The sequence below is a fragment of the Castanea sativa genome, chromosome 5, assembly GCF_040712315.1.
Source record: "Castanea sativa cultivar Marrone di Chiusa Pesio chromosome 5, ASM4071231v1".
NCBI classification, from domain to species: domain Eukaryota; kingdom Viridiplantae; phylum Streptophyta; class Magnoliopsida; order Fagales; family Fagaceae; genus Castanea; species Castanea sativa.
Genome location: NC_134017.1, coordinates 13,198,385 through 13,270,473, shown reverse-complemented (window position 1 = coordinate 13,270,473; position 72,089 = coordinate 13,198,385). Strand labels below are relative to the sequence as shown.

Genomic DNA, 72,089 nt, shown 5'->3' with positions numbered 1-72,089 from the left:
ACAGAGAGACAGAGCTAAGTTAAATATGCAAAGGGTTAAACATTATTTGAATTTTCATGTTTTATTAATAATTTTGTTGTGTCTATTGCTATGAAACAAATTGGAAAGCTTGGAAAGGGGTACTTTTTACATCTCTGATTCCTATGTTTTTAGTTATTTTTATTTTTCAACTGAGTCAGTATAGCATATTGAATTGTATTGTGACTGTCTAGATCAGTTATATGTTTGCTTGTATGCATAAAATTTTTTCTTATAATGTCTATTGAATTTTGCATAAGATTTTGTATCATGACTATAATGTATTGATGTTAAATATGGTTCCCCATATTTTCATATTTTCATGGTAAATTGTTAAAGCAATAAAGCACAATCTTGATACAGAAGTTTGATAATCTTATACAACTTATTTTGGTATTGCATGTAATATTACATAGGCTATTGTTTCTTCTCATCATCTTTTGAGTAGTTGAGTGCATGATCAATTGCTTAGTGGAACACTATGGTGTTTTACCCATAGAGACAGACCAAATTATAATTGTTAGATAATAATGAAAAGGGTAATGATAAGTGCGAGTGATATCTCATCATAGTGTTCATCAAAATTTGGTTCATATTATGTTCAGATATATAGATCTAGCAATCCAACTTTTTCTTTCCATTGCTTCTCTTCTCTTCCTTTTTTTTTTTTAAAAGAAACATAATGATATCAAAATCTTATAACTTTATTGCTTCTAATGAAACCATTTTTACAATTATGTACAATCGTATATACTCTCATCATTCCACGTATTTCTATAATTATGCACAGGTTATCATTTTCATAACTCTTATCTTTTGAAAAAATTCATATCCAAAAAAAAAAAAAAAAGAGGAGGAAAATTATAAGTGAAACTCATGATTAGATATAAAAATTTCCGTTAACAAGCTTTTACAATAGATTGATTATAGTTTTTGTTTTGTTTTGCTTTGGAATGCTCTTCAACATATATACTTGGTCTTGTGTGACTTTAAATGAAGCTAAGCATTGTTGGCAATAGAAATTTAATAGCAGAACAAATGAAAACCTAAAGCAAAAGCTATTTATCTGTCTTAATTTGGGAGTGAGAACTTGGTTTTGCTGCATTACTCAATCAAGGTTTAAGGTTTGGTTGACTTTTTCCCTTTTTATTTTTATTATTTATTTTTTCAATTTCTTGAGTTCTATTTTATTCTATTTTCTTGAATTGATTATGTTTTGTCGATGACTACATGCTAAATACTTGGCTACCCAATATCAAAACATAAGTTGGCCTAAAAATTTTGAGGAATATGTTTATGTTGTCATTGCTTTCACTGCCATCATTCTGACTTCTGTTTGTGCTGATGTTGTTAGCATGTACAGTTGTACTCTTTTTTCTTTTATCAAAGAAAATCTTATTATTTCATTGTTGTCCTGTAAAATTGTTGGAAATTTGGAATTGTTTTAGTTTTTTTACCATTTTTACAGCAGCCTAATAGAAGGTTGGAATTCTCCTTAAATTTTTTCACTACAATTCAGACTAGCTCAGTGATGACATTGTGTTGGTTTTTGAGAGATTTTAGTTTGTAATATTGAGGGTTCTATAATTGCTAATTTCAATTTTAAGCCAGTTTTGTATATTTAATTTGTGGTCTCTAGCATTTTATTTTTTTCAATGTTTGTGGGTTTTGGTGTTTTGGGCTGCTCTGAATAAGCGTATGATTCATAAAGTGTTTCATGTACTGTAACTATTGATTTTTATAATTCACATAATTTTTCATATGTCCGTGCATCCACCCTTTGGTGTTAGTTCTTGAATTTTTATTGAAAATTTTGCTTCGCAACCCAATGAAGAGATAAAAAGAAGGTAGTGGGCTGATTTTCTATTGATGAGTAATGGAATGTTAGGGATGTGCTTTAGCAATACAACATTTTTAATCAAAAGAAGGGGTTACATATTAGGTTTTACTTTTTCTGGTAACAGAGGTTATATTTATTATATGTGTTTGTTAAGGGTTGCTGCATTACTCAATCAAGGTTTAAGGTTTGGCTACCTTTTTCTATAATTTCCTCTCTCTTTTTTCCCAATTTCATGAGTTCTGTTTTGTTTAGTTTTCTTGAACTGATTGTGTTTTGTCGATGACTGCATGCTAAGGGATTACTAAATCAAAGTCTTCTTTTAGTTTATCTAAAGTCTTTAACTTCTCATTCCCAACTACTTAATGCTACAAAAGGGTCCTGTCACTGATAAAGGGTCCTCTCACTGATAAGACCATTTATTATACTTCATTAAGAGTTACTGAATTAATTTGATAGGTCAAATTCTGTTTTCATTTTTACATAAGTGTCTGTAGATTGCAGAGTGACATGATTTGGAGGTAATAATAGATGAAGCTTTTTCTTTGTGTCCATTAAGGGTTGATTTTCTTTTAAGATTTTTTGGTGGGCTTTGATATCACCAACTATAGATTTAGACGCTCTAAAAAACACTTATGGTGGCATGGCACATAATATTTAACAATGCTTTTACTTGGTTCTCTTTTAGAATAGCGTTTTGTTATTTCCTATTGGCTTTTCTTTCATATATGGTTGTTAGAGACAATTTTGTGATGCCATCTCTAATCACCTATGTTTTGTATTCTATGTTTTGTTAATAGCCATATTTGTAAGATGGATGGTTTCAAATCTGAATGTTTGGGGAATACAGTTATTTTGTAATTTTTTGTAAGTAAAATTATTGGTTTTTTATGTTAATTGCTGAGTTTTTGGTCCTCTTTAGAATAGCGTTTTGTTATTTCCTGTTGGCTCTTCTTTCATATATGGCTGTTAGAGACAATTTTGTAATGCCATCTCTAATCACCTATGAAAATGTTTCCAATCCTTAGATAGTTAAAAGTAGAAAACATAGACATGTTTGATGCCTGCAGCCCATTGTTATTAATGAGTGACATCTTTGAGAAGAGGATCCCATTAAAATTGCATTATCAAATTTAAACCATAACTGAAATATAAAAGTTGCATTTTATAATTTAAAGATATAACATTTAACCTAAAGCGTAAGAGCTGGACATAAAGAAATTACATCTCCATAGACTTATGGGGGATAAACTTGGTAATAGATGTGTTATCTCATATAAATTGTGTATTCATTTATTTACGTTTTGTATACAGGTGAATATTATGATGAGGAGGTTGCTGGTAGAGCGTATGATCTTGCTACCTTAAATAGACAATCTATATTAATAGTTAAATGAATAACACATTCAGTTTTATACAAGGTTGAGATTTCTCAATTATATACAAAAAATTGTAATATTTAGTTTGATTTTTATACATGGTTCAGATTTCTCACAGTTAAACTGGCCTTCATTTGGGTTCTATTCAAAATTTTGTTGCTTTAATACAATTGGTAGGCTTCACCCATTGTTTCTTACATTTCTATATTTTTACATTATAAACATTGTCTGCATTTTCCTTTGGTGTAGTAGGTATTGTCATAAAAAAAAAAAAAAGTGAAATTGATAATTTGGTATAAATTAGTGGCACTACATTTTTGGAATCACTCTTATATTGAGATTGTGATTTTTTTTTTTGGGGCTAAGTGAATTCAAATATTTTTTTTTTTGGGCTAAGTGAATTCTGTGAGATTATTAACTAATGTGGTTGATGTGATTCATAGGTTATTACTATAGGATTTGAATTTCATGATATTTTAATTATTAATTACTGTTAGTTGAAGACATTGGTACTTGCTTCTAGCAAAAACAAAGACAACTATTATCTCTCTTGGACCACCCTGAATTTATTTTGTTTATCTTTTTGGAACTTTGGAACATGCTTTAAATAATTAACTCTTTTTTTTTTTTTAGAAAAAAAATAATTAACCCTTGGAGTTGAATGAAAGAAAAAAAAAAAAAAAATCACATTCTTTCATTTTCTTGAGTGCATGTGTGATGAAGGAAAACATTTTTTTTTTTTTGGGTCTATTTCAAATTTTGTTGAATGAGCAAGAAATTTCAAGATTACATTTCATTGTCTCTATGTAAGACTCCGTGAATTTAGGTTTCTTTCTTGCAATTTTTAAAATTTTTTTTTGTATTATTTAATTATGAAATTTTTAAATTTTCACCTATAGTTTGCATTTTGTAATAAATAAAAGTGTCCCACACATTGTGCAGGTCATAAGCTAATATATATAAAAGCAGAGACCTCATGCGGGAGTGCATGAGGTGCTGCCATATTGCACTCTAATAAGGTAGTTTTGCAAAAACATGGGGTGGCATTTAAAAAAAACAAAAGGTTTTGCCCAAAATCAAAGTTCATAGCAAGCCCAGGCCCATTTTCAACCCCAGCCAAACTCTAATAAGAAATAATAACTACAATTAACGCCAAGTACAATTAACGTAGTGGCTTTGAAGTTCTCTCTTATGACACAACCCTCTCCTCTTCATGTCACTTACAAAACCCAAACGTTCTCCTCAATTACACCAACTCATCACTTTCTACCTCTAGCTATTCTGAGTTTTGATCTTTCACTTTTCCGTTTCAATCTCAAATTTAAGCAATGACTTCAAAGGGCCTCAAATACATGATCGAGATTTTCTATGCTTGGCATCAATTTCGCCAGGTCCGGAAATCTCTCTAACTCTCTCTTAAAAATAAAATGTCCCTTTTGTTTCCATAGAAAGTAGCACTTCAAAGATTTTTTTAGAAATTTTTTTTTGCCAAGACTAAATGGAATTTGAACTTTGAGTTTCTATGTGGTCTTTTAACATTCTGAATGATGATTTCAGGAATTGAGGATCGACCCAGAAGATCAACCTCAAGCCAAATAGTCGACTTGTCAATTTGTTTAACCTACTTTTGAGTTTTTTATATTATAATTTTTCTTTTTGCATGGTGTAGTTAAATTCTTTTAAAAAAAATTATGTTAATTTGTTAATCCATACCCATCAATATCCAAATGTATGTAAATAGAAATGGATCCTATAGATTTAGGATTGAAGCCAACACATAATCTGCTCATGAATATTAAAACTGAGGAACAAATACTTGAAAGTAACAAGAAGAATGTAAAGGCTTGAGTTGAGTTTCTTTTGGTGCAGGTAGTTGTCCAAGGCTCCAAGTAATTGGCAGTGATCTAGGGTCCAGGTAACATTAGTCACGTAAAATAAGTGTAGGGACATAACTAGAAATTCAAGACTCTTAAGGTAGTGTACGCAATACAGCATGTGCAGAGGTATATGTGTTCACGACTTTTTTCTGGATGTTGAAGAAGCCACAAGATTTTCTGTGTAGATACTAGATACAAATAACTTTCCCATCCAGGTCCCATCCAGGGCTTAACATTTGTAAAGTCCAAAATTAACTTTGTTATTCATGATGTATATATTCCACTCCATGTCTTCCCTACTCAAATTTTTCATGTGTTTTATGGTTGCATTAGAAATTTTAGTAATTTTCTGTTCTAGGTATGTGTATATATATATTTGATGGATCTGTTCTAGGTATATTACAGCTTGCCAGATGCATATTATCAATTTGGTTGTTAATACTTAGGCTCTATAATGATTCTATAAACTTGAAAATTGTTAATATTAGTTTTTATCCTTCCAATCTTTGAACATTTTTTTTAAAAAAAAAAATTTTGGTTGGATCATGGTCCCCAAAGACTCAACAAATTTCCAATAATTGTATTGTTTGTAGTTGCAACTATCTCAGTTGTGCATCAACTGTTGCTCAAGATGGGAGGGTTGGCATGCCTATCCATTGAAGGTTGCTAGGTTCGTGTTTTTTATCATCTTAAGATTAGTCGAGCAGCCTAAAAAATTAGTCAACTACTGATTCTTTAATTTTTTTTTTTTATAATTATTTTAGTTCTAGACTTTGAATCAGTTTAAATTAGAAATTGCAACTTAGCATATGACATTCTTTGAATATGTTTGAAAAAATTACTTCCAAATTTGTCACTAACGCTACTTCTCTTGACTATATGAAACTCTTTTCGAATTTATTAGTTCTCCAACTTGGATCATGATTTTAATAAAGTTGATCTATGGATGAAATTCACAGAGGCTCCTTATTAAAATTTTCTTTTGGGCCTTAACTACGGTGTTTGATTACTACAAAGGCAATTTTTCAATAACTAATGACATATTTGCAACACTTGGATCGAAAAGTCATGGTGGCAATAATGTCCCTTATGTGTAGGACATTTTTAGGGTATTAGGTCTTGGTATGTATCAGCAAATTCTTGAGAAATACATAATGAGAGTTCCAAGTAGAAGACTTGGTCTTGGTGCCAAAGGATGTATTTCTTGGTGCCCAAGAATGTATTTCTTAGTGCATTCAACCATAGATAACGTATATTAGAAGCTTCAAGGGTGCTGAAAAACTCATTATAAATGAATCCTTACACTTCTATCGATAAGTTGAACAATGGTGAGATGTCACCCCTTTCGTTTTCTTTATAAAGATGGTTGTGGTTAAAGAAAATTATCTTCCTTCTCGACTCTATTCCATAGTGATACAATGATTGAGAAATTATGTGTTGGGCTTAATTTGGTGTATCTTTATTGTAATTAGTTGAAAAGATTCAAGAATTACTTGGAGAAATGTACTTCATAATGATTTGGCAATTTAAGGGAATTTTTGCCCCATGTTGATGAGATATATAGTTTTGATATCTATTTCTCAAACCATTCATTGCTAGATAGGAGTTAGGTTAATACTCACAAACCAAACCAATTATATGCTCACTCTCTTTCAAAGGATGTGAAAATAATAATTGTGCAAGTAACTTAACCGAAATAATTAAATAATTGTGAATTCACTCACTTAACATACATATTCTTAATTATGTTATAGTATTTATCAAAAAAAGAAATGTTATAGTAATTCATGTTTCTTTTTCTTTTTTTTTTCCCGCTTTTTTAATATATAATATAATTGATGCTAATTATGTAAATATTATACCACAAGATTTTTTTTATATATATATTTTTTTATGGATCATAAAAATTGGTTAGAAATTGTTTAAAAATAAAATTATAAATTATCCGCGCATCTCGCGGGACATCATCTAGTTTCTTTAATTATTTACCCAAAAAAGCATCTCTCTAAATTTTTTAAGACATCATGGATTCGTTTGGTATGTGTGTTTAAATAATAATTTTCAATTCTTTTGAAAACGTGTGGGTGAAAAAATATATAAAAATACGTACAATATTGTTTAAAAATTAAAAATACATGTTTAAACGCATGTATCAAATATGTAAAAATACATACCATCTTCTTTAAACACATGTATCAAATATGTCACAAATCACTAACAGACAAAACTACATAAAAAACATATAACATAACATGGCCTGCAATAGATGTTGACGTGTTGCTGGTGTTGTACTGTTGCATGTTGTGCTTGTTTATACTTTTTCATTAAACAAAGAGAGAACTGCTGGCTGGATAGCTTTTTATCTTTATTTAAAAAAAAAAAAAAAAAAAATTGCCATTGATTAAAGAGAGAAAGATGAGTTTAGACTCTAGAAGTTTACCTCTCTGGTTCTCTCTCACTCTTTCTCTCTTTCTCTTTAGTCTCTCCCTGCATCTATGTCTCTCATCTCTGCCTCTCTTTAAATTTTCTTCACAATTTAATCAAACAAGCATTAGAGATTCAGATATGAGAAGGAGGGATACAATATTCTCATCCAAAAAAAAAAAAAAAGAGATTGGATATAAATTACCAGGCTTGAAACAAATTGCAAAAAATAATATATTATATATATACTAATTTTTTTTTAAATCCCCCCCCCCCCCCCCCCCCCCCTCCCCAAAACCCAAAAGCTCCGTCCCTGTCCATGAATGTATTGAACAAAATCTTTGTTGGAGTCATTCTTTGCCATATAGATGAAATTTGATAAAAAGGCACCGAACCTATTGGCAATTGTTGATAGTAACAGATATGCTTAAACAAGAAGAAAGGGCAATTTATATCAAATTATCAATGTAGACTCATTCATTGTTGGTTACTCGAGACCATTGCAATGAGGGCAAGCTCTGGTCATTGAAATCCCAGTTTCCTGCCTCTTTTCATTCATTCTTTCCTAAAGTTCCTTCCTAAATATTTCAACTCTCCAAATAATTTGGGGTTTCTTTCTTTCTTTATTTTTCTTTAGTCTTTTGCTAGTTTGGACATGTATTTGATTACCGGGTACGGGTTGCTTAAGTATCATTCCCTGCAGAAAGATTTAAATCATAGCACATAGGGTCTTTCACAAATTGTTGAAATGTTGAGGGAGCGAGAGTTACAAAGATTCTATTCTCGTCAAACTATCTAATATTCCGAATAAAACAAGCTCTTCCAAATCCTGTACTCAGAAAATGGTCACTCCCCATTTTTGTGAATGTGTGAATACCATTTGGTTATGAGTTAAACATCTTTCCACAAAAATTAATGTGCGGAGTATAGTTTGCAAACTCTTTGAAGATGTCAACAGGCCAACACCCTATTGCCTCATTTTGGACTACGAGCCACCACATTGAGTACTGAAACTGAAACATAAATAGAATCGTGTGAACGATGGGAATTAAAAAAAAAAAAGAAAAGTTTTTTGAAAAAAAAAAGAAAAGTTTTTTGAAGAAAAAAAATAAAAAATACTCTTCAAAATAAAAAATACTAAAATATGTTATTACTACTGTACCGAACGTTATTTTTCTGTAAGCCCAATATCCACAAAGCCCATCACAACAATGCCACAAGTACAGAGCCTGAAACTAGCTGGACCTCGAATCCTAAAGTATCAAGCGCGAATACATACTTTATTGAGCCACAAACATGGTCCGGGTGATCCTCGTCACCCCACCAAAAGCTGGGAAGCACTGCGAAGCTAGTTACAACATGAACCGCGAATGTGAAGACCTACTTGGTCGAGGAATGCAACTTCCCGAGGAGATTAGTCCCAGTGAGCTTGGTGAAGCCTAGGGAGTATTGCTGCCGGGCAGTTCATCTAGTGGTGGAACTAGTTCCAATGCCACTCTCACCACCTCCCACTATCAACTAAACGCCCACTTAAGAGTAATAACATTGGACCTCTCCTCCTACTCACCATGAAAACAATCATGACCCTTCCACTAGCCTTGAGCTATAAATAAGAGATGTGAATTTGAGAGTGGGGGTTGGCATTTTGAGAGTAAACACTGAGAGAAGAGGGTGATCATTCTAGAAAAGAGAAGGAGAACGATTATGAGAGTACAGGAAACAAGGGTATTTGGGTCGCCGGACATAGGACTATCCCTTGTAGGAAATCCAAGAGCCCACAAAATAAATAGATTGTAAGCCCAGATAGGAGTTTGGCTTTACAGCTCCTTTTGGGCACGCACAACTATGATATGAACTCTAATGCTAATTTAATAAATGAAACAAATTTATTAAATTAAATGCGAGTTTTAATTGACTTTTGAAAATTAGAAACTGAAAACAATTCTTTGCATGTTTTCAGTTTCACAAATTAAGTTTTGAGAACAGTTTTTATTTTCTATCTATTTTGGGTTGCCAAATAGAAAATAAGGAGAAAAAACAATTACCAGACATACCCTTAGGTCCTTAGGAACTCTTGGAGCATTGTTCTCGGACTACCTAAGAAATTAAATTATTACACAACAAGTAATTAACGAGACATTTAAATTTTGGTTCTCCTTATAAAGGAAACCAAATATATATACACCACTAAATTACAAACTCCATTATTGGTCATTGATAACAAGATACGATAGGTATTGGTTAATATGTTAAGTTGTTAACTACACTGACGGGCAACAATTTATTTCTACTATTACACCATTTAGAAAATAATATTAGCACAAAGAAAAATAGTGAAGAATACACAAAGAACAATCACATGACACAAGATTTACGTAGTTCAGTTCTAGGACTATATATGCCTATAAAGTTCTAGTGATTTCACTGTGTTAGGGAAAATAATACAAATGTTGCCTACAATCATCAAACCCTAATTTTGAAGCTCGGACTATCGATTCTAGCTTCTGCTTCATGGACTACGCCTCACAAAAATCTTATTAATATACTATAGTAATGCTTCTAAGTGGGGTTGGTTATAAAATTGAATAAATCAAAAAAAAAAAAAAAATTCTCCATATATCCCAACAGTTTGAAGATCCCTTATTGGGCTTTGAGAATTCGCTCTCCTTTAGCAGGAGATATGCAAATTGAAAAATATATTCCCTATTCAAATTGCCACCTAAATTTGCACATCACTTGGGCTTCTTTCACTCATACGAATAGACTTAATCGCCTTATTGGCTTCAAAATAAAGGAATACATAATCTTAATCTATTAAGTTTTCTTTCCACTGGTTTGAGATTAGGTCAATAAGTGAACTAATATTAACACATCGAGACATTATTCTGTAAGATTAAGTGGTGGGTAACCATTTATCGTCTCAAACACCTACATCCTCACCGTTTCCAATTCTCCATTTGAGACCAAGGGATAAAATCATAAAAACTCTCTTGCTTAAGTTATGCTCCCTTATATGAGCAATTTTGAAAACTTGTGCATCCAAGAAAGAAGAATTTGGGAAGTATTTAGACTTCAACACCATGTACAATAGAGATTGAGGATTGTGGATCAATCTCAATCCTTGTTTCTTCCATAAGGCTAAATTGAACCATTTAATTTATTTAATCCCCATGCCCCCATCACATCTTGGTCTACATTGTTTGACCCATTTCAACCAATGTGTCATTTCATTTCCTTGTTTTGTGTTGACCCTTCGAAATATCTATTATGTGCATTTATTTATTTATATATAACTTAGAGCTATTTTATAAATTGAATACTTAATGTCACTACTTTATCATATTATCTTAGGGTACAGTCTCATGGATCATGTATAGGAAGTAGGAAAGAAGTAAATTTCAAATGAATTGACATGAGTGCTTAGAGAATAACATATAAAACACACCCTTATTTTGTGACTTATAAGTTATAACCGAAACATTTATGTTGGCTCCTTCTCTTATAAAATAATGAAGAGCATATTACATGGTGTGGGATCGATCGAGTATTTCCTTGAGTTATGGGGTCGTGGGGGATTTACTTGATCTGGAGGGATTAAGTAGTCCTAGCCATAAGTTATATATTTTGAGTGATGTACTGTGTTCGTTAAGATAGTGACATAACATCATATGCCTTCTAATCAGGTTGCACACTTTATTTTCTGTATCAGGAGAGGAATGAACTAGAGATCAGAAGGGGCGGTGGACCTGAAAGTGATATTGCTCCCATTTTAAGTTGACAACGCAATAGGGTGTGAAATTGAGTGCATCCGTAGGGTAAAAGATATTAGGCTTATGTGTTAGTTGTATATTGGCCCCAAAGGCTCAATTAAATTATAAAGCCCATGTACACCTGTTTCTCAAAAAAAAAAAAAAACCCCATGTACACCTAACTATTGACGGAGCTATGTATTGACTTGGGGGGGCAATGAAGCCCCTGAATTTTTTTTTTTTTTTTTTAATATTAGCATATTATTAGGTACTAATTTTACAATTTTGTTCAATAAAATTACACTTTACTCTCTCTTAACAATGCTATCAATTCTTTTAAGAGTTATGTTATAATCACAAACTTTTTTACAACATTTTTACATACTCTAGAGGTTGCAAATTTTTAGTGGTTTACACATTTGCATCACTTTTTACTTATCAATAACAACTTACCACATTAGCACTTTATAAAAATTTTGTAATTTTAACATTTTTCACTTTTAAAGGCCATAAAAAATGAATAGATTAAATTTAAAACAAAATAGACAAGTTCAAAAAAATTAGCCCAACAACAAAAATTACTATTAATAAAGTTAAAAAAAAAAAAGAAGCCCAACCAACCTATTTTATCTAAAACAAACAACTTGGTTCTTTAAATAATTTTAAACAAAAATTCTTAGTGGTAAAGTAGTAAAGTCTTGACTCTGTCCACTTAACCCTAACTCCAAATCCCTATATATACCGTATATGGAGTTCATTGTAAAACACACAAATGACTTATCCCAAAAAACGAAGTATAACCCACAATTTAGAAGACAGTGAAGATATTGCCACCAATGGTTTTATTACGGGCACAAAAGTCGTTAGCTAGGCAGAGTCACGTCGTTCTTGTTTTCTCTCTTTTCTCTATAATGCTTTCAACTACAATTTCCAAGTCCTATATGCATCTTAGAAAAGGTAGGCAGTACGTTGAAACATCATGCATATTGGTTTAACCAATGACTTCTGAACCATTGACTATCCGATACCAACATTTTATATTGAGGCATTCAACTAATTACCATATGTATTTAGGGAAAAATCTGCTGGGTCAAACTCAAAACTAACAATTTATTTTCATTTCTTCTTTAGTCTCTTACTATTTTGGACAAGTATTTGAGTACCCAGGACCCCCAAAATAGATATGGGTTTCATAACTGTCTTTTCCTGCAGAAAGATATAAATCATAGCACATAGGCTTTTTCACAAGTTGCTGAAACGCTGAGGGTTTGAGACTTACAAAGGTTCCATTTTTGTTAGAGTACCTAATATTCCGAATAAAACAAGCTCTTCCATAACCTTCACTTGAAAAATGGCCACTGCCCATTTGTGTGGATGTGTGAATACCGCCTGGTTCTGAGTTCTAAATCTTTCCTCCAAAATCAATGTGTCTAGCATACTCTCCAAACTCTTTGCAGATGTTGCAGGCCAATACCCTACTTGCTCGTCTTGATATACGAGCCACCAATTTGTGTCTGGAAACTGAAACATAAATAAAATTGTGTGCACGAAATATCATTAGTGTCTCTCAAAAAATCATGGTAGCATTTCAGAAGGTATATATATATTTGCATCACCTTCCAAATGGACATGTATGTTTCGTACTGCTTTCCATTGTATTGGGAAACAGGCTCTGTGGTAGCGCCAAAAGCAGCTTTGCGAGACACTTGCACGAACCCACAAGCAGCATTAGCGCAACCAGTTTTGTAACCATCTTGCTTACAGATACAACAACAAATACGAACCACATATAAGTTAAAAGACCCTCATTAAATACATCTGACTTAGACTATATATATAGCAATGGAAGGGTAAAAGTTGTTTGATTATCGCGTATTTCATTGTGAATTTAAGACAATATATATTTAGCCAAGAAAAAGAGAAATTACATATTTATTTCTTATCCTTTAGGTTATTTGTCAATTTGGTTATTAACTTTTCTAATGTGTCAACTTAGTCCCTAACACAATATTATTGTTTCAAAATGGTTCATACCTTTTGATTAAGTAATGGATGAAAAATGTTGACATGACTAATAGTGGTATTAAAATATTATTTTTTATGTCATCTAGTTAAGTTGCCACATGAGATGCCAAATTGAATTTGTTGGAGCAAAAAGCTAGAGACCAAATTAACACGTTTAGAAGGTTTATGAGCAAATTAACAAGCAGCCTAAAAGATTGAGACTAAATATAAAATTTACCCAAAAATAAAATAAAATAATCACGTGGAAGAGAATAGGTGAACTTACAGTCGAATATATAAATAATCTGCTTCGCGTATCACCTGGAGCAACCTGAAGGCATAACATAAACTATGTGTCACATGATCATTCAAGAATTTGATGTGTAAACTACATTTTATTTTATTTTCATTGTGACATTAATATATATATATATATTTGTAATTATTCTTTGCAAGCTTAAAACTTACGGTCCATCCTGCTTCCATTGTGCTAGTGTTTATAAGCAGACCTGATGATATCCAAACTTGAGAAGTACTAAATTGTCCAGTAGATGTGACATTTGGGTGCCATACGTTAAGATAAGCTTCTAATCCATAGCAGTGGCCTCGCGAAGAAATTTGGGCGTACTGTACTTTTCCATACATGAAAACTAAAAACATATATTTAAACTAACATAAATTTATTTTGTGAGATGGCGTGTTCTGTTGATCAAAAAAAAAAAAAAAAAAAACTGGGCTTGTGTCCCACATCGGGTGCATGAGTGTAGTTTTTAGTGTTTATATAGAGCCCTGCGTCTCCAATTGTTGCTAGCAGTTTTGTGAGATGGCGTGTTCTGTTGATAAAAAAAAAAAAAATTGCTAGCTCATTAGAACAATAAATTATTTATTTATTAATTAATTATTATTATTATTTAAAAGAAACTACAAATTTCAAGGCAATGAACTTTTGACTTAGTATATTTACTATTTAAGAATACCTTCAGTCTGGAGCTAAAACTTATTGACCCCTTATGATAAATCAATTGATTAACTAGTCAAGTTTATTAATTAATTAATCAAATTAACATACAAACGTGTGGTAGCACAAACAAATCACCAATAAACTAAAGTGCAGCGGAAAATAAATTGATGCGGTGATTTGTTTATGAATGGGGAAAACCAACACAGTAAAAACCCCACTGGGTGATTTTAAGGTTACCACTCCCGAAAATTCATTATTATCAAAACAAGCGGTTACAAGTAAAGGAATCTCAGTACCTTATACCAACCTATAGTCGAACCCTTATCCCAATACCTAATTGGACTTGTTTTGTAGTGACAATCTCTCATTGTATTGCACGGTTCCCAGTACATGATTGACCAATTGCGCGGATCTTAGTATGCAACTTCAATCACCAACTAGAGAAGGATTGTTGGCTACAAAATTCTTCAGTTCATCACATAATGAAGATCGAGAAGCTCTTTGGTTACGAAACCCTACTGTGAACAACAGCTTTTTCACAAGAAAAATGAACTAGGATAAACTAGGTCTCCAGTTGCAATTTGCTTTTGTGCAACTGTGCTCTTGGCTGTGTGTAACCTGATACGGCCCTTAAAATAATCCTTATATATGTTTAGAGTTGTGAGAAAAGAAAGCCCAAACATGCAATCACGGATTGGATGAAAAAAAGACTCGAAAAATATGAGTTTCATAAATCTTGATAGATACCCTATCTGTCGAGCTGCTGTTGAGCCACAAGCTATAATAGCTCTTCAAGTCTCAATAGATGCTAACTATCGAGCTAGCTGTTGAGCTCTAATGAATAGCACTTTTAACACTTAAATCTTGGACAAAATCACATGGCTTTAATACTTGGACTTGAAACAAGGTTCCTTGAAGTATTAAACACATCCTAGATCTACCAAAATACAAGTAAAATGCGTTTTGTCAAAGGATTAGCCAATTATATAAAATGTTGACATATGTCTCTAACATCAAATCACATATGTCCTAACAATCTTCCCCTTTAGCAATCCGTGACAAAACCACAACAAACAAATGAACACATGAGAGGAGTCATAAATCACTCAACTCATACTCACTTGCTAAGTAGAGTAAAATCTATCCTAACACAAACTCTTGAAAAACTTTGCAAGAAGAGAGTTTATGGCAAGTAGATTTTGACAACTTGTATTTTTGAAACACTTAAACAAAAATCATCAAGGCATCTTTGTGTGAAATAGAAATAAAAGATTGCATACAATATATAAGAAACATGTTAGTATAGGAGATTTTTGATATGAAGAGTGTTGATAGGGAGATTTAAGAAAATGCAAACCTTTAGCGAAGGTCGAACAATAAGTGAATTGACGCTCACCCCAATCAAAAGAGCGCTCACAGAAAGCAGACATACTCTCGTCTTTAGACACAGTTTTAAGATGCTCACAACTAGGGTAGTCAGGATGCGCTACCCTAAGGACGTGAAGCACTTCGACTACAAGAACCGGAGTGACCACAATACGTGTACCTCAAACGCGAGTAGAAAACTGAGGTACTGAAGAATTAAATCCATGCATGTTGGAGTAGAACTCCTGGATCAACACGGATGGACATGTGATCGGGATGCCACACAGTGACTCGCATTCCCTACTGTGGATGACAGTGGGAAGGTTAATGTCGATGAAGTTTGACAAAATGACTTGGAGTTCTGAATGAATGCCTCGTCGGGAAAAATTCTCAAAGAAGTTCAATTTGGCCTTCTCATCATGGAACCAGATGTGAAAATGAGTAGGATCAGCAGAAGAGGATGCCCCAGAATGTACAGGGTTTCAGGATAGAATAGATTTGCATTTGGGTGCCATAGAACCAAACTAACGCAAACAGAAGAGAGAGAGAGGGAGAGAAAGAGACAATCAAAAAAGTCTCAAGCAGTTCAAATATATCAATAATATATTGAAAAGAAAGGACGTATGCATGGGAATGCATGAACATGTGACATGCAAAGGTAATTGCATTATGGGCTCAGCCCAATCCAATCCTATTAACACACAATCAGATAACATATATAACACACATCTAAATGTATGAAAATATAGTTATAATGCACATGAGATGCAATGCATGAAATTTTTAAGATCAAAACTACAAAAGCCATCCCAAAAATTTGGCAAAAACCCCTTTGATTTGAAAAACCCCAAATTTTTCATCAAAACCCAAAAGTTAGGCCATAAAAGATGGAATGCATGAAAATGAAGGATTTAGACAATTACCAAGTGAAGAAAGACTTGAGTAAGGCTGAAAACTTCTTATGGAAAAGGTTTAGAGGGAGAAAAGAGTGTTTGGGAGGTGAAATGGCTGAGAACAATTGAGAGATATTGAGGAAAGTGAGATCAGAATCGCGAGTGCTCCTTATATAGCACCTCAGTAAATCTCGACAGATTGAGAGGTGTCGAGGATTTGTCGAGCTTTAAAGAGTTCGACAGAAGAAGCTATTGAGTAGGAGTTCAAGGAAAAATGAAGCTCAATGGATTGAGGATCTGTCGAGGAGCTATTGAGGGGATATAAGAATTCTCGATCGATCTACATAGCTGTCGAGAGGTGTTGAGACTGCGATAAAAAGCAATTGAAGAGCTCGATAGATAAGCCAAGTGTCGAAAGGTGTCCAGGACCTGTTAAGATTGCTTATAAACAGTTTTTCAAAGAATGGAAAAACACAGACATAAATGCAATCAAACAAACAACTCAAGCAACGATCCAAAAAACATTTTAAGCTCTTAAAATCATCTCTCAACGAAAATGTTAAGTACAAAGATCCCAAAACAAACACACACACACACACACACTAAACAAGTCTAACCAATTTTATACTTCAAAAACGAGTGAAGACAGTTTAGTGAGCATACATCAACACATGTAAACCTTGTGATGACCAAATCACATTATACTTGCACATGTATAAAAAGTAGCAAAGAATATTGCGTGTTGTGTGTGAAAAACATCAGAAGATTACATAAGTGTATCTATGTTATGACGATTTGAGATATAAGTAAATCAATTTAACTCACACACGATTATAACTACTTGATGAGGACTATCATCTTCGAGGTACATCTTATAACTCCCACATCTCCTAGAATACACGCTTGCAATCATATTTTTAAGCATTTTCATTTTATTTTCTTTGCATATTTTTCTTTTTAAGCAAACCATGCATGGGCATATAGGAGATAGAAAAGAAATACCAAATTATATTAAGCTTTTTGACATTGCACTTTTGCTATGCCGAAGTATACAGATGTCATTGACATTGACATTGCACTTTTGCTATGTCGAAGCATACAGATGTCATTTTATGATTGGTGGGTAACAATGGTGAGATGGTTATTTATGCATTTCTTTTAGGATTTTCTAGTCCTTCCTGTCAAAAAGAGTGATACGAGTGTTGAATACAAGAGATTACTTAACTTTACTCATCATAAACAAAAAGCCACAAAGTTCACTTGCTTAGTTGTGCATAAATATGCTCATCTAAGTTACAAGAGATACAAAATTTAGAAAACTTTGTTTCAATGGTCATCCAAGGTGCACAAGCACCAATGTATACAAACATACACTGTTTTTGTATTTTTCAAAATTTTCAATTTTTTTTATTTTTATATAAAAATAAAACAAACTGAAAATAACCAACAAAAACATGATAAACAAAACAAAACAATGCATAAAATTAGACTGACTCAAAAACAAGATAGCAAAAACACACAAGTAATGCAATAAAAAAAAAAGATAGGGAGAGAGAAAAGAAGTGATAAAATCACTTGGAGCCCTTTTCCTTCCACACATTGGAAGAACATTTCCTTTGAGCAAAGCCTTGAACCGGCGGTGAAGGGAAAGAATTGAACCCTTTCAAGTTCGAAAGAAACATGAGGGCTTTGAGAAGATCTCTAAGAGATGCAAGAGAGGAAGGAAATTGATTCTGGTTTCTTGATGCGATCATGCCATTGCTCTGTTGAGTGGCTAACCACTTATAGCAATTAGGTCGAGTATGACCGGCTGCTCCACAGTGATGACAGAGATGCTCCTTTTTCTGTTTAGGCTTTTGAGAGTTAACCTTCTTAGCCCTCAGATTTTTAGCTTCTTTCTTATCCTACTTAGGGGTGTTCCTAAGATGGATTTCCCTTTGTCTATATTTTCACTAGCTAAATCAGTTCTGACATTAGTGTTCTCAATATCAACATTATTACTAGGAGGAATAAAAACAATAGTACTAGTAGAAGAAATATTAGGAGAAGAGAAATCATACCCTAAACCAGTTCGATCGGAAGTAGATTTTTGAAGACTGAGCATCTCATCGACCTTAGTGCTTGAAGTCCTTTCCAGCTGAGTTTTGACTTGGAACAATTCTGCCTCAAGCTTCTTGATCTTCTCAGCTAAGAAGTTGGTCTCAAACATCAGTGCTCCAATAGTCTGATTGGCTTCATCAAACTTTGTGGAAAGCTCTTCACGCTCAAGCTCCACATCATTAAGCTTCTTGGTGGTCAACCTATACAATTTCTCATGCTTTTTTGAGACCTTGTACAACTTTGCATGGGCTATATGGATGTCATCTTTCTCATTCATCTTCTCAAATTTTGACTCCACTAAGCTTTCTTCTTCTTCCACATCTTCTACAATTCCTTCAATAGGATTGATAGTGGCGGTGAAGGCATTTAGGATTCCGTCATCCTCATTTTCGGAATCATCTTTAGGTTCGGTGTTGCTTAGTGTAGCAGCAAGTGCCTTGCTTTTCCCAATAGACTTGAGATAAGTGGGGCACTCTTGTTTCATGTGTCTGAAGCCTTGACACCTAAAGCATTTGGGTCCTAAGGAAATAATATACTGACTGCATCCCTTGCATCCTTCTTCCTTCTGTCTTGGTTCTTGAATTGAGAAGAACTGGATTGCTTTCGGTCCTTGTTGAAGCCCTTTGCATTGGAATTCTTCATGACCTTTTTGAATTGCCAGGTGATGTAGGACTTTATTTTAGAATTTTCATAATTGGAAGACTCATCAGTGTCACTACTCTTGGCCTTTAATGCCATGCTCTTACTCTTGCTTGATTTCCTGATCCTTGTCAAACCCAACTCATAGGTTTGCAGATGGCCAACCAACTCTGTCAAAGGAATTTTGTCAATGTCCTTTGATTCCTCAATGGCAGTAATCTTGGCATGGAATCTCTCGGGTAGAGATCTGAGCACATTTCTCATAATCTTGGATTCTAGAATGGTTTCCCCAAGATTAAATGTTGAGTTCACTATATCTTTAAGTCTGGCATAGAATTCATCCAATGACTCATCCTCCTCAATCTTAATCTCTTTGAAGCTTGTAGTGAGTCTTTGAAGTTTCGAATCCTTTACAGCCTTGGTTCCCTTATAGGTTGTCTGGAGAGTGATCCATGCTTCCTTAGCAGTTTTAGTGGAGGATATCTTCTTAAATTCCTCATTAGTGACTGCACTGAATAATGCATTCAATGCCCTGCTGTTGAAGTTTTTTGCCCTGATCTTAGCATCATCCCAATTAGTCAGCACTTCCTTAGGCTTGGTCCAACCTATCTCCACAGCTTGTCACACCTTTTCATCTAAGGTCTGCAAGAAAGCTCTCATATGTATTTTCTAGTATGCATAGTTAGTTTCATCAAATAAAGGAAGTACAATAAGAGACAGTCATCTATCTATGACAAACAGGGGTCAATGGATCTTCACAGTAAAGATTAAACCCTAATCAGAGTGTGCTTGCTCTGACACCACTTGATAGGCCAAAAACGTATTGAACCCTTGTGAAAAACAATTGATTAACTAGCCAAATTTATTAATTAATCAAATTAATATGCAAACGCGTGGTAGCATAAACAAATCACCAATAAACTAAAGTGCGGCAAAAAATAAATTGACATGGTGATTTGTTTACGAATGGGGAAAACCAACACGGCAAAAACCCTACCGAGTGATTTTAAGGTCACCACTCCGAGAATCTATTATTATCAAAACAAGTGGTTACAAGTAAAAGAATCCTAGTATTTTATACCAATCTACAGTTGAACTCTTATTCCAATACCCAATTGGACTTGTTTTGTAGTGACAATCTCTCCTTATATTGCACGGCTCCCAATACATGACTAACCAATTGTGCGAATCCCAATACGCGACTTCAATCACCAACTAGAAGGATTGTTGCCTGCAAAGTTCTTCAGTTCATCACACGATGAAGATCGAGAAGTTCTTTGGTTACAAAACCCTACGGTGAATAAATATAGTAGTCACAAGAAAGATGAACTAGGACAAACTAGGTTTCTGGTTACAATTTGCTCTTGTGCAATTGTGCTCTTAGTTATGTGTGACCTGATATGACCCTTAAAATAATCCTTATATATGTTTAGGGCTGTGAGAAAAAAAAGCCCAAACATACAATTACGAATTGGATGAAAAACATACTCGAAAATCTGAGTTTCATAAATCTCGACAAATACCCTCTTTGTCGAGTTGTTGTTGAGCCACGGGCTAGAATAACTCTTCAAGTCTCGATAGATGCTAGCTGTTGAGTTAGCTGTTAAGCTTTAATGAACAACACTTTTCACACTTGAATCTTGGACAGACTTGCATGGTTTCAATACTTGGACTTGAAATAAGGTTCCTTGAAGTATTAAACACACTCTAGATCTACCCAATTACAAGTAAAGTACGTTTTGTCAAAGAATTGGCCAATTACATAAAATATTGACATATGTTCCTAACATCAAATCACATATGTCCTAACACAAACTACACGATAGTCTCAAACAAACCCCAAATCAAATTCCTCCTTTCCTCTTAGCAGTTAGCACCGGAGCTCCAGCCCGCCGCTGCACATGTCGTCTCTAGAGCTGACCATTTCAAATTAGTTTTTCATTTTGTTATGAATAAAAAGCCTATTAGGGAAGACCAAAAGAACAAACTTGAAGTGCCCCAAAATGTGATAGTCTTTTTTTTTTTTTTTTCCTAAGCCAAATTTGGTATCTAGTAGAGAGTAAACAAAGAAATGTTACTACTTATCCTAGAGATCTGCACTAGCCATGACCCAAAGAAATGTGAGTAATCATATAGAATTAAAATTCAGAGATCTACAGCCACTACCACCAGAGAAATGAAAACAACGAAAACACAACAATAGTTTAAGCAAAATGAGTCCATATAGCTGATTATTAAAACATCTGTTATTTTTAACATAATTAATTAATTAATAATTAACAAAACAAAGGAATAGAAATGAAATTTGGATCCAATATCTGCTACAGCAACCGTGGTCCGTTAAAATTAAGAGAAAATGCAGTAATATTAAATTAAAGAAAAGGAAGTTTCTGAGTAAATGAATCTACCACTAGTAACTAACTAACTAACTTGTTCCCTTTACACTACATTACTCCAGTGTTTTAGAAACCAAACACAGCCAACCCAACATGAATGATATGTAAGTAATAACATAAAGGATCCAGACTAGCTAGAAAAAAAAAAAAAATCACAATTAGATTTTTTTAGGATTTGAATCTACCACTTAAGAATCCAATCAAAACTCATGAAAATACCAAAAACAGCAAAATCCATGCCAAATCAACCAAACCTATACTAACATGAACAGATTGATATCCAAAAAAATTATCCCAAACCCATCAAAATCACGAAATCCAAAAATTGGAGAAATAGAAAATCATAAAAGATCAAACCTTGAGTTCGGTGCGGCGGTGCTAGCTCTAGAGACGACGTGTGTTGCGGTAGGCTGGAGCTCCGGTGCTAACTGCTAAAACACTAAGTAACACAGCCAATACATTCTAAGGATCCAGACTAACCGCATCCATTTGATTTAGGGTTTGTTTGAGACTATCGTGTAGTTTGACTGAGGATTGAAGGTTTATGTGAGCTGTGATTGTGTGTATTAGAATGTATTGGCTTTTCATTAAAAGGCTGATGCGGCGCTTTATTATTGGTGGCGTAATAGAGCCGGTTTACGCCAGCTCTGGACTGAAAGTATTCTCTTTATTAATAGGTTTAATTATTCCATTATAGCATGTTATTTATAGTAATTAAATTTACAATTACTACCAAAATCCTGATACAGTTTATCAAATGTGTCTTAAGTATTTATTTTTATCCCTTTCAAAATGCACCAATTTTGGAATTACAAAATCAACATTTTTCCTTATTTCAAACATGGCCTTTGCATATCTCTCAAACATTATCTACTAATGCCAAACTAACTTGGTTACCAATATTATTTTCTGAATGTTGTAATAGTACAAATTAGTAGTTGCCTGTAAGTGTATTTAACAGCTTAACATATTGACCAATACCTATTATATCTTGTTATCAATGACCAGTTTTGTAATTTAATGGTATATATTTGGTTTTTTTTTTCTTTTATATATATAAGGAGAACCATAATTTAAATGCCATTAATTACTTTTTTTGTAGTAATTGAATTATAAAAAAGAAGAAGTTAATGACCAATTTCATTAAAGCAATTGTTGTAGCCAGTGAAAGATTAATTTTATTATTAACATAAATAATGAGTTTTACCCTATTTATTTTTCTTTAGTCATCTTTTTTTTTCTTTAACAAGGATACCGTGACAGACTGTGAACCACTTAATATTTTAATTATTTGAAGTTGAATCTGGAAACTTTCTAATCACATGAATAAATCGTTATCTTAAGAGTGAATCATACAAGTTCATCACTTACATACTATCACTAGTGTATGAAAGTCCACAGTCTTTACCATGATATTTTTATCAATTGTTCAAAAAGCTTAACTTGTTCTAGAATAATGAGTTTCCTTTAAGAAGTGTGGCCCAATACATTAGATTTTTAATATTTTAAATAGGAGATAGAGCGGATAATATGGATTAAACTCGGGATTTTTTGATTTGATGCCATATTAAATTATCAATTCTTTCAAAAACTTAGATAATTGGTAAGTTATTAGATGTGTCTATTGATACCTAGGTAAAAAAATGGTGTCATATATCACATCTAAAATTTTTTAAATGGTAATAAGCCTTTTTCTTTGTAGTAACTTTATTGTATAATAAATATTTTTAAAATAATCATTATTATTCAAACTTCACAATAATTTTTGTTTCCTTCCAGAAAAAGTAAGCTAATAATATTCAAACATCTATAAAAATGTGGTTATTAGAATTAATTTCTCCCGTACACAATCACTCAATTTAGCTTCCCGTAAACAATATTTGTTTTCAATGGCTAATGACATTCAAACCAAACTAGGATGCAACGCATTTTTCTTCATAGCTTTACTTTGTATGCTAAGGGCAAAAATTGTTGATGGAGAAAATATGTATTCCATGGAAAATTTAGAATTGGTTCCACGCAAAGGAACAGTCAAAACCATTGAGGTAATTACTAGTCCTGCATACTTGCCTTCCATGGCTATGATTTTATTCAAAATGATCTTTTATTTTTATTTTTTTCATTTTTGCATCTCTTTTATACATATATAATTGGTTCCTTATGGCCTTATATAAGAAAAAGGTCTTATAGTTTGAATATTTAAAGTTTACATTGGTTAAGCTAAATTATTGCAGAGTGAAAGTGGCGATATTATTGACTGTGTTGATATTTACCAACAACCTACTTTGAATGATCCAGCTCTCAAGAATCATGTCATAGAGGTTTTTATTTTCTTTCTTTACGTTTTTTTATTTTTTTACTGATTCAATTTATTTTGTACAATGATATAATGGTTCTTTTGTGGGCTTCAATAAAAAATTAAAGAAGGAAAATTAAAGGATAGCATACTGAGTAAATAAATTCATTTCCCTGAAATTATGAGCTTTAAAAAAAATATATATATATATTTGTTCTAATGGCCTAGCAATTTGTTTATGATTAAATAGATGCAGCCCCCATTTATACCAAAACCGAAATTTTTTAAACCTGGTAATTTCCAAACATGGCGTAAGAATGGAGATTGTCCAAAAGGAACAGTCCCCTTAATTCGAAATACAAAAGGTCATTACAAACTAATTATGGAAGAAGAGCCGGACGAAGGGAATTTCAAAGGGGAGGAGGAGGTATCTTTCTAACATTGAGAATTATTTTCTTCTTTTTTCCACTAAATTCTTTAACACAATTTACAAATTTATTAAATTTAAGTTATAGTTTAAATGTATCTTTTTAATTTTCATATATGAAAAAGTACGCCCAAATTACTTCGTCTGATGGCCATTACTATGGATTTGACGCAACTCTTAACTTATGGAACCCCAATGTCACATTTAGTGGAGAATATAGTACTTCTCAAGTTTGGATCTCATCATTAGGTCCACCTGATAAAGCTAGCACATTGGTGGCAGGATGGCAGGTACGTTTTAAGCTTGCAAAGAATAAATTACAAATATATATTAATTCGAAATGAAAATAAAATAGAATGTAATTTTCATATCAAATCCTTTGAATGATTGTAACACATATATAGTTCATGTTGTATGCTTCCAGGTTATTCCAGGTGAAACGAAAAGTAGATTATTTGTATATTCGACTGTAAGTTCTTTTCCATGTTATTATCTTATATTTTTCTCACTAAATATATGTTGTCCTAAATTTACAATGAAAGGCTCATTAATCAAACCACTCTCACTCTACCATTGTTTTATATATATACACACTGTAATGAGCTTCTTTAACTTTTTTGTGCTTCATGTGGTTATATTTGTAAGCATGCTGGTAACAAAAGTTGCCTTAATACTGCTTGTGGGTTCGTACAAGTATCTAAGGAGATTGTTCTTGGTCAATCCCTAGTTCCTCTTTCCATATACAATGGAAAGCAGTCCGATGTATACATTTCCTTTATGAAGGTGATGCAAATATATATACTTTCTGAAATGATATGTCTATCAATTTTGTGGTATGAAATTGATACATAGTTCACACGATTTTATTTATATTTCAGTTTCCAAACTCACCATGGTGGCTCGTATTCCAAAATGAGGCAGTAGGGTATTGGCCTGTCGACATCTTCAAAGAGTTTGCAGACTATGCTCCGCGCATTAATTTTGGTGGAAAGATTTATAACTCAAAACCAAATTGTACTCACACAACCACACAAATGGGGAGTGGCCATTTTCCGAGTGAAGGGCTTGGAAAAGCTTGTTATATTAAGAGTATTAGGTACTTTAACGAGAAAAGAATCTTTATGGAAACCAATGCCTCAACATTTAAGCCACTTGTGACAAAGCCTGCGTGCTATGATTTAAATTTTGGGAAAGACAATAATGAAACCTCTATATTTTTTGGGGGTCCTGGGTACTCAGATACGTGTCGAGTCTAGCAGGAGACTAGATAAAAATAATGATAGAAACCCCAAATAAATTGGAGCTTTGGAATATTTGGGAAGGAACTTTAGGAAAGAATGAATGAAAGTCAAAAAACTGGGATTACAATGGTAAGAGCTTGCCCTCATTGCGATGGACTCAAGTAATCTACAATGCATGATCTGCATTGATAATTTGATATATATAGAGTTCTCTTTCTTCTTGTTTAAGCATATCTATTGCTATCAAAGGTGTTAAACTCGGCAATTTCCATGTATCAAATCATGTGTCAAAAGGTAATAATAAGAACTACTAATTGTTAAGAATTTTCTTAAACAAATATTAATTGTAGCACATTTGCCAATCAGTCCAATGGTCCACGGTCTTCACCGGCCTTCATAAGGGCCATATTAGAACATATCAATCAACAACTGCCAATATATTTAGCTAGGAAGGATGTCCATCGGTCGGTTGGTGTCAAGCTTGGATCAAACTGACAAACGACCGAATCACAACAGGTTTGGGATCACGGGACTTGTAGTTAGCTGCAAGTATGCAGGGCCTCGAACTATAGGGCTTATTTAGTCTAGAGGTCAGATTAGTCGAAATCGCCTTAACTTTGGTGCCATCCGTGAGCATGTTGAATTTGAGATCTTTGGTTGAGATCTCACCAAATCTAGTCAAAATCACACTACATATGGCAAAGCAGGGATGGAGCAATCAATAATTATCACCAACCTGTTGTATTGATCCAACTTAAATGGCGATTCAAAGGTAAAATAGGTAAAGTTTTTCTTCTCACTTAGGGTGAGCTTTCCTTCTCACTCAAGGTGAGTCTTTCTTCATCTCTCTATTGGGAGATACTTTCTACTTACAACAAGATCACTAGTTCCCATCATGGATGGTTACTTCATTGAGCGACTACAAAGGATTAACTTGACAGAGGAGAAGGGAGTAGTGTGCCAAGTCAAGGTTAGTCGGAGGAAGGAAATCCTAGAAGAATGCTCTCTAACTCTCCTAGGCAAGGGAGTCAATACCGTACTGGAAGCTGTTTCAATTTGATCATAGGTACGAAATATTTCGGTATTGGTTGATACTAGTGTACCGTTTTAGGATTATTGCTAATTTTACACACACACACACATATATATATATATAATATTACATTCTAACCCAACCCAGCATTGTAATTGTAAAATAATAATAATAATATAGATATTCAGGTAATTATATAGATCTTTATTTATTTATTTATTTTTTCCTTGGATTAATTCCTAAAAAGATATGTAGTTTTATAGTGAAAAATATATAAAAAGTAAAAAAAATAAAAAATAAAATGAAGGCTTAATTCTTGAACAACAAGCGGAAATATCATATCATATGAGTACAATTCAGTCAACTAAAAAACTAAAGAAAAAAGCTTAAATTTTAAATTTAAAAAAGACTATGGCTGTCATTCACATTGAAAAAGGTAAAACCCAAAGCTTTTTTCAAACTCTTAACACCCTCCCATCAACCACATGTCGTAGAAACTCACTTTTAATATATATTTTTTAACTTTTGTAATAGGTCAAGAATGTATTGACTTCTTATGATAAATTAATTGATTAATTAGCCAAGTTAATTAATTAATCTAATTAACATGCAAAACGCGTGGTAGCACAAACAAATCACCAACTAAGTTAATATGCAATGAAAAATAAAGTTGACACGATGATTTGTTTATGAATGGGGAAAACCACCAAGGCAAAACCCCACCGGGTGAATTTAAGGTCACCACTCTCGAGAATCCACTACATTATACCAACTTACAGTTGAACCCTTACCCCAATACATAATTGGACTTGTTCTATAGTGACAATCTCTTCTTTTCAATGCACGGCTCTCAGTACGTGACTAACCATAGATGCGCGGATCCCAGTACGTGGCTTACTCACCAATTTAAGAAAAATGTTGGCTGCAAAGTTCTTCAGTTCATCAATACAACGAAGATCATGAAACTCCTAGGTCACAAAACCCAACTACGTACAAACGTAGTAGCTTCTTCAAGAGAAAGATGAACTAGGGCAAATTTTGTCTTTGGTCACAATTTGCATGAACAAAATTTTGCTCTACACTCGCACAACCTATGATGACCCTTAAAATAGTCTTTATATATGTTTAGAGTTGTGAGAAAAGAAAGCCTAAACATGTACACATGGATTGAAGTGAAATCGGATCTGAAAAACTGATTTTCATAAATCTCGATAGATAGGGTATCTATCGAACAACTGTTAAGCATCGGGCTAAAACAGCCTTTTAAATCTCGATGGATGCTATTTGTCGAGCTAGTTGTTGAGCTTTGAAATCCAACACTTCTTTACTTGTTTCTTGGACAGATTTGCATGATTTCAATACTTGGACTTGAACTTTTGTTCCTTGAAATAATAAACACATCCTAGATTTATCCAATTACAAGTAAAATGCGTTTTGTCAAAGGATTAACCAATTCTAAATGACATATGTTCTGAACATCATTTACATATGTCCTAACATTTTGCATTGAGAAGAGCATTGGTCAGCATACAAAAGAAGAAGGATGTAAGGCTATAAAACTTGTAAAATAGAGTAGAAGTAAAATAAGTAGGGGTAAGAAGAAATCTATAAAACTTGCAAGAAGAAGAAATAGAGAAGGTTATAAGGCTGAAAGCGGTGGCTATAACATTTTCTTGGCTTTTTTCTTTTTTAGTGGTATTTTTTTCTAGTTTTTTCTTTACCGACCTGAATCAGATTTACCGATTGGAACACCCTATTTTCTCCGGTAAGGCCAATACAGTCTGATATCGGTTGAAATTTGAAGCGGAACGAAATGTAAGTGTTTCTATACTGGTTCAGCAACCGGTAAGAAAAATACCGGCTGTACCGGCCGGTAGGGTACGGTATTGACTTCTTTGCTCCTAGGGCGTTTTCTCACAACTCAGCCTTACAACCAAAAGGCTACCAAATCAATGCTGAAGTCAGTCTGCAAAATTAGATCGGACTTGAGGATCAATTACTTAGGGGAGGGACTGATTCAATTCAAATTTACAATGGAGAGCTAGTTGAAATGGCTCATGAATAATGGTCCATGGAATTTCGACAATTAACCATTGGTACTTAGAAGGTGGGAGAGAGGTGTGACACCTGCCTCAGTGAAGTTCCAAACGCTACCTATTTGGATCCAGATTTGGGGTCTACCTTTTGACTTGCTAACGGAGGAGACTGGAAGAGAAATTAGAAAGGGCATAGGAACGGTGGTGGAGATTGATACCACAACATTTACGTCGCAACAAGCTCGCTTTATCAGAATTAGGATAGAGGTTCCATTAGACAAACCAATCCCTAGAGGGGGGGTTGTTTCAAGCCCGAAGGGAGACAAGATACGTATTGGGTTCAAATACGAAGATTGGTTGGTTTTTGCTATCATTGTGGACTCTTTGGACATGAAGCAAAGGACTACCTAAAACCACGTGATCTGAGCCAGGCTGAATTACCATACGGGGAATGGTTGAAGGCGGGATGAGAGTAACATGAGGAATGGAGCTGACCCAAGGCGACCACCATGAGTTGATGCTACACCAGAGAAAGCCAACGGGGAGGAGGACTCGTTACAAACCACACAAAACAATAAACCGATGCATAATGGCGCATTCAATACTATTACCTGTCACGGAGAGAATAGCTGGCAAACAGATCCTCAAGCAATGATTACTGAATCATTAAGGAGTGATTTATGTGGGGCAATAATATCAAATCCGATAACGTGCCAAATTGATAAAGCCATTAAACAATGAGTGAATGGTGTGGAGGGAGAAACGGTCGCAAACCTGCCTAAAGACCTAATTAGTATCCCAATGGAATACGCTAGCAGCACAAACAACACACCCACGCTTAGCAAAACGACACATGAGATGTCACATGACTGGGGAAAAAAATCATTAGCATGTGAGAGGGGGGGGGGACCACGTGGAAATGATTAGAAAGAGAGACAAAGCCTCACTCAACAAACAACTCTAATGTGTCATCCACAAGTAGCACAAAAAAGGAAGTGATCAAGATCAATGAGAAGACTGATTCGAGTGGGAAGCGGAGAAAAGCACTAGATGGGAAGTATGTCGACATATGTTCAACATCGGAGTGCAATGAATCTACTAAGTTGGAACTGCCAGGGGCTTGGAAAACAATTTGCAGTCGATATCCTTTCTCATCTTATGAGGGAAAAAGCTCCCAAAGTTTTGTTTTTGAAGGAAACAAAACAATCAGTGGAAGAGATGTGGCAAATACAAAATGATTTATCGTATCGTTGCATGCTAGTTGTACCAAGTATACAAAGGAAAGGCGGATTAGCACTACTATGGAAGGAGGAAGTGGATTTACATATACAAACCTACTCACCAAATCATATTGATGCCCTCATATTTAACGAATCAAACCCCCTATGGAGATTGACAGGCTTTTATGGGTGGCCGAAAGAACAACGAAGAAAGGAATCGTGGCAACTTCTAAAACATCTACACTCAAGATTTTCTGTCCCATGACTATGTTGTGGGGACTTTAACGAGATCTTGCATTCCTCAGAAAAACACGGACGCTTACCAAAACAGCAACAACCTATGTTAGAATTCTGGTTTGCACTCCTCCATTGTGGTCTAGTGGATTTGGGCTCTCAAGGAAATGTATTCACGTAGAATAATGGCTGTCCTAGAGATGCTTATGTTCAAGAACGTTTAGATAGGGCCTATGCAATTTTAGAATGGAAAGAAGTATTCCCACAGGCAAAGGTCATCTACATACAAGCTACCTACTCAGATCATAATTCGATACAAATCCAGATTGCAAAACCAATTTAGACTTGTAGGAAGAAAAAAGTGCTAAGGAGGTTTGAAGAAAAGTGGGCATACCATCCAAACTGTAAGGAAGTGGTTCGAATAGCTTGGAAGGCTGAGAATGTGACTGGCATCCCTATGTGAGACACTAGGATCATAACAATGTAATATTATTCATGAAAACACAACAACTAGGGCTGTCCAGACAACCAACAAGACTAACCCACCCAGCCAATCCGATCGGACCCGAACCGTTCGCCGCCCAATCCAACTACTCCGGCAGTCGACGACGGGTCCTTACTTTACAAAACTAATTCTAGCGGATCGGGTGCGGGTATTTTCCTCCAATACCCGAGCCACCAGACCCGACCACCATATAAATGTTTAAAGGTCTGAACTCTGAAGTTTGTTACTCAGTTCTCACTCTCAGACTAAGTTCTTACGCTCACTCTCTCCTTTCAGTCTCACGATCTCTGCTACCCTTCACCGATCTGGCTCGTCGTTGATCTCTATCTCTCCATCGTCGACCTCTACCTCTCCATCGTCGATCAGTGCTGCTCGTCATCGACCTTCGCTCTTCATTCGCAACATCCTAGCTCGTTTCATCTCTTAGGTTCGTTTATCTATGGATTTGTGATCTGTTTTCTGGGTCTTTGTTCTTTGGATTTATGGATGTTCTTTGGGTTTTTGTTCTTTGGATATGTGGATCTATTCTTTGGGTTTGTAGATCTTCTCTTTGGGTTGTACATTTGTTGATTCTGTTCTTTAGGAATCAAAAATCAATGTTTGATCTGTGTATTTCGGTCAAAATCAAAGTCGACCGATGCCCACTTGAGCCTGATCCTACCCATCCGATGGCTTTTAGCAATTGGCGGCAGGTTTGGAACTTCTCCACCCGATCTAATTGGGTCGGTTGCAGGTTAGGCACGAACTCGACCCGGACCGACCCTTCGACAGCCTTATGTTGCATGTTTTGCCAGTTGTGTAACATTCTAGAGGAAGTAATAAGATCTTTTACAGGTTACACCACTTAACCATCTGGCCTTGCTAACACCTTTTGAGCGGGATTGAAAATATCTTCTCCATCATTTAATCTTCATGAATGCGATTGGACCATCACCATTGAAATTCCCTTTGGATGATTTTTTTTTCCTTATAACTGATCCAGTGATTTTATTTTTCACCCTCCCAACCTTTCCTTTTACACCCTAATTGATTGTAATCAAATCTTGCTTTCCATTACTTGCTAGAGTTCATATTTGGTAGAAATCAATTATATTGTGTTAAAGAAGAATTTGGTAAATTGATTTCTCAATCTATTAATTATCAAGAGAGAAGCTTGTATACATCTCCAATACAACACAAAGAAGCTAGAACTGTGCAACTAACTTAACAAGCAAAACAAAATATCTTACTAAGGATGTTGTTTAGGATTCAGATCCTCTAGATTTCATAAGGTACTCTACCAAATAGATTTCCTTAAATCTTAACTATTCTTAAATGATTAATGGTCTAGATTTGGTCATATCAGCATTTTACTAACAATAATCTTAATTGTTTTGTTTGCAATATTGTTTTATTATTTTCAGAATATTGTGAGTGAAATGTTGATATAGCAGAATAGTCCATTAAATCACTAAAGAATGGTTAAAATTTAAGAAAGTCTATTAATAGAATACCTTAAGAAATTTAGAAAATCTAAATCTTGTGGTTTAAAGTACAAATTTACACCTTCCAATAATAGTGTAATACATCATAATTCTACAAATAATTGCAAATAAAAGAATAGGACCTGTCACACTGAATCACACTCTAATATTATATTTTTATTATAAAATAATTAGAAAAAAAAAAAAAACCAAATCTCCACCATAGCTTCATCGAGGCAAGCAGCTTCTGGCAATGCTGCTGAGAAGCTCGTCAAACGAAACGAAGGGAAGAACTCAACACAAGTTCAATTTAAAAAGCATCTATCTTCCCCATTCCACTCTTTTGAAAAATCCAACATAAAACTACGCATCCTTCACTCCACCCACCCATAAACAATGGTTTTGAAACAAAATTAAAGCCAAATCTGAACAAACTCTTTGATTCACACCAGGTGGGCATATATATATATATATATATAGCGGCATTTTCTCTAACCAGTAAATCAAAGTTACAGACTTTTTTTTTTTTTACTCCTTATATGTTGGGAAAGGCTAAAAGAGAGGGAGAGTTTTTAAAGCAGAATTGAGTTTTTTTTTTTTGGTGACTTCCTTGGTTTCATGGGAAGATCTGGTCGACATGGTGGTCTGAGATAAGACCAATGTGTTCTAAAGTTTTTTATTTTTTATTTTATTATTATTGTTATTTTGAATTGAAGTATCTATTGTTTCATTTAATAGAATCTGATGTGGCATCACATTATTGGTTGGTGTAAAAATTTAGTTTTACACTCGGTACTTAAAAGAATTTAAACTCATATTTTCAGCCCTTGCAGTTTGGTCTTAGTAGATACTTTTGAGAGATTCAAAGACCATGTTTGAAATAAGGCAAAATCATAATAATTCCAAAATTGATGCATTTTGAAAAGGGTGAGGACAAATACTTAGTATATTTTTACTAGGAGTTATGCAAATTCCTTATCTTTTTTCTTTTAAGCAAAGTGATGCAAAAGTTGAATTGTCATGTAAGAGTTGAAATATCTTCATAAGAGTGAAAAATCATTAAATCTATTATTGGAGTTTATCTTCCATAAATATATCCATCCTCATGTGAGAGGAGGCTTGCTTTTGTCTAATGAATATGAATATGATAACATATCTAGTGTTAAGTTTGACTTTAAATTCAATGCTAGGCTAGAAATAGGGAGCCTGAGAAGATTTTATTCATAAAGTGATTCAAATTGAAGGAAATTAGGATATTTCTCAAACCAGAACTCAGGACTCTCAGCTTGAATAACCCTTGCAACGACATTTGATAGTCTATTAAATCAGATAAAAGAAAAGTGTCTCTCGTTTCCTCTCTGGAGCGTAGAGACAAGTCTGGTCTTGCTTCTTGCAAGTAGTTTTGTAGTTTCCTTGTGGAACTCTTTAGTCCTCTCTCCCTCTCTCCTTACCCGCCCCACCATAACTCCTATATTCCCCAAGAAGCCTAAAGCAACTTGAGATGGCAGAAGAACTTGATGACCTCTGGAAGAAACTAACCCTTACTGAGGAAGAAGACGATGACATAGTGTTGGGTGGTGACAGCACGAAGGCAACAAAAGAGCTAGGCAAAAACTGCCTTGTCATGCAAATCCTTACACAAAGAAGCATTAACATTGAAGCTCTACGGAAAACAATGAGGATGGCCTAGAAACCAAACAAAAGTGTCCACATCTTAGATATTGAGGAGGACCTTTTCCTCGTGGAATTTGGAAACATGAAAGATAAATAGAAAGTAATGGACATGTGTCCATAGAGCTACGAAAAGAACTTGGTCCTACTTCAGGACTTTGACGGCGATGTTGCACCAAAAGAACTCAAACTTCGTTAGTGTCGCTTTTGGATCTAGATTTACAACCTCCCTCTCAAAAGTAAGACAAAAGAGACTGGGGGGAAGATTGACAGCAAAATAGGGGAGGTCATGGATGTCAATGTCCCAGACAATAGCGTTTAGTAGGGAAGATGCTTACTGGTTAGAGTGAACATCAATATTACTAAGAAGCTCATAAGGGGAAAGAAAATAACCGTCGAAGATGATGAACAACACTCGAAGATGATGAACAACGCTGGGTCTATTTCAGATATGAACGACTCCCAAATTTTTGCTACGCTTGCGGAAAACTCGATCATGGGGAGAAAGGATGCAAAGATGGTGACTTACCCACCATTAGAAAAGAGAAGCCAGCGCCCCGTATGGTGCTTGGCTTAGAGGCAAGCCATTCAAGCACACCCCCAACAAGGATATCCTGAACTCCTCCTATTGATCACTGGAATACGGAAAACACCATAGAATGACGGAAAGAGTGCAACCCTCCCACGAGACAAGGGTAGTTGGTGAGCCCCACATGCCTAGGGACCCCACTAGGCCTTCTCACACCACGCTAACCCACTCAGAGGGGTCACATGCGCCAAATGCCACAAAACCTGCAGCAAAGCTCGCATCAGCACCTGCAGAAGGACCCGTCACCGCTACCGAGCAAAAGCAAGATTGTCTGCAACCTAAAGGTGGTTATTCCTCGGACCAAAGAAAGTTAAATGCCTAGGGGGTATGTGAAGAGCATCGGATGCCAGCTACAATAGAGGAGCTGATGGTGATGGATGATATTGATGTTGACCTACCTTTAAAGACTTTAATGAGTAGATAAAGCCTTGCTGGCAATTTGGGCCACACTAATGGGCCAATAGCTATGATATATGATAATGTCTTGGGATGGATTGATGAACCAAATGGCCCAACGCCTAGATATTGGAAGCGTATTGAAAGGAAAAATGAGAAGGAGAATGATAGCCCAATCCAAGCCACTACCATTGCAAAAAGAAAAAGAGCTTGGTTGACCCCTTTGCAAGAGCTTGATCAAAACTGTACCCCACTCAAATGAAGCAAAGGCAAGAAGATAATAGGGCAACACCTAGGCAAAGAACACAACATGGATGGCGGTATGGCAGAGGCTATGGAGCAGCCCTGCCCAGCTCAATGAATATCATATCTTGGAATTGCCGAAGGCTCGAGGACTCTTGCGTAGTTCGTACACTCACCAAAATGGTGAGAGATGAAGCTCCCCTACTGGTCTTCCTTGTGGAGACGAAAGCTGGGACTTCTTTCATGGCAAGAGTTCAGGCAAGGCTAGAATATACGCAGGGGATTATTGTTCCAAGCAATGGCAAAAGTGGTGGTCTTGCACTACTGTGGAAGGAAGGAAGCAATGTAGTTGTTCATAAGTACTCACACTCCAACATTGATGTGATCATCTCAGACTCAACCAAAAACTTGAAATAGAGAGCAACGGGTTTATACGGACACCAAGATACTCAGAAAAGACATATATCGTGGAAGCTTCTAGAACGTCTGAATGAGTAGCTTAACTTACCATGGATAGTTTTCGAAGACTTTAACGAGATTACACATTTGGAGGAAAAATGTGGTGGGGTAGAGAGAAATGCTGACTAGATGCAAGCTTTTCGCAACGCTCTCGATGCATGCGCCCTTCATGACCTTGGGTTTAGTGGCCTGAGCTTCACTTGGTGCAATGAAAGGTTTGGTGACTAGAGAACTTTGGTTCTGCTAGACAGGATGGTGGCGAACCCTGAATGGAAAGGCTTATTCCCAAGAGCAAGGGTGCAGCACCGGTCCACGGCCGCCTCTGATCATTGCTCCCTAGTCCTACATTCAAATCCCACTGCTAGAAACAAAAGAGAGAAGCCCTATTTCCGTTTCGAAACAATGTGGGTTCGTGATGCAAAGTGTAAGGAAATCATAGAGCTTGCATGGTCCATGCCAAATAGCTCCATTGAGGTCCCAATGATTCAAGAACGAATTAAAAGCTACCAACAACAACTTCAGTGGTGGAACAAGAATGTTTTTGGGCACATCAACAAGCAGTTGAAAGAAAAGCAAGACAAGTGTTAACACTTGGAATCCCTGGATACACTTCATGAGCATGCAGAGGACATCCATCTCCTCCGCAAGGAGATAAATAGCCTCCTGGACAAAAGAGAACGATATGTGGTGGCAAAGGTCACGCTCCTTATGAATGCAACAGGGTGACAGAAATACGAAGTTCTTCCACTCCATGGCAAGCCAGCGTCACATGAAGAATACCGTTCAGGGACTTGTGGATGACCATGGGGTATGTAAGGACAATGCCGAAGATATTAACAGGAACACCTTAGATTACTATACATCCATCTTTACTTCTGATCTATCCACACAGTTTGATGCAGTGGAGTAAGCCCTCGAACCAAAAGTAACAGCAGAAATGAATGCAATCCTAACCAAGTAATTTCAACCTGATGAGGTTTGGTATGCCATACAACAGATGCACCCAATGAAGTCTCCAGGCCCTGATGGTATGCCCCTATCCTTTACCCAAAGTTTTGGAATATTTTCGGACAAAAGACTACTGAATGTGTCCTCAATATCTTAAAATCTGGGATTATGCCTACTGATATAAATGCCACCCATATATGCCTCATCCCAAAGAAAAATAACCCCCAAAAAATTACGGATTATCGTCCCATCAGCCTTAGCAATGTATTTGGCTAACCAACTTAAAAGGGTGCTGCCTAAAGTTATCAGTGCCTCCCAAAGTGCTTTCCTCCCTGACAGGTTGACGACAGATAATGTGCTCATGGTATTCGAGACAATGCACTGCATCAACCAATGGAGAAAAGGCAAAGAAGGTCTCATGACCATCAAACTTATATGAGCAAAGCATTTGATCGAGTGGAGCGGCCATGCCTAGAAATGATCATGCACAAGCTAGGTTTTCAAGAACGATGGATCTCTCTTATAGTGATGTGCATCACAACTACCACATACTCTATCCTCATAAATAGAGAACCAAAAGGATTGATCTGACCATTAAGAGGAATTCATTAAGGTGATCCCATATCACCCGACCTCTTCCTCATATACGCTGAGGCACTTTCGACAATGTTAAAGAAGGACCAACTATAGGGCAATATTAAAGGCGTGGCTGTTTGTAAGAAAGCACCATCAATCTCCTACTTGCTCTTCGTTGACGACAACCTCGTCTTCTGTAAGGCCACCATGAGCGAATGCAACTGGGTTTGGGAGGTATTATAAAACTATGAAACATCCTCGTGCTAGCAAATGAATAGAGAAAAAACCTCCTTGTTCTTCAGCAAAAACACCAGCCTGGAGACTTAAGAATCCATCAAGAACCTCTTTAGTGCCCAAATCATTAAACAGCATGAACAATACTTGGGCCTTCCCTCATTAATCTGCAAGAACAAGAAAAGACATAATCAAAGACCAGGTTGGGAAGAGGATTGCTGGATGGAAGGGAAAATTGTTGTCGAGTGTAGGGAGAGAAAAACTCATCAAAGCAGTTGCCCAAGCCACTCCCACCTACATGATGAGTTGTTTTAAGCTCCTGGACTCTCTATGCAAGGACCTAGGGGCTATGATCAGTTGGTTTTAGTGGGGCCAAAAGAAGGAGGAAAGGAAAATATTGTGGGTAGCTTGGGATAAACTTTGTACATCGAAAACTGATGGGGGAATAGGCTTTAGAGACTTGCGAGCCTTCAATTTAGCACTTCTAGTGTTAGGACATATGTGTTTCACTTGTTTAGAACATATGTTGTTCATTATTTAAGTAATTGGCTAATCCTTTGTCAAAACGCACTTTACTTGTAATTGGGTAGATTTAGGATGTGATTAATACTTTAAGAAACAAGGTTTCAAGATCAAGTGTTAAAGTCATGCAAGTTTGTCCAAGAAACAAGTTTAGAAGTGCTCTTCATTAAAGCTCGACAGCTGGCTTGACAGCTGCATCTATCGAGCTTTAAGAAGCTGTTCTAGCCCCGAGGCTCGACAGCACCTCAACACATGTAGCTATCAAGATTTAAGAAAAACAGATTCTAAGTTCTGTTTTGATTCTAATCTGTGGATGTGTCTTTGGGCATTCTTTTCTCCTAACCCTAAACATATAAAAAGATTATTTTAAGGGCCGTCAAAGTGTGGCAAGTTGCACAAGTATTGAGAAATCCTTGTTCATGCAAATTGTAACTTGAGATGAAGTTCTTGCCTTAGTTCATCTCCCTTGTGAAGAAGTTGTTGTGTCTTTGCACCGTTGAGTTTTGTAACTGAGCATCTTCTTGATTTTCATCGTGTGAATGAATTGAAGAACTTTGCAGCTAACAATCTTCTCTAATTGGTGATTGAAGTCGCGTACTGGGATCCGCGTAATTGGTTAGTCACGTACTTGGGAGCCGTGCATTGAAAGAAGAAACTGTCACTACAGGACAAGTCCAATTGGGTATTGGGGTAATGGTTCAACTGTAAGTTAGTAAGGTACTTGAGATTCCTTTACTTGTAACCGCTTGTTGTGATAATAGTGGAGTTTCGGGAGTAGTGATCTTAAAATCACCCAGTGGGGTTTTTGCCGTGTAGGTTTTTCCTATTCGTAAACAAATCACCATGTCAATTTATTTTCCGCTGCATACTTTAGTTTATTGGTGATTTGTTTGTGTTACCACGCGTTTGCATATTAATTTGATTAATTAATAAACTTGGCTAATTAATCAATTAATCCATCACAAGGGGTCAATACGTGTTTAGCCCATCATCTAGCAAAACAAGGATGGCGGCTCTTGAAAAACCACTTTTCTACCAAGTCTGTTCTACCAAGTCTTCAAGGCCAAATACTTTGATAACTCCACTTTTCTTGATGCTCAACTCGGCAAACGTCCTTCCTTTGCTTGGCAGAGCATCATGGTAGCCAAGTCCATTGTTACTGAGGGGGCTAGATGGAGCATAGGAAATGGAATGCGAACTCAAATCTGGGAGGATAAGTGGATTCTCGTTCCAACAACATTCAGCGTTACTAGTCCAAGAAGGGCACTTCACCTAGCTAATGGTGAGCTGGTCTCATGTCTCATTGACCATGATTTGCATATATGGAAAACAGAGCTAGTCCGCAGCATTTTTCCTTCCCCATGAAGCCGAAACAATACTCGGCATTCCACTTAGTGCCCTACCTACGGAAGACCGTCAGATTTGGTCAACCACTGCAAACGGCGAATTCTCCGTGCGAAGCGCATGCCGTATAGCTCAAAGACTGCTAACTAGCCAAGACAATGGCCAATGTTCCGACAATTCACCTATGACCACAACTTGGAAGGCTATCTGGAGCTTGAAGTATCCAAATAAAATTAGAAGCTTCATTTGGCGTGCCTGCAAAAACATCCTCCCATAAAAAACCAGACTCAGAGACCACCATGTTCCGATAGAGGTTAACTGTGCCCTGTGAGACTCAACTAAAACGCCAGAGCACATCTTTTGGGGCTGTGACCTCGCTAGAGAGGTATGGCCTATTCTAGAAGTACAACCCCCCAGACCTTTATGGAAACCAAGGGACTTCATGGACTTTTTTTGGCTGCTGAAGGAGAAACACGATCACGCTGAACTGGAAATCCTTGCAACAGCTGCGTGGGGCATTTGGAAGAATAGAAATGATGTTACCCATGGTGGTACCTCCAAATCTCCAACTGCTATTGTAAACAATGCTCGTAGGTACATCAAGGAGCATAAACAAGCAACAAATTTCCTTGGCCCTCAACCTGCTCAAGCGCCGGTCCCCTGGAAGCCCCCATCGTCCGACTGGTACAAGATCAATGTTGATGGTGCAGTTTTTAAGGAGACCAGGTGTTGTGGAATTGGAGTAGTTGCTCGAAATGACAGAGGACAGATCATAGGAGCGCTTTCAAAGAAGTTACACTTTCCTCTGGGCGCCTTAGAAGCTGAAGAAAAGGCAATGGAATGCAGGATCATCTTTGTATGGGAGTTAGGACTTAAGCAGATCATAATTGAGGGAGACTCGCAGATTGTCTATCATGGCTGACACATGAGACACCTGCCCCAGCCTCCATTCAACAGGTCATAGTGGGGTCAAGAACGTGGCTAACAGCTTTCACTTCGTGGTTGGCAAGCTTTACTAAACAATGTAGCAGCTCATTTAATGGCTAAGGATGCCAAGGATATTGTAGATTGTACGGTCTGGGTGGAGGACACTCCCCTATTATTGTATCGCAGATTCAATCTGAAGTAATTTCTATGGGTACCACCCACGTTTAATGAAATTGCGAACTTTATATCAAAAATAAAAAAATAAAAAATCAGATAAAAGGAGACATAATTGAAGCATTGTACCAAGCCCATAATTTTTCACTCCTCTGCTAACAAACCTATCTCAGAGAGAGGAGATTTATTGTTGATCAATGCCTACTAAAATGAACATTAAGCTGCTGGGTTTAGCTTTTGTCCTATTCTTACCTCATTGCACCCGGTGACCCGGTAGTTTCCATAGGATGGAGAAGAATTGATTTACTTCCGATGATGAGAACCGAGTTAAAGCTTTATTGCACAAGTGACAAAAAGTAATTGGATAGGGTTTAAGCCTTTGTAATTCTAAATCATGTGAGAAGCAAAAATAAAAAATGAACACTCAAAGAACAATCACATGACAATATTTATGTGGTTCACTACTACTAGGACTACTACATCCACGAAGTTTCAGCTATTTTCACCATGTTAGATGAAATAATAAAAATGCGGCTTACAATCATCATAATCTAATTCTGAACTCTGAAGTAAAGCTTATCCATTCGAGCCTTCACTCTATGGACTAATCCTCACAAAAATCCCATTTAAAACCATAATGCTTCCAAGTTCGGTTGGTTACAAAGTAGAATCAAACACAAAAAACAAGTCTCCTCATAGCCCAATAGTAGTTGACTTACGTTCTAAACTTTGCCTCCCATATAACATGTATGATTCTTTCAGCATCTTCGTTGCAAAGAATGGACACTGCTTGAAATAAAATAATTTTACTGTCAAATAGTTTTGTGCGAGTAGAGAGGATTCCTTGATAAGCCCACCAGAAATTTTTATTTTTATTTTTATTATTATTATTATTATTTTTTTCATCTCTAGTTGTACATCAAAAGCCCAGATCCCGGACCATAATTTTCGAATCATTCGGTGTATTGGAAGGTCCCCTATAGGCCTTTGAGAATTCGAGTCCTTTAGCAGGAGAGGTACGCAAATTGACCAATATATTCTCTGTTCAAATCGCCACCTAACATTGCATATCATGTGGGCTTTTCACACTAAAAAAGAAATGGACTTAATTGCCTTATTGGCTTCAAAAGAAAGGAAAACGTAATCTATTAAATTTTCTTTCCATTGCTTTGAGAGTAGCTTAATTAGAGAACTAACCCAACTCTCCTTTTGCAATGAAATACATTGAAACAATATTTTGTAAGATAAAGGGATGGGTAACCATTTATCGTCCCAAATGCTTACATCCTCACCATTTCCAGTTCTCCATTAGAGACCAAGGGATATAACCTCTGTTGCTTAAGTTATACTTCCTTAGCTTTATGAGCAATTTTAAAAACTTGTTCATCCAAAAAAAAAGGTGCATTTGTTTAGAAGAACAGGGTATTCTTGTCATTTAACATTCTACCTCATCAATATTAAATATTTAAATTTATTTCAATGTATTAATTAATTATATTAGGTTAATTTGGTAATACATTTATTGTCATATATTAATATATTTATAAATGTTGCACTAACAAATAATGGTTATATGTTAATTAGGTAATACATTTATTGTCATATTTGTTATTAGCTTAATTTTTATGGGCAGATAAATGAGGAAAGATTATACTATAGGCGAAAACACCATTTTCGTCTCTACATTTTGAAATCAAGTTCAATTTAGTTTTTACATTTTAATAGCAGTCAATTTGGTTCTTACTGTTAACTTATTAACGGTAAATGCTTATGTAACAGACGCCATGCATAGTTGGCACACTCAACACCTACGTGCCTACTAAAATTAAAAAAAAAAAAATTATCATTTAAAAATGCAATTTTAGCATTAAATAAAAAATTAAAAAAAAATCCACATCAGACCTAAAAAAAAAAAAAAAAGGATGAGTCCCAGTTTGTTCTTACTCTTTCTTGACAGCCAAACACAACACCCAGAGAAACCAAAATCAACCCAAAAAACTCATAATAACAAAATCAATGTCAACAAAGGCATTACTGGAATTAATCGTTTTCCTCTTGAGAAACTTCTTGAGAGAGAATGGTGGAGGTGGTTGCTATTTGCTAGGGTTGAATCCAATGCCTCAAAAACTCTAAGTTTGATTGGGCCACGTTGTGTACCTGCTTGGGTTGAATCCAAGAAAGCCAAGGAGCATAAAGCCATCAAGCCTTATGCTTCTAGAAGACCATCTTCTCACACTTCTTACAAGAGGCTTTGTTGTATAGTATTGTGTAATTATTTTCCTGAATCCAAGTTTCATCAAATTTTGAGACAAATTTGTGTGTGTTGTATTGTGTTAATATTGCAGTTGGTTAAGGAGGAGAAGATTAGTTCGAGTTAGTACGCAAACGCCAAGTTCATTTTCTTGAAGCAAAATTTGGTTATTGTGAATTTTTTGGATTGAGTTAGATTTTTGTGTTTTTGGGTTTCCGTGTTTGGCTCCCAAGAAAAATTGGGGATTTTTTTAAAATCATCCGTTCAAAAAATTATTTTTTCTGCTTTGGATTTTTTGCTTAATGATGACATGAAATTTCTTAAATGATAAATAATTTTTTAGGGTAAATTAAATATTTGGTCCCTAATGTTTACGTCATATTTCAATTTGGTCTTTCACCTTTCACATGTGTCAATTTGGTCTCTGACTTTTTGATATTGGGTCAAAATGTTCATTGTCGTTAAGTGATGGATGAAAAATGCTGATATGGCTAACAATTAAATTAAAACATAATTTTTTTGCCACATAACTGCTACATGGACTACTACATCAGCAGAACCTTTAAAAAACCACGTCATTAAATTGACACTTAGATCCCCACATCATTATAGATTAAACTAATAAAAAAAATTAAAAAAAAAAAAAAATCTCTCTCTGTTCCCATCCTTAATCAACCCCCATCTCCCCACCTTGCCAAAGAATGGAACCTCTCAATCTACCGTTGCCATTAGCATAAGTACTTCAAACAAAAATAAAGATATATGACAATCTATCAAACAACAACCTAGGAATTACTCTAATTTTCTCTTTGTCACCCTAGTTTTGCAATGGCATCCTAAAAGCCACAACCACTATCCCAAAATTTATCGTCCATCATTTGGTGGGGACTACCTAATATAAGAGGTGTGCAATGAAGTCATTTTGTTTATGGTTGTGAGTTGAATAGCCCAATTTCTCTGTTGGGTTTTGTTGTAAAGTTGTGGCTTGAGTACATAGAGGTGAGACTACTTGTTGGGTTTGTCATAGTGAGGACTGAACTAGAGGCTTAGGCTATTTGACGGTCTTCCATTTCTACTTTCTTAGTGAATATTCTCTCTACCTCTGTCACCCCTGCGTTTCCACCTTTCATATCTACCTTTTCAAGTTTTGTAAGTACCGATTCTACTGCATGTGTTTGGTTCCAACGAAAATGCTGGAAAAGAAACCCCTTTTTTTGTGAAGAAAAAAAAAACTCCAATGTTGTTCTTCATCTTTGTCTCCATTGATTTGGGTATTACTTCTTCTTCTTCTTCTTCTTCCTCTTTTTTGCTCGGAAACTCTAATGGAAAGATTGGAATTTTTTAACAATTACCCATTTGATTTAAAAACGTTTATGGATGATTGTTATTACGCATTTATGCTCATGTCGGAATTTTTGTGTTAGATTTTGTTTTTCTATTAATGTTCTTTGAATTTTTCATCAAGTTTTAGTGAGGCCAAATCAAAGATATTTGTTTGTTTGAGATTTAGGGATTTTGCTTGATCTACATTTTTTTTTTTTTAATTTAAGCTAATATGGCAGTACATGTGATAGTCTATTTGGCACAAAAAAATTATACTTTATTTTGGTTATTAGCCACGTCAGCATTTTTCATCCATCACTTAACGGCAGTAACTATTTTGACACAATATCAAAACGTCAGGGACTGAATTGACACATTAGAAAGGTTAAAGATCAAATTGATATATATTATAAAGGTTGAGGACCAAATATACAGTTTGCCCAATTTTTTATTATTGTTATTTTTAAAAATTATGTAGGCGTTAAGTGTGCCAACTGTGCATGTCATATGTCATATAAGCATTTTCCATTAACGAATTAATCGGTAGAGACCAAATTACCCATCATGACACTATGTTGACCCATTTGGAGTTTTGGAATGTATTCATGTATATTATGGTGGCACATGATTTTTAATTATTGTTTGGAAATGAGTTATAGAGCTCTGGCTGGTTATATTGTGGAAATTTTAGCATGTTTATATTTTATATATATTGTTATCTTGATGAAAGAAAAAAATAATAATCCGTACAGATTCTCTTTAGGTTCATTTTCCCAAGCTTTGGACACCATCTCTACCATGAATGAACTCATCTGCGTCAAGCATTCAACTTGCAAATTTAGTATAATCACTGACACGAGGAGACAAACTGTGTGGCTTCAACATCATTTTATCGTGGGAAGGCTCTCTAGATCAAATTTGTATAGCAGTCTTCTTAAATAGAAAATCGTAATGGTCAAATTTGGCTTAAGAGCAAGTTGTAAAAAGAAATATGAACGATTTCTTCTTTCGCTTTGGACACCATTCCTTCTTTGACTCACATGGTTGCATAGTGCTGCTTCTTTCGCTTGTTGGTACGTAGTGTGAGTTACTTTATTGAGGTTTTTTGTCTTGAGCTGGTTGCTATGCATCGCCTAGTGACTTCTTTTTATTTTCTGTTGTATGGATTTTGTATTCTTCTTGGTTTACTTATAAAAGTTACTGATTCTTTTCTTCTTCTTCTTCTTCTTCTTCTTCTTTTATTTAAATTGTGCCTCCATAGATATTAGCGAAACTATATTATAATTGGAACACACACAACATTGACTGATAATTACGTAAATCAAAGCTTTTTTCCTTTCTAAGATCTCTCTGATATATGAACTTTTTATTGACTACAATGCTTTTTTCCCCATTTGCTATACTGCACATAGTGTTGAATAGCCAGGACCACCGAAAAAGAAATCGGTTCCAACCGTATTATTTACTACTTTTACATTATAGCAAAATGGTCTTGTTACCTGTAGATTCAGACTTCGAGCGTCAACGTCTCTGAACTTGCCACTGTTATCCATATATCCAATATTTTTAAAATAACTTGCTTTTCCAAAGCCTTCATTCCCAAAATGGCCACTCCCCATTTGAGTCCTTGTGTGATGACCATTCGGTTTCGAGTTGTAAACCATTCCACCCCAAATAATTCTGGTTGCAGTACTCGCTAAATAATTGAAGATGGAGCTAGGCCAATATCCAAGTACCTGATCTTGCACTTGTAACCACCAATTTCCATGCTTCTGAAGCATATAATAAGTATAAGAATTTAGTGAGCAAGGCATGTACCCATAATTTTATAGACTACTAAAACTCCCCTAGGCAATATCAGTGTTGCTTGGTAATAGTTGCAATTATAAAATGGCTGAGCATGAAAAGGTTTTAACTAAGCGTTAGGGACGGAGCTATTGTTAGACTTGGGGGCAGTGGCCCCCCAGATTTTCAAAAAACAAATTTTAGTATATATATAATATTTTATTTTTAACAATTTGTTTCAATAAAATTACATTTTGTCCCTTGATAATAGTATTGATATTTTTAAATGCTATAAAAAAAAAATAGCCTGACAACAAAAATTAAGCCGAAACAACGCCCAAAACAAACACAAGCAAAGAAACAAAATAAATAAAAGCCGGTTTTAATTAGTAGGAAACAACCAGCTTACCTCACACATAATAAAAGGAAAACAATAAGGGGATGTCTAAGACATTCAAAAAAAAAGAAAAAAAAAAGAAAAAAAGAAAAGAAAAAGGAAAACCTAACTAACTTACAGCTAAAGACAAATGAGAGGAATTCAGCAGCCAGCGGCAGAAGCAAATGTATCCTCTTATGTCTCATCTCATATTGAATCCTTGTTTGGGATGACTTACTTTTACTAATGTGTTGACACTTGATATTGTTGTGGCTTGAAAGAAAACTTAAAAGAGAACACAGAGCAACTAAGCGTAGGGACTAAAGAGGGAGTCAGCAGTCAGGGACGCTGGGCCTGGGAGGTTGGGAGTTGGGATGGATAGACTTTAAGCAGAGAGTAGAGAGAGAGTTAAAAGAGAGGTAAAAATATCACTAACCCATCTTTGTCTTTTGCCCATAGTTTATATTCTTTTATACATGAAAAAGTTATCATCTGATAATTGACAAACACAACCCCACACGCAACATCAACTCTTATTGACATTAATGTTTTGTAATTTTTTTTTTTGGTAGTTTTTTTTTTAGCAATAACATGTGGCTGTGATGTTTTGTGATTTTATTTTTTTGTTGACTAGTGATTTTGTTTATTAGTTAGTGTCTTTTAAAACATTAAAGTTAGGTAAATAATTAAAAAAAATATTTCTAACTTTAAAATTTATTGGTTATTTGTTGAATGTTTATGTGCATAGTATTTGTCTATTGTGTGTAATGATTGTGTAGATTATTGACCATATAATAACATAATAATTTCGTTGAAAGGGACATTGCTGCGACAATTAGTACAGATTCAATTATAGATGATTTCAAAGATTTAAAAATACGGCGAGTTCCATTTTCATAAATAATTGCATTGTAATATCTTAAAAAACAAAATTTCTTATTTTTCTTTGTTGATGGTTATTAAATGAATGTTTATTTGGAATTTTAATTTTTTTTTTGTTTATACTTTTGCCCCCCCTAACTCCGAGTCCTGGCTCCATCCCTGCTAAGCGTCAAAGAATTTTCCCTAGAATCCTTGTCTTAGTATGTATATAAGCTATTTAAGAAAGAGACATACTAGAAAATAGAATATATATATATATATATATAATTAATTAAGATTATATTCCATATTTTTTTCTAAAAAAGAAATTTCATATTAAAACCCTCCATTAGAATATTAGTACACCATATTTTTTAAAACATCCTATAAACAGGTGCTCCTAAGGCAATTGTTAACAAATCATTTTAAGAACATACAGTGGAACATGTATTCTCTTAGTGCATCCATTAACATTTTTCTTTTTCATATAGCTTAACATATATTCCCATATACAAACATGATGAAAATAAATGTATGGTGCTAGCATATTTCATGCCCAATTTGATTGTGAATTGGTTCAAAGACTTGGTATTTTTGTGTTTGTGGTTCCATTTGTATTTGGGTTAGGTGCTTAGAGTCAAAAGTAGTTCTCTTGAAGACTAGAATTTGCACCCATGAAATTGGCACATGGCAGATTTTTGAAAAGAAATTGAGATTCAAACTCGGGGGACACTTAATCTCGCGAGTTGATTGCACCTGAGAAAATTCTGCTACATACCTCTCTACAGCAAGGAAGTCAATACCGTACCGGAAGCTGTACCGGTTTGGGCACCGGTACGATATATTTCGGATACCGGTCAATACCGGTGTACCGTTTCGGGTTTACCGCTATTTTATACACACACACACACACACACCAAAATCTCTAGAACCATGTTCATAAGCATATAATATTTCACTTATATTATAGTAAATATAAAAGTTTATCATAAAACATTACCTCAATTCAGAACAAATTATTCATAGTTTTAGACTTTAGTATCAATTAAAAGGAAAAAAAAAACACAATATAAAAAATAGAAAGCTTAGTTGTTTATTGCATACTAAAAAAACAAATAATACTAATAAGTTAATGTAAATAAGTTACCATTATGCCTTTACAAAAATTCAAAAATTACAAAACTAAAAAAAAAAAAAAAAAAAAAAAAAACTTTTTTCTGTACCTGCCGGTACGCCCAGTACCGGCCGGTATTATCCGAAATTGGCCGGTACGCGGCCGGTACGGCTGGTATTTTTTCCGGTACAAAATAAAAGTGTACTGGTACCGGTGCACTGGCCGGTACAGTATGTACCGGCCGGTACCGGTACGGTATCGGTAACCTTGCTCTACAGTACCAGGCTTCCAACTTATTCCCAAGAAATTTTTATCCAAAAATGAATACTTATTGTGTGCCCTAAGAACACACATTAGCAAAATCCTATATATATATATATATATATATATATATATATATATATATATATATATAGGATTTTGCTAATGTGTGCCCTTAGGACATACAATAAGTATTCATTTTTGGATATATATATATATATATATATATATATATAAATCATTCCCAACATGTTAAACACTAAAAATCCCATTTGAGAATTGAGAGAACTATACCCATTGTGAGAACCAAATACTATCAATTCTCTCTACATTTTTTTTGGATTAAAAAAAAAAAAAAAGCTCTCTATACTCTTTCTTCTCACCGTAGCCAAATTCTTGAGAGGTGATCATCCCAATCACAATCACCACTATCCTTGAGAGTGGAGTGAATTAGTTTCTTGGGAATCATTGGCGCACTTCCATTTCAGTCATCATGGCTTGAAGATGCAACTGGTGATTGGTTGTGAATTTGAGGACTAAGGTAAAGAAAGGACTTCGACAAAGTTGGTTGCTAATAAATGCTTAGAGTGCTCAAGTACAAGAATGTAGCTCTTTTTAGAAGGTTGAGACGTTGAGTGTGTCAAATGGTATTAATACTTTTATTCTTAGGAGATCATTTCAATGCTAGCCGCTTTTTTTGTCTAGTTCTGAAGATTTCCTCTTCCATGATTTTTTTTTTTATAGGGATTTTTAACCAATGGGTCTGTTCTTGATGATAGTTTTTTAATCATCAGACCAAGACACCAATCAGTTTTTGATGTAGGCGGAGATTGAACCTCAGATCTCTTATACAACCATCAGAAACTTTATCAGTTGAGCTAACTAGAACCCACTATCATCCATGCTTAGTTCAATTGGATAATCATTTATATTAGAGACTAATTAATAGTGTAGCTTAAAAGTGACTTAATAGTAAACTTGGAATTTGGGGTCAACACAATAACCTAATTTAATTAGGTAATCTCTCAAAAATATCGATCCATCTAATAATAAATTTTAACAAGCATAATTATCATATTTCAAATTTTGACCATAAATCAAAGAGGGGTGACAATTATATTACATAAAGCATTTCCGTGAATTGCATTGATGACAAACTAATTATTTTTGTAATTGTTGACTTCGTAATTTTCTAATGTAATAGAATAATATTTTAAGGAAATAAATATGTCTATTACCTTGTACATGGTTATCCCCATCTCGAATTGCTTTGCAGAGTACCTGGAAATTGGTTCTATGGGAGAGCCAAAGGCAAATTTTTGGTTTACTTGCACGAAACCGGGACATTGAAGATTGTAGCAACCCTTTCTTTTGTAACCATCACTCTTAATTATAGGGAAAAGAAGAAGTTAGTTCAAGAAACACTTGCACGAAATATTTTAGTTATGTAAATGGTAAATGTAATTGTCTTGATTTAAAAATCATGCACTTGATGATAGTGAATAAGCACATTGACTTACAGTCCAATATATGAACAACCTTGTTCGTTTGTCAGGATCATCAACCTGCAGCCATGAAATGACATATTTATCAATTTATTACATCTACCTTAAATTTCTATTTTCGAAATTTATATCAATTTTCTTTGGTTTTAAATTTTACTTTTTAATTTCACATGCTATGTTGGGTCTTGTGAAGCATATGTGAACAATTACTCACTCATTAGGCCTCTTATTTAATATATTTAATTTCTTAATATTTAACAATTGGAAAGAAAAATTTACCTTCCATCCAGCTTCAACAGTGTTTATTTCTTTATCAGGGCCTGCTGCAACCCACATTTCAGCAATACTAAATTCTCTATTATAAACGGCAGGGTTCCATACGTTTAATATTGCACGTCCCCCATAGAATATACCACCCTCAATATCAACAGTGGCAAACTAATTCAAAATATTATTCGTATATGTCAGAAAGAAATTTTAATTTATAAATGAAATTGAAACATAAAAAAAATACAGTGAGTGTGTGACATGATTATATATGTGAAAATATCATTTCATTTGATAAAATTAATGAATATACCTCATTATGATTGCCATTATCAATGGCAATGCTTTGATTAAGCTGTGTTCTATGTGGTATCCATTTGACACCACTACCACGAGGGTGTACATCTTGTTGTTCTCGTCTTATGGGGATAGTTCCTTTTGGGCATTGTCCATTTTTATGCCAATTTTGAAACAGCCCTGCTTGAGAGGAATTCATTTTCACACCACCAGGAATTGAGCTGGGTTTCATCTGTTTAACCAAATTCAGATTACAAGTTTTGGCTAAATATAAATTTTTTCAGATTTTATTTTTATTTTTTAATAATCAAACCCTCATAACATTTTTTTAAAACTCTATTTAGGAATATATGTAATGTAAAAATATAATAAATAAATAAATAAGAGGAAAACTGAATGTTGAGTTATGTTTTCAGCCCATGATGACTTGGCTACCTAGGAATTCATGTGCTAGGATTCTAGAATGTATAAAAGATATATTTTATAGACCTCGTTAAAGTGATGGAGAGACACATACATAACAAGAGTTGTTGTTACGTTTGTGCACTTAGGGTTTAGATAAGTAGGTTGTATTGTAAGTAGGTACTTTGGGATTAGGCTGTAAAGTAAGATTTTTTTTGTATGTGTAAATATTTTTTGTTTTGTTAGTCGACTTTTGGGAGTAATGACCTGAAATTCACTTAGTACGATTTTTCAGGTGAGAGTTTCTCCATCCTAATCAAATCGTTATGTCAAACTTATTTTCCACTCTACTCTAATTTACTTTGGTGATTTGATTGCGCCTTAATGATTTACATGTAATTTTATTAATCAATCATCTTGGGTACTTGGAATAATTAAATGGATTCAATCTATGACCCAACATTTTCCTTTCTTTTATGTTCTCTTTTTTCCTTTGAAATCGAAGCATTATATGAAAAAAAACAAAAAAAAAAAAACCCAACCATCCCAAAAAGAACTATAAATTTTATATTCTTCTTTTTTACTTTAATAGATGACCATTACTTTTTCTTTTTCTTTTTCTTTTTTGGGAGAAGAAGAAAACCATTACATGAAAGTTGAAATGAACCTCCCCAAAATAACTGCATGAATTGTAGATGTATAAATGAACAATAATAAGGTACATAAATGAATTAAAATACAAAACAACTAAATTGAAAATCAAGAAAAGAAACCTGTATAGTGTGATTTTTGAGAAATGGATGATCAAAAGCCGGTTGTTGATAAATATCAACACAATCAATTATATCACCATCTTTACCCTGTAAAAATTCACAAGAACCATCAAGCATGGGTTTTCATATATATTAAACATATCATTTTCATTAAATAAAAGGAAAAGAAAGATGCTTTTAGTAATCATTATAACCTCAATAGTTTTAATGGTTCCTTTTCGCTTAATCAAGACATTATTTTTCATAGTCTCAATCCTTCTTCCACCAACAAATGTATCGCCTAGCACATAAGATGAAACAAACAAGAAAAACATGAAACATTCGAGTTTATTGTTATTAACGTAAGCCATGGAGAAACAAAGCTGCGAAAGTCACTTATTTTTTAAATAACACAAATCTTTTATGATCTTGTCAAACTGCGTATTTCTTCCCATGTATTCTAAACATATATATAGCATTCCTTTCCTTCAATATCAGATATTTGTATTTAGGTCAACGTATTAATCAATTGTAATAAGTTAATTTGGTAATAATACATTTATTGCCACATATTTATTAGTTAACTAATTTTAATATGTAAATTAGGCAATATATTCATTGCCATACTATAATTTTTCTATAAATGGTGAGCTAATAATTTATAGATAAGTATCATATATAACTATTTCATAAAATTTATATAAAAATACTTATTCTCTAAAGGACAATTTTTGACATCAAATTTGGATGGAGCTTAAGGCTACAACTACACTTAGTATTTTTTTCATTGGATATGAATTTTGACAAATCCATCATTTAAGGATAAAGTTTAACTACAAAATTATTTGTACTTTAAGGCTACAAACTCACTCAATAAAATAAATATTACAACGTATTTTGAAAATTTAACCATTAAATTGCATGTTCTTTACACACTTAATACACATGTTAAATTTTGTATCAATCAGATATTATTTACTATATGATCTATAAGATTATATTTTATGCATAATTTTAAATTACAAAAACTTACAATTTAAAGAATTTATTAATGACATTGCTATTGACCTTTAATTTTTTTTTTAAAAATTTTGCAGCCTCCAAAGAAGATGTAATCTAATTGTAGATTTGTCAAAATTCACCTCCAATAAAAATATATTAAATAAGTTTGTAGTCTAAGACTAAAACTAATTTTGTAGCTAAACTTTGTCCATTATTCAATTGTATTTTCTTCTTACATCATTTATGCTTGTGATCTAGAAGATCAAAGATCAATAGTCATGTAATCAACAACATTTTTAAATTTCAAACTTTTTAGTCTAAAATTATGGATAAAAATTATTTTATAGATCGAATAATAAATAACATCTTATTAGATGAAACATCTTATTAGATGACACATCTTATTAGATGACATGAGTGTTGAGAATATAAAGAACATCCAATTCAATGGTTAGGTTTTCAAATTGTCAAAATTTAACTACCCATATTGGTTGTTGCCTAAGGCTACATCCTTAATATTTTATTGGATGTGAATTTTGTCAAATTCACACTTTAGATCTCCCCTATAGACCTCTAGTCTATGTCTCCAAGACCACCTCGATGGCTTAAATCCAACACCTTTGATGATTGGTATGAAACAACTTTAGATCTACTAGTTCAGATTGTGTGTAAAAAGATTTTCAGTACTGACTCTGAATGGAGAAGGCACAAAATCTTTAAGATCTCAAAAGAGAAAGTCCAAAGTCTCTACAAAATGCGACTTAGGGTTTCCTTTAAATACTATGTGATTTAGTTTGAAACCCTAATCACCTGATGGACTTAATGGGCTGTTGGGCTTTAATTAAATTCTGCAAATATGTGTCTTAATCAGTTAAACCTTTCTCTTGATCAGTTAAGCCTTTCTCTCGACTAATCGAACTTTTAGCTTCCTTGTTCTTGTATTTTGACTTGCAGCACCTTGAACATTGTCAAAAAAATATTCTATAGACTCTAAGATCAATATCTAGATAAGTTTATGTTCACGGTTTACCAATTGTTCTAAACTCTTAGAACCTAACATAAATGATTTGTTTATTGGCAAACCGTGTATAAAAGCTTTTCTAGGAATAGATCACAATGTCTATGAAGTGTATTAGACATTGCTCAAAGTGCTACAAGTCAGAATTCAAGAACGTACAAGCTATAGATTCAGAAATTGAAAAGTTAAAGAGCTCTACCGATCAAGAGAAAGGCTTAACCGATCAAGATGTGATTTTACAGAATTTTAATTAAGCCCAAAAGCCTATTAAACATTTAGAGTTTCAGACCAAACTTACTTGGTATATAAGGAAAATCTTAAAGCACGTTTTTCAAGTCTTAGAGAAATACTATTTTGAAATCTGAAAGGTTTTGTGCATTCTACCCTTTCAAGCATCTATCAAAGCGCATTCACATACTACAAGTAATGGTGGGATAAAGTTACAACCCAAGTTTTAGATATCAATTGTACTAAAGATCAAAGGCATAAGCTGGAAGTTCATGTTGGAGCAAATCCACATCAAAGAAGTCTGAGGGTTTCAAATTAAGTTAGGCTTGATAATCATAGTTAAGTTTACTACAAATTAAATATTCTTAATTGTAGACTTCAATTTGATATAGTGGATAGTTCTTGGGATAGTTCAATCCAGGGTTTTTTTTTTTTTTTTTTTACTAGTTTGTTTTATTGTTTTTCCTATGTTATCATATCTATATCTTATTTACTTCTCCACTGCATGACATGTATGATGAATGTTTAACCCAGATCTACATAATCGGCTTAAGTATCAACTTGGCAATAAAATTAGGTTAAACATTGTGTTTTTAGTGGTTTAAAAACTAACAAAATGGATTTAAAGAAAATTTTCTTTTGACTTCCCTTATTTAGTTTGGCGTGAGATAGTGTTATTCTTTACTAAAATTTTCTAGAAAATAACTCTATTTCATGCCAAGATAACACATAAAAGAAGGTTAAAGATATTTTCCCACTGATTTTAAAATTGCTACCAAATATAGGAAAATTTAAAAATATTAATATCAAAAGAAAATGGATTAATAAATATATAAAAAACTGCTATTTCTTATAATTCTTAAAAAAAAGAAGAAGTCATCATGAACAACAACAACACAATAAATAGAACTCAAAATAACTAAAATTATTGAAAAATAGAAACTATACTAAACTCAGCTCCCTAAAAATTATTAGTAAATAAAATCCTACAATTCCAGTAACATTCTAAGCTACAACTCAGTTAATAATGAAACAATCATCAAAACAAATATTCAAACTTCAAAAATAATCACAAACAGAAAAATAATTTTTTTTAAAGGAAATAATTAGCTTTAAAACAATGTTTTTTTTTTCAGTTAAAATAACTTTAATAAAAAAACAAATATATAAAGTTCTGTTGTCTTTGTCAGTGTTAGGGAGAAGGCCATGAAAAGAAGCAATAGTGGGAGCGGCGGTCCTTGGCGGCAAAGAGGTGGGTGTGGGGGATTGGAATGGCAAGGAGAGAGAAGGAGTTTAGGGTGGCATCAGTGGAGTGAGAGGGAAGGGGACAGAATTGATGGAGAGGGAAAGAGGTGAAGCAATGGAATAGAGGAGACATGGGTGGATTGGTGGGGTCAATGAAGGCACTGTCAAGTGAGATCAATGGCCTGAGCATGTGGTATTGGTGGTTTTTTGATGGGTTTTGAAAGTTTACTTGGTGTATAAAACACTAGTGAATGTTTAGACCCCCAATTTAAAAAAAAAAAAAACCAACACTAGCTTATACTCAAACAATATATGTGCGGAATGATAAGTACAAGCTATACCGAAACAAACAAACTACTCTAAGCCATAATTAAAACACATCACAAAAGTAATCAAAGACAACAATAAGGGTTAGAGAGATGTAAATATAAAGATAACACCGGCACGTGTTATCGAAAAGAAAACCGAAGAACACGGCGAAAAAGACATATCCATCTCTACAAGAAAATTGTGACCAAGGAGGTGAAACTGAAGCTACGGGAATGTGGAATTGGTGGAAGATGAATAAGGACAACTTAAGGACTGGACATTTTCCAATGGTGTTGATGGGGCCATTGCTGTCGGTATCCTCTATTGATTTCTTGGGAGTAAACATTTCAAGTTGTTGAAAAAATCTCCTCCAGCATGGAAAAACGCCACTCCTAGGCTTATGTCCACTAGATTACTCAGGAAAAATAATTCTTTCTAGTAATATGGGATTAAAGGTGGTTTCCTTGTCTTTTTTGATGGGAGGAGGTTCATTACAATTCTTCACCCTAAGATTTTACCAGAAGATACCAATTATAGGGAGGAATGGACGAAGAAGATGATGAACTGGAACTGGCCATGGCTGTTAAAATTTTTTTTATGGATTTTTTGAAAGTTTGGCATGAAATTTTGAAAATGATCCACCCTTTCGCTGCCCTCCAAGCAGTAAAATGATCCACTAGAGAATAAAGTTGGGATACATGAATAGCAATAGACCATCTAAGCCTAATCTACCTGATGCACCTAAGCCCTCTGAGCTTCTTGCTCCAACAAAGTTAGGCCTAACCGTGTATTCTCTAGCTTTCCGGATCCCGTAATAAGCTCATTGCATCAACCAAATGAATTGGTCTTCTTTTAACTGCTTCCCAATCACCAAATAACATCCTCATTGATATGGGTATGATGAGATAAAGATTTGGTTAAAGATCCTTTTAAGGGTATGTCAATGAAGAGAGTGAGAGTAAAAGAATTTGAGAATCAAAGGTATAAGATTGTGGATGCGTCAATCTTGTTGTTCTCTACGGTTTTTCTCTCAAAATTCTCTCCGGAAGCTCTCAACATTTCGTGGGTATAAAGGTTTTTATAGTAGGGTATGTGAGGAATGTGAAAAATCATTTTTCTGTAAAACAGGGGATTCTAGCGACTCACTCACGACTGGAAAAAGTCACGAGTTTCAATCGCGAAATAATTAAATGGCCAAACTGTACTTTTTGTCCTGTAGTGCTCCAGCTGTCATGACCCTTCAACTTCCTGCATGCTTCACACATGTGGCACTTTGGCGAGTCATCAGTCGCGAGTTACTTGCGAGCTCTAGTCGCGAGAATGCTCTTGAATGTATACACACTTGAATTTTTCACACTCACTCACACACAACCCTTAAATGATTCTCACCTAAATACATGGTATCTAATTGCTGAATTAGTATTAATAATGTAAGCCACGGAGAAACAAAGCTGCAAAAGTCAATTTTTTTAATAACACTTCTGTCTAAAGCTGGATATTTTCCAAAAAAAGATGAAATAAAAATATTTCGGAAATTTGGGGTTGAAAAAATCACATGTGTGTGTGGAGTGTGAACCAAGTGTTCTAATCATATATATAGCATTCCATTTCTTCAATATACTTGTCAATGTACTAATTAATTGTGATAGGTTAATTAGATAATAATACATTTATTGCTATATATTAATTAGTTAAATAATTGTAATATGTTAATTAGGTAATAAATTTATTTCCATATGTTAATTTATCTATATTTGGTGCACTAATAATTTATAGAAATGGATCTTGTATTTTTTTTTTTAAATGAGAGAAAAGGATCTTATATGATTATTTAATAAAATTTGTAGAATAAAGTTTAGATACAAAATTTGTTATAGTCTTAAGCTACAATCTTACTTAATATCTTTTTATTAGAAGTGAATTTTTCCAAAGGGCAAAGTTTAGTTACAAAACTAGTTGTAGTCTAAGACTACAACCTTATCTAATAAAATAAATATTATTACATATTTTGAAAATATAACTATTAAATTGTGTGTTTTTTGCCCTCTTAATACACATATCAAAATTTGAATCAATTTGATATTATTTATTATATGATCTATAAGTTTATATTTTATGCATAATTTTAAACTACAAAAATTTGCAATTTAAACAATTTATTGATGAGATAACTATTGATCTTTAATTTTCTAGAAATTTTGCAAGCATGGAGGATATAAGATGAAGATATAATCTAATGGTGAATTTGTCAAAATTTACCTCTAATAAAAAGATATTGAGTACAGTTATTGCCTTCAGCGACAACTAATTTTGTCACTAAACTTTATTCTTTGACAAATTCACCATTGGATTATATCTTCTTCTTGTATCCTTTATGCTTATAAAATTTCTAGATACTTAAAGATCAATAGCTATATCATCAATAAATTTTTTTAAATTGCAAGTTTTTGTAGTTTAAAATTATGTATAAAATATAAACTCGTAGATCATATAGTAAATAATATTTGATTAATACAAAATTTGATATATGTATTAAAAGCATAAAGAATATATAATTCAATAGTTAAATTTTCAAAATATGTAGTAATATATATTTTATTGAGTAAATTTGTAACCTTAGGCTACAACTAATTTTGTAGTCAAATTTTGTCGAAATTCATATAGGAATAATTATTTTTTAAAGGAAAAATTTTGGCAAAAAACTTGGAACGAGCCTAAGGCTACAACTCCACTTAATATCTTTTATTTGTATTTGATTTTGACAAATCTACCATTCAATTACATTTTCTTCTTGTATCATCCATGCTTGCAAAATTTTCAAAAGGTCAAAGATTAATAATAATGTAATCAATTACATATATTTAAATTTCAAACTTTTGTAGTATAAAATTGTTCATAAAAAATAAATTTGTAGATCAAATAGTAAATAATATCTTATTAGATAACATGTGTATTGGGAATATAAAGAACATGCAATCTAATAGTTAGATTTTTAAAATATGTAATCATATTAATTTTTTTTAATGAAAGTCGTAGACTTAAGCTACAAACAGGTTTCTAGTCAAGTTTTGTCATTTTCCATGAGGGACAAAAAGAAGGACAAAGTTTGGCTATAAAGTTCATTATAGCCAATGGTTACAATTCCCATTAAAAAACTAATACGGCTACATATTTTAAAATTCTAACAATTGGATTGTAAGTTCTTTATATTTTTAATATGTATATCAAATTAAATTTTGTGTCAATTAGATATTTTTTACTATTCAATCTATAAATTTACATTTTATGTATAACATAATTTTAGGCTACAAAACTTGAAATAAAAAAATCTAATTGATAACATAGCTATTGCACTTTGATATTATAAATTTTTTGAATAATGGACTAAAAAAGAAGAAAAAGTAATCCAATGTTGGATTTGTAAAATTTTATCCAATAAAAATACATTAAGCGAAGTTTGTATCTGTGGGGAATAAAAGGACCCAAGCAGGCATTTGGGCCTTTGGGCTCTAACAAGGAGGGCCAATCTGTTCTTAATTAAGAGCCTGTTAGTACTGTAAATCGGCCCATACGCCGAGGGTCCGAGGATACATCCGAAAGTGAGTTTCTCCTCGGATAGACCCAGGAGGACTCGGAGATTCGCTAGAATGATCAAGACGGAGTTCCAGAAAGACTGTTGGTTAAAGAGGGGATCCCTGTACCCTCTAGAGGCACTGGTGTTAGAGAAATATCTTAGGAAAAGGCTGCTACCTCCACATTAAAGACCCTGCACCCACCTCCCAGGCCGCATTAATGGGAAAGTGACCCCTGAACAGTAGAATTGAATCTTCTGGTTACTATTTAAAACACTTGAAGAAGGTGGTGTCAGAAGAAAGAGGAGATTTGTGCAACACGTGGATAAAACACCAAAAGAAGAAGTATTTAAGGAGGATAGTGGCCAAAGAGAGGGGGGAGCTGCCAGTTAGAAAGATAGCGACTTAGAATTGTAACCTTCAAAGGAAAAGGAGAAATAATACAGAAATTGTCCTCGGCTTACGTCCGAGGAAGTTCCTTTGTCATAATCATTCATTATTTGCAAATACTTCAACAACTAAGCCTGGTTATCAAGTTTCTAGCATCCTTAAACTATATTCCAAATCCACACTCTACAAATTTCATTGTTTAAGGCTCATTGGGCCTAAGCCCACAGTTGTCTTTGGGTCCAGGTGCAACTGTGCACTTACAATTGGCGCTGTCTGTGGGAATCTAGTCTTGAAGGAGCTGGGATACTATGGCAAGCCAAGGCTCACACCATGCAGAGTCTCAAGGATCACAACTTGAGGATCTTTTCGAGCGTCTTGAGCGTCGGAGGGATCGAGAGGGAAGCGTTCATATGGAATACCCTAGAGCGAGCCATACTCATGGCGGAGGCAGCACCACCCACGAGGATGGTGCTAAGGCCATGTAGAAGGAGATTAATCATCTAAAAAGGAAACTGCGCCGCGTCAGACGCAAGCATTCACCATCCTCATCTAATCTTTCTTCAGTGGAGGCCCGGGGAAGTAGCTACAGCTCGAGGTCATGGTCGCCCCCCAGCGCAACGTCCTCTTGTGAGGAGGACGACCCACCAGCTCGCAGGCACAAGAAGCTCCCCTCTAGGGGCTTGGGGAACGATGCTATGAGTCGAGCGTTGCACCAACTCTCTAAATCGCCATTCTCATGGAGGATTGAGAAGGGGAGGCTCCCCAGGAGGTTTACCCAGCCTACCTTCACCATCTACAATGGCCGGACTGATCCGGTGGAGCATGTGAGTCACTTTAACCAGAGGATGGCGGTGCATTCTCATAATGAGACCCTGATGTGTAAAGTTTTCCCCTCTAGCTTGGGACCTGTTACTATGAGGTGGTTCAACGGCCTTAAATCGGGGTCTGTAGGTTCGTTTGGGGATCTTACTAGAGCATTCACGTCGCGGTTTATCACATGTAGCAAAGTGCCTCGACCATTGGACTCACTGTTATCTATGGCCATGAGGGAAGGAGAGACGTTGAAAGCATATTCCGACCGGTACTAGGAGATGTTTAATGAGATAGATGATGATTTTGATAAGGTGACACTCAATACCTTTAAGGTAGGCCTTCCTACTGATCACGACTTGAGGAAGTCCTTGACCAAAAAGCCTGTCCGCAGCGTACGTCGCCTCATGGATCGCATTGATGAATACAAAAGGGTAGAGGAAGACTAGCAGCAAGGAAAGGGTAAGGAGAAGGTTATCCCGCAGGAGAGAAGGGATTTCAGGTTGGACAGATATCAAAACAATAAGCCGAGAAGAGATTACACCGGGCAGTCTGACTCGGCAGCACCTCAGACCGTAAATACTGTGTTCCGAGAACCAGTACACCAGTTACTGGAGAAAGTTCGTAAGGAGCCCTACTTCAGGTGGCCTAGTAAGATGGCAGGGGACCTTGCGAAGAGGAATCAGAATCTCTTTTGCCAGTACCATCAGGACGTGGGTCATACTACCGAGAAGTGTCGGACCCTCTAGAACCACTTAGAGCAGCTTGTCGGTGAAGGAAAACTGAAACAACACCTTTATCAACCTAACGGGCAGGGCAGTCAGTCCGACTCAAATAATCAGAAGAATAATTCATCTCGGTCGGCATTGGGAACAATTAATGTTATCTTTGCTACACCTGGCAGGACCAGCTCAGGTCCCACCAGGGTGATGGCAGTTTCGCATGCCCAGGCTGAAGTGGTAGGCTGCAGGCCAAAGAGGTTGAAGGTGAATTTACCCGTCTTGGGATTTTCGGAGGAGGATAAGGTTGGTACCATCCAACCCCATGACGATGCTCTTGTGGTCACTCTTAGGATAGGGAATTATGACGTAAAGAGGGTGATGATTGATCAGGGCAGCGGTGCAGATATCATGTACCCTGATTTGTTCAAAGGGCTAAGGTTGAAGCTGGAGGATCTTACTCCCTATGACTCTCCAATTATAAGCTTTGAAGGTAAAGCTGTTGTACCGAAGGGACAGATTCGTTTGCCCGTTCAATCTGGCTCAGAAACGGTTGAGGTAGATTTCATTGTGGTTGACGCGTATTCCCCATACACAGCCATCATTGCCAGGCCATGGCTGCATGCTTTGGGTGTTGTCTCCTCTACCTTGCATGTTAAGGTTAAATTCCCCTCGGGGGAATATGTTGAAGAGATCCTCGGCAGCCAATCGGTGGCCAGGCAATGCATATCGGCTGCAGTGCTGCATCAGACAAAAGCTAAGTCCTCGGCTTTGGTCATCAAAGACTCATAGCAATTAACAGCTCCGCATGCGCCCGATGCGATGACAGGAGAGGAAGCCCTATGTGAGGGTTTTGAGAAATTTTTGATAGCGGATGACCCTAAAAGATTCTTTCAAGTTGGCATACGTTTGCCACATCAGGAGAAGATGGATTTGTTGGATTTTCTGAAAGACAACATTGATGTTTTTACGTGGGATCCTTATGAGGCTCCAGGCATAGACCCAAGTTTCATTTGTCATCATCTGAATGTCAACCCCGCCATTATTCTGAGAAGGCAGCCACCTCGGCGTTCCTCCAAGGAACATTCCGAGGCTGTCAAAGAGGAAGTGCTCAAACTCAAGAGGGCTGGGGCTATTAAGGAAGTTTTCTACCCCGAATGGTTGGCGCATATGGTTGTGGTCAAAAAGAAGAATAGAACGTGAAGAGTATGTGCGGACTTCACGGATTTGAACAAGGCCTGCCCCAAGGATTCGTTCCCAATGCCACGTATTGATCAGCTGGTGGACGCCACTGTCGGACATCCTCGAATGAGTTTTCTAGATGCCTTCCAGGGTTACCACCAGATTCCATTGGCATTGGAGGATCAAGAAAAGACTGCTTTCATTACTCCAACAGGGAACTATCACTATAAGGTCATGCCATTTGGGTTGAAGAACGCTGGGGCTACCTATCAAAAAATGATGACCAGAATGTTTGAACTACAACTTGGGAAGACCATTGAGGTATACGTGGATGATATGGTGGTGAAGAGTAAAACAATACCTTCGCACGTTAAAGATTTAGCCGACACCTTCCAGGTGCTTAGGAAGTACAAGTTGCGCCTTAACGCCTCAAAGTGCTCTTTTGGTGTGGGTTCTGGAAAGTTCTTGGGTTATATGATTACTCATAGAGGTATAGAGGTAAACCCGGCGTAGGTCAAAGCTATTCAGGACTTACAGCCGCCTCGGAACCCAAAAGAGATCCAGAAGTTAACCGGAATGATCGCCGCACTCAGCAGATTTATCTCTCGGTCAGCTGACCGGTGCCGTCCTTTCTTCCAATTGTTGAATAAATGGAAAGGGTTTTAGTGGACCGAAGACTGCGTGTTAGCCTTCCAACAGCTCAAACAATATCTTTCTCAGCCACCCATTTTGTCTCGGCTAGAAGTGGACGAGGTCCTATTTGCGTATCTGGCAGTGGCCGTTCACGCAGTCAGCCTGGTCCTCATAAGGGACGAGGGCGGGTTGCAAAGACCGGTATACTACGTCAGTAAGTCCTTGAATGAGGCCGAGGTGCGCTATCTACTTTTGGAGAAAGAACTGCTGGCCGTAGTCCATGCCACGCAGAAGCTTCCTCACTATTTCTAGTCCTACACTGTGGTGGTTCTGACCCAACTGCCCCTCAAGTCAGTGTTACGCAGTGCCAATTACTCTGGCAGGGTGGCTAAATGGGGAACCATTTTGGGAGCCTTTGACATTAAATACATGCCTCGCACCTCGGTGAAAGGCCAGGTCCTTGCTGATTTGGTGGCAAAGTTTGTCGAACCATTGCTAGAGGAAACTCTAAAGGAATCACACATGGATGAAAAATCAGTTGGTATGATCACAGGCGCAGCACCTCCGACTTGGAGAGTGTATGTGGATGGGGCGGCTAATCAGAGAGGGTTTGGTGTTGGACTTGTCCTGATATCCCCTGAGGGAATTGTCTTCGAAAAATCTTTGAGATTGGCGTTCTCGGCTACTAATAATGAGGCCGAGTACGAAGCAGTCTTGGTGGGCATGAGCATGGTACATAGGATGGGCGGAAAGGAAGTTCATATGTTCTCGGATTCTTAGTTAGTGGTCGGCCAGGTCACGGGGACCATAGAGGCTAGGGATTCAAGAATGCAAGAGTACTTGGCCCAGGTCAATCGTCAGCAAGCTAGATTTGATTCTTTCACCTTATCTCATGTTTCTAGAAGTGGAAACACTTATGCAGATTCTTTGGCCACATTAGCAACGTCCTCGGCTCAGTGTTTGCCTAGAATTATCCTTGTAGAGGATTTGCTAGAACCAACTCTTACCACTGTCAATTCAGCCCGTATCCATCTGATAAGGCCTGGACCTAGTTGGATTGACCTGGTGATATCTTTTCTGAAAAACGACATCCTTCCTAAGGACAAGTCTGAAGCAGATAAGATTCATCGAAAGGCGCCGCGTTTCTGGTTGTCCGAGGATCAGAAACTGTGTAAACGATCCTTCTCTGGACCATACTTATTATGTGTGCATCCTGAGTCAACGGAGGCGTTTTTAGAAGAACTGCATGAAGAGATTTGTGGGAGCCACACTGGGGGAGGTCCTTAGCCCACAAAGCCCTGACCTAGGGATATTAGTGGCCCAATATGCAGAGGGAGGCTCAGGACTATGCCAGAAAGTGCGATCAGTGCCAGAGATTTGCCCCTAACATTCATCAACCTAGAGGGGTTCTCAATCCTCTCTCCAGTCCTTGGCCTTTCGCGCAATGGGGATTGGACATAGTGGGGCCATTTTCGAGGGCTGCAGGAAACAAAAGATGGCTGCTCCTAGGGACTGACTACTTCACTAAATGGGTTGAGGCTGAGCCCTTAGCAAATACTAGAGACGTTGATTCCAAGAAGTTTATTTGGAAAAATATAGCTACCAGATTTGGTGTACCACACACACTTATTTCAGATAACGGCGTTCAATTCGACAACAAGGCTTTTAGGAAATATTGTGGTGATATGGGCATAATAAATAGATACTCCACTCCAGCTTATCCTCAGGGAAATGGGCAAGCCAAGGCCGTTAACAAGGTCATAGTCAGTGGGCTCAAGAAAAGGTTGGACGATGTGAAGGGCAGATGGGTAGAAGAACTACCACATGTTTTATGGACCTATCGAACTACACCGCGCAGGTCCACTGGAGAAACTCCATTCTCTATGACTTGTGGGGCCGAAGCAGTGATACCTTTGGAATCTAGTTTCCCCACCCTAAGGACGAGGTCTTTTAGCCCAAAAAACAACAATGGCCTCCTAGAGAAAGGCTTGGATTTAATTGAGGAACGACGCGAGGCAGCTATGGTCCAAATGGCTTATTATCAATAGAAGCTTAAGCGGGGGTACGACGCCCACGTGAAGCTAAGGCCACTCGTGCCTAGGGATCTTGTACTAAGGAAGGTTGTGGGCACTACTAAGAACCCAGCTTGGGGTAAGCTAGGACCAAACTGGGAAGGACCTTACCGCATTGTTTCTGTAGCGGGCATAGGGTCGTACCGACTAGCGGACCTAGATGAAAGAATTGTACAACGCCCATGGAATGTAAATAATCTTCGAAGGTATTATTATTAAATAAAAGGTGTTTTTGTTGATTAGCAGTTCAAAGTTACGAATACATTAGGGGCTTACAAGTACTATTCCTAAGTGTCAAATAGAAACTTGGTTAAGTATGGTCCTCGGACCACAAACCTTGTGGAAATTGATATCTTATCATTTGTTAAACAGAACCTTAGTTATGCCGGGTCCACGGGCCTTCTACTTTGGGAAAATTAACATTTGAAGTTACTATTCCTAAGTGTCAAACAGAAACTTGGTTAAGTATGGTCCTCGGACCACAAACCTTGTAGAAATTGATATCTTATCATTTGTTAAACAGAACCTTAGTTATGTTGGGTCCACGGGCCTTCTACTTTGGGGAAATTAACATTTGAAGTTACTATTCCTAAGTCTCAAACAGAAACTTGGTTAAGTATGGTCCTCGGACCACAAACCTTGTGGAAATTGATATCTTATCATTTGTTAAACAGAACCTTAGTTATGTCGGGTCATTGGACCTTCTACTTTGGGAAAATTAACATCTGAAGTTATTGTTCTTATATATCAAACAGAAACTTGGTTTTGTATGGTCCTAGGACCACAAACCTTGTGGAAACTAATATCTTACCATCTGCTAAACTGAATCTTAAGTTGTACATCTTTAAGTGTTAAGCAAAAATTTTGTAAGGTATGGTCCTCGGACCTTACACTTCACTACAATTATTGCCTTAGGGTACAAAGTTTAACTACCATGGGAGTTTCCAAAGTAAGGCACCATATACCATTTAAACTAAGTTAGTTTTTGTCAGGTTCTTGAATGTTTTACTGTGCATGTGCATGGTTGTTTAGAGTTGTAATTGTTCAACTGTTGAAGTTAGACTTATTTATTCCGTTCCTTCTTTAGCTATGTGCTAGTGAGAACTTTCATGGCAAGCATAAAAAGAACAAAGTAAAACAAACACAACTCAGATGAAAATTGAATAAAGCTGTTCTTCATTAATTATCATAAAATACATCGTTATATGAAAAATTGCAAGTATAGAAAAAGTCCTAAGCTAGGCCCTAAGCTTTTGGAGGGGGGTTTTGAAGGGAAGTGCTGCTAGCCTCGGTGCTCTTCAACTCCAACTCAAAGGCAGACAAGACTTGTTTCCCTTTGTCTATTCTAGTTGTTGAAGGAATGATGGGTTCCACATTCTGGCTTTGTTCCTTCTCGGCACCTCCACACCCATCCTTCTCTTTATGGGAACCTTCAGGTTCTGTAGGATCAGGAACGAGTTCTGGCACCACGGGAGGAAGAGCGGGAGAGGCAACAATAGGAGTGTCTTCTATCTCCTGTATGTCAAGGGGAAGCCAAACGTTCTTGGGCTTCCTCAGCTCGGAAGCTTGAGGAACCCCTGCTGCATTTAAAGCCTCCCCCCAGACCTGCTGACAGTATTCTCGGCACAAGGCCACAAAAGCTTCTGTCAGCTGGTCCTGTGTTGCAGCCACACCCTCCTGATAACTTGCCTGTTTCACAGCCTCCAGTGAATGCTTGAAGTTGCGCGCTTCTTCCTTCATCCGTGCAAGCTCCTTCTCCAAGTCAGAGCGTTCCCTTTAGGCTTGGGAAAGCTCATCATCCTTTTGGTGAAGAAGCTTACGTTGCCCCTCCACTTGGTTCTTCATCGTCTTCAGGCAGGCTTCGACACCGTCCTTCTCTCTTTTTAGATCGGCCAGCTAAGAGGTCAGCTTCCCATTTTTCGCTAGGGCCTGGCATAGGGACTTTTCTGTCTCTTGCCGTATCTCCTGCTCCATTCCAGCTCGCTTCCGAGAATCCTCCATGAACTTCTTGGCAGCGAAAACTTCTTGGATGGCCTGTGATAAATGTCAAGGGGTTAAATGCAGTAAAGTGTTTACAAATAACCCTAGAGTATAAGTACGAAGTGAAACTTACCAGAGCTAAGTCCCTTTTCAAAGAAAGGAACAGCTGAGGCTGGCTCATCTTTTCCAAGGCTTCCATATCCTTGGGCAGCAGAAGAGGACGCTTCAACGCATCGGCCAGGTGGAGGGCATGGCCTTGTTGGAACGCCCTGATGTTAGACTGGAGGGGAATTGGCACTCCATCCAATCTCAGTTCAGGAGGCCACATGACCGGTGCTCGGTGCACCTCGGCCATGTCTCTGATCTCCCCACTTTCAACTGAACGGGCGCACCCTTTGCCCTTGTCCAACTTCTGCTGCTGAGCCTGTGGTGGCTGCTGTTTTAGTTTTTTCTGTTTGTCACCACTAGCTTCCTCGGTCTCCACCTTCCTCTTCTTCTTAGGCTCTTCAGTGGGAGGCTTGGGGTCGGCTGGAAGAGGGGGTGGTGGCAAGGATGGGGGAGCTTGAGATCCCCTTGCTCCCTTCTTGGCGACTCTCTCGCCTCTCACGGTCAAGAGGCCCTTAAGCACGTCCATATCTTCTTCAATGAAGCTGTCGTCTAGACGTGCTATCACTAGGCCGGCGATCCCAGAGGTCTCGGCGGGCTCTTCTTCCTTGTCGGAAAGGACGACAAACGGGTTTCCACGAGGTCTTTGGACGTCCTCGAGCTGAAACTGGTCTATCTCCTCGTCCAACGTGTTCAATGAGGACACTTGCCTGAGAGTGCGCTGCGAGGGGGATTGCTGCGAGGGGTTGGTGTATAGGATGGTGTGGGGGTCGTCGGGAATGTCGTGGTCGGCCAGAAAGTGTGGTCTGGCTACATGGATTCTCCTACGCCTCCGGTCACCCGTAACAATTGCGTTCTCGATCTCCTGGAAGTCTGAGGATATAAGATCGTACCCTAGTATCAAGTGAGCCGCTCTAAGCTGCAAGTCTTCACTCACGAAAACTTCTGAGCGTAGCACTCAGTTCAAATCCGCAACGTTGCAGTGGCTCAAGCGCGGGCGCACGTGTTGTTTATCTGCAAAGGAAGACACCAAAATAGACAAACATGGTCAGATTTGTAGGACATGTGATAAATCAAGGTTAAACGGTTTGTAAATGTAAATGAACATTTCAAGATGTTTAGATGGAGTTACGGGGTGGGAAGTTAGATCCTAAGGAGTCACACTTGGGTCTCCCCATTCGACTGGGCAGTGGGGGCCGTCGTGCCAGTTGCCTGAGGCGATGAGGTAGTCATCCTTCATGCCTTTATTGGACTTGGGCAGACAGAAAATCAACCTAACTATGCTAGAGCGGGATTTGATGTAATAGCCTACCCTAGTAAGCTTGTGGCATTCGTACATAAAAACGACGTCATGCCAAGTAAGGTTTAAGCCCATCTGCTCATTTAGAGCGTCGATGCTTCCTAAGACTCTAAAGACATTGGGAGCGCATTGGTCAAGACACAACCGGTGGTTGCGAAGGTATTCCCTGGTCACGCTTCTCATAGGGAGGGTCATCCCACCTTCTATGAAGGCAATCATAGGGATGATAACCTCTCCCGTTTTCCTAGACCTAGCCACGGCTTCCGCCGGACAGTATCTTAAACCTATGTCGCTGGGAATGTGGTATTTGGCCCTAAAATCCTCCATCCCAGCGGCGGTGTCAACTAAACACTTGAACCTACCCATCAATAAGAAACGAAAGGGCGAGTTTTAAGAAAGAAAGTGGTTAAGAAGGGAGCCGAGGATAGAATCCGAGGAGAAAGGAGTAAAGAAAAAATTAGGAACTTACGAGTTTGAAGTTGTGCGAGTTTCCACGAGTTTCTGTAGAGAAAAGGCGAATGGTTGATGTTTTGATGTGATTAGGCTCTGAAGAAATAAATGAAGGCGCATGTTTCCAAAGCGTTATGACGTGCGGGAAGCGGCCTCGAAATTGCATCCGTCCCACCCAAATTTTCAGGGAGCAACAAGGGCCGTTGGATGCTCATCTCACCGTTGAACATGGGGAACAAGGTGTAACTTACGGTCATAAATGCGCGCGTTTTTGAAATTGAAAGCGCCAAATGGCATCTCCTGGAAAACGAAACGATCTCCACACATGTGGTTATTTACAAAACGTGTGGGGAAAGTTCCCGTTGGATCAAAACCCTATTTTTCTCCTCGGATGCTGAAAAATAGAGTTTTGAGGGGCTATTGTGGGGAGTAAAAGGACCCAAGCAGGCATTTGGGTCTTTGGGCTCTAACAAGGAGGGCCAATCTGTTCTTAATTAAGAGCTTGTTAGTATTGCAAATCGGCCTATACGCCGAGCGTCCGAGGATACATCCGAGAGTGAGTTTCTCCTCGGATAGACCCAGGAGGACTCGGAGATTCACTGTTGGTTAAAGGGGGGATCCCTGTACCCTCTAGAGGCACCGGTGTTAGAGAAATATCTTAGGAAAAGGTTGCTACCTCCACATTAAAGACCCTGCACCCACCTCCCAGGCCGCATTAATGGGGAAGTGACCCCTGAACAGTAGAATTGAACCTTCTGGTTACTATTTAAAACACTTGAAGAAGGTGGTGTCAGAAGAAAGAGGAGATTTGTGCAACACGTGGATAAAGCACCAAGAGAAGAAGTATTTAAGGAGGATAGTGGCCAAAGAGAGAGGGGAGCTACCAGTTAGAAAGATAGCGACTTAGAATTGTAACCTTCAAAGGAAAAGGAGAAATAATACAGAAATTGTCCTCGGCTTACGTCCGAGGAAGTTCCTTTGTCATAATCATTCATTATTTGCAAATACTTCAACAACTTAGCCTGGCTATCAAGTTTCTAGCATCCTTAAACTAGATTCCAAATCCACACTCTACAAATTTCATTGTTTAAGGCTCATTGGGCCTGAGTCCACAGTTGTCTTTAGGTCCAGGTGCAACTGTGCACTTACAGTAGCTATGCTTGATATAGAAATATAATATGATATTTTTCTTCGTGTTTAATAATTTTGCAACAATCAAAACAAAAATCACAAAAAAGTAAAAAAATAATAATAATAATTACAAATGCTTTTAAAAAACCAAATATTATACTTAATTTAATAGAAAATTGGAATATTTACATGTGTGAATTAAAAATTTATAAAATCCACAGTTGGATTGTATTTTCTTTTTATACTTTCTTTGCTTACAAATTCTCAAGAAGATCAAAGTTTAATCACTATATCATCTATCAAATGTTTATATTTCAAGTTTTTGTAATTTAAATTATTATGAAATCAGAAATGAGTGTTAAGAACATAGAGAATATGGATTGAACATGTATAAAATATGAGTTTATGGATTGAACAGTAAAAAACTTCCAATTAATAAGAAATTAGAAATTTGTGTTGAGAACATAGAGAATATGTAGTCTTGTAGTGCAATTTTCAAAATGTTGATCAAATCAAAAGTTATTAGGTGGTGCATGTATGGAATTAATATTGTGGTAGCCTAAATTTCTATTATATTATTAAACATAATTGTTAGATTGAGACCCCTAAACATAGAGTGTTTAGCCAATTTTAATGCCAAGTTTCTAATTAGATTAATTATGCAAGCCTTAGATTACAAAAAAAAAAATCAAACATATCATGCACAATAGAAAAGTAAATAACACAATTTTATGATGACTTAGGAAATCTTATGAAACAATATGTTCCAAAGGAAAAACTTGGGGAGATCAATCCCAAGAAGAACAATCTACCACCAAATAAAGATTTACAGTCAGAATATCACTTTATAGTAAACCTAACTAGAGTTAATAAAATTAGCTATGAATTCCACAGGCTTCTTTGATATAGATCTGTTTCAAGATGAACCTCCAGTTCATGCTTTAGATATCTAGTACACTTGATAGTTGAAGTTTGGGTTGCAACTTGATTCTATTAGTACTAAGAGTGTGAGTGCGACCTCCGCTAGAAGTTTAAAAGAGTAGAAGGCCCAGAACCCCTCGGATCTTAAAAAAGTAGCTCTCTAAGTCTTGAAAAACGTGCATAAGCATTTTCTTTGTATACTTAATGTAATAGGACTAAAACCTAAACATTTGGTTGGCTGATGGGATAAAAATAAATTTTGTAGATTTATGCTTCAATCGATTGAAGCTGCTAAAAACAGATTACTTTGAATTGCAGCTTCCTTATTCTTATACTTTGACTTGCAACATCTTGAATATTGTCTAATCAAACTTATAAACACTAAGATCTATACCTAAACAAGTTTGTCAATTATCCTACACGTATAGAACCTAACATAATGTTAAATGCATAAATTTCCTCCTATACCAAATATTTATGTAAATGAGTTTTTATGATTATGTTATAAAATCTATATAAGACAGAAGTACAATATTCGTCCATGAAATTTTGTTAGTGAGCTTTCTTAGTCTCTTAAATTTCAAGTGAGCATTATTAGTCCCTCAAGTTAAAAAAAATTAGCATAATAGGCTCTTTTGTTAACTACCATTAAGTTTAATGCTTACGTGACTAGTAGAGTAATAATGTGGCAACTTTTAAATGATGTGGCATCAGTTTAATACTATTTTTAAAAATAAATATCCAACTTGTAATAGAACAAGTCAACCCGTGACTACACTTGCCTGACCCATCCAACCAAATCCCCATTTTGAAGCTGAAAGCCTGAAACAGTGAGACAGAAACTAGAAAGAGAAAGAAATGAAGTCCCAAGTTTGAAAATTTGAAATTCATGCTGAAGACGAAACAAGGATTTCGCAAGAGTATGCAAATAAAGAAAGGCAAACTGAATATTAAACCCACCATGCATCACGATCTTAGTTCTTCCGCCAATTGTTTTACCAACCGGCAATGACTGTTTCCCTTTGTTTTGTTCAGTCGGGATGATTAGAATAAAAAAGCAAAAGATAAAGAGTACAAATCACAAGAAAAGAAACCCATTTGAGCTCAAATGTTCTAGTGATTAGATTCTCTTTCTCTCTCTCTCTATGTAAAGCCTCAATGACCAAGTCTTGCACAAGTTACACGAAGCTGATATCAGAATTGGTCAGAAACCAATTTTAATCAAATATAATCTATTACTGTTCATCAATAACACTAATGCTATTGATAATTCATTCATGTACTTTAAACTTTCTCAGGTCCTACTGTGGTGGTGTTCCTGTCCCTTATCTCTCTCTCTCAGATGAGGGTTCCAAAAATGGGATTTGATTTGGGGAGACTCAGGGGCTGTTTGGATTTAAGTTTTCCATCACTTATAACTCTGTTTCCATCATCCATAACTCAAAATAAGTGGGTCCCACAAAAAAAAAGTTTGTTTTGATTTGTTTCTTATTTTTATTTCTATCACTCAATTATCTGATTTTTCAGTTTCCATATCTCTGTTTTCAATGACATTTTCATAATTAAACACACATTCATGAGACCCACGGTCAGACACAAGTCAAGTCAGGTGCACCTTTTTCTTCTTCTTTCTTTCTTTCTTCCTCAC

At 36.0% G+C, this 72,089-nt stretch overlaps 4 protein-coding genes and 1 long non-coding RNA gene across 5 annotated transcripts in view; 4 read left to right on the top strand and 1 right to left on the bottom strand.

The window, feature by feature from the left end:
* LOC142634225 (uncharacterized) overlaps positions 1-5,593 on the top strand; it is a 14,752-nt gene extending 9,159 nt beyond the window's left edge. Inside the window, exon 2 of the long non-coding RNA XR_012844080.1 lies at positions 5,104-5,593. This is a non-coding gene — a long non-coding RNA (uncharacterized LOC142634225). The remainder of the gene's footprint in view (positions 1-5,103) is intronic.
* A 17,938-nt stretch (positions 5,594-23,531) lies between these two features.
* Positions 23,532-25,621, top strand: LOC142634776 (protein neprosin-like). The gene is made up of 7 exons (XM_075809041.1): positions 23,532-23,687; positions 23,877-23,963; positions 24,189-24,365; positions 24,491-24,655; positions 24,790-24,834; positions 25,011-25,148; positions 25,244-25,621. The coding sequence occupies exons 1-7, from the start codon at positions 23,532-23,534 to the stop codon at positions 25,619-25,621; spliced, it is 1,146 nt and encodes a 381-aa protein (XP_075665156.1).
* A 10,086-nt stretch (positions 25,622-35,707) lies between these two features.
* Positions 35,708-36,365, top strand: LOC142634775 (uncharacterized). The gene is made up of 2 exons (XM_075809039.1): positions 35,708-35,992; positions 36,177-36,365. The coding sequence occupies exons 1-2, from the start codon at positions 35,708-35,710 to the stop codon at positions 36,363-36,365; spliced, it is 474 nt and encodes a 157-aa protein (XP_075665154.1).
* Positions 36,366-39,521: 3,156 nt separating this feature from the next.
* Positions 39,522-40,001, top strand: LOC142634774 (uncharacterized). The gene has a single exon (XM_075809038.1). It carries the CDS (start codon positions 39,522-39,524, stop codon positions 39,999-40,001), a length of 480 nt encoding a protein of 159 aa, XP_075665153.1.
* Positions 40,002-45,151: 5,150 nt separating this feature from the next.
* On the bottom strand, positions 45,152-66,294 carry LOC142634773 (protein neprosin-like). The gene is made up of 8 exons (XM_075809037.1): positions 66,168-66,294; positions 51,590-51,675; positions 51,396-51,482; positions 50,237-50,452; positions 49,936-50,094; positions 49,672-49,716; positions 49,390-49,536; positions 45,152-45,526 (listed from the first exon to the last, which is right to left on the bottom strand). Exons 1-8 carry the CDS (start codon positions 66,292-66,294, stop codon positions 45,152-45,154), a joined length of 1,242 nt encoding a protein of 413 aa, XP_075665152.1.
* Positions 66,295-72,089: the final 5,795 nt, after the last annotated feature.

Bases quoted from the DNA above. Each gene is read 5' to 3' on its own strand.
- LOC142634774 (XM_075809038.1), top strand. From the start codon at position 39,522: ATGGACTTTTTTTGGCTGCTGAAGGAGAAACACGATCACGCTGAACTG.
- LOC142634773 (XM_075809037.1), bottom strand. From the start codon at position 66,294: ATGAAGGAAGAAGCGCGCAACTTCAAGCATTCACTGGAGGCTGTGAAA. The intron at 49,537-49,671 runs GTAAGTCAATGT...CCTATAATTAAG, and splicing joins GGTTGTTCATATATTGGACT to AGTGATGGTTACAAAAGAAA. The intron at 45,527-49,389 runs GTAATAGACATA...TATATGCTTCAG, and splicing joins TGGGGATAACCATGTACAAG to AAGCATGGAAATTGGTGGTT.
- LOC142634775 (XM_075809039.1), top strand. From the start codon at position 35,708: ATGGTGGCGAACCCTGAATGGAAAGGCTTATTCCCAAGAGCAAGGGTG. The intron at 35,993-36,176 runs GTTTTTGGGCAC...TGAATGCAACAG, and splicing joins TTCAGTGGTGGAACAAGAAT to GGTGACAGAAATACGAAGTT.
- LOC142634776 (XM_075809041.1), top strand. From the start codon at position 23,532: ATGGCTAATGACATTCAAACCAAACTAGGATGCAACGCATTTTTCTTC. The intron at 23,688-23,876 runs GTAATTACTAGT...AAATTATTGCAG, and splicing joins GAACAGTCAAAACCATTGAG to AGTGAAAGTGGCGATATTAT. The intron at 25,149-25,243 runs GTGATGCAAATA...TTTATATTTCAG, and splicing joins TATACATTTCCTTTATGAAG to TTTCCAAACTCACCATGGTG.